The 72,089-nt window shown below is 32.6% G+C and overlaps 2 protein-coding genes across 2 annotated transcripts; both read left to right on the top strand.

Moving 5' to 3' along the window:
- Positions 1-50,152: 50,152 nt before the first annotated feature.
- LOC124358353 (D-galacturonate reductase-like) lies at positions 50,153-52,112 on the top strand. The gene is made up of 2 exons (XM_046810654.1): positions 50,153-50,240; positions 51,915-52,112. The coding sequence occupies exons 1-2, from the start codon at positions 50,160-50,162 to the stop codon at positions 52,110-52,112; spliced, it is 279 nt and encodes a 92-aa protein (XP_046666610.1). The 5' UTR covers positions 50,153-50,159.
- Positions 52,113-52,959: 847 nt separating this feature from the next.
- On the top strand, positions 52,960-61,720 carry LOC124358352 (aldose reductase-related protein 2-like). The gene is made up of 5 exons (XM_046810653.1): positions 52,960-52,964; positions 53,594-53,801; positions 57,155-57,393; positions 58,256-58,409; positions 61,583-61,720. Exons 1-5 carry the CDS (start codon positions 52,960-52,962, stop codon positions 61,718-61,720), a joined length of 744 nt encoding a protein of 247 aa, XP_046666609.1.
- The last annotated feature ends 10,369 nt before the right edge of the window (positions 61,721-72,089 follow it).

Here is a 72,089-nt window from a genome sequence, read left to right as displayed (position 1 = left end):
CAAAAAATACTACCTACTGTTACAACTATACGGCAACAACAAAAACAACAATACATTTTTAGTACAAAGTACTGTAAGTTACTCACAGAGAATGTAGGCCCTCAAATGAGTTTACACGTAGAGGGGTACATTATTAAGTAATACGTAAAATAAATAAATAATAACGAGATGAACAAAAAAAGTTTATAAAAATAACAAATAAATACAAAATAACATACAAAGATCAACAATAATAATATAATGCACTTGGAAACTCAATAGCAATATATTAAAAAATGCAGAAACAGAACTAAATCAATAAAATATATATACAACTCTTCAAATTCAAAACTACAATCAGTAACTGCATCATGGAGCATTTCATTATATTATCATTTGTCGAATATGCTGTTTCGAGTTCATCTTAAACTTTGGGTTTCTCTATAACAACGCATATGGTGCCTTTTATAGTGAAATTATGTAATATTGTAATTTCTTCATTAGCTAACGTGTTTTCTAGCATTTCTTTGTGCAAGTTTTCAGTTTTATTCGACAACTTAGAAGCCAAGTGTGTATTTCGGGAACACATTAAATTCATATATGTCTACATTTTGATCAATATGCAATAAGCAGTACAGTGCATATAGTTAATTAAAAGTAAGTATATTAAATTCCTCAAAAATATGTGTTACTCTGTCCAATTTTCTTAGATGTTAAACATTCCTAATTGTAAATCGATGAATCTTAATACACTTTTTATGATCGTACTTTATGTACCACCATAGCGAATAATACCATCCCTCAAACTATGTAATTTAAAGTTGTTTAAGATGCTCTGGGCTGAGAATATTCCCTCATATAATACAAGGCATACTTTATCTTGCTTAACTTTGTAGCTAATCCGATTCAACAACAATCTTATGTAAAATTTTCATCCCAAATGAACCTAAGATACTTAATTTTCTCAACTATTTATATCCTTGTAATTAAAAATCTTATATACATTGATAATTATGACAAAAGAGTTGAAATTCATTCAACAAGTTTTAAGTTCTGTCAAAAAATAAAACATTTTGACTTATTGGTATTTAATACTAGTCTTTGCTGTATTGACCAATTATATATATATAAAGTTATGTAACAAAGTCTTCATAATGTAAGTTGTTTAATGTAAATATTACTTTTGTGTCACACGTTTAAAATATCACAAAAATGTTCATATTAGTCTCCTTTTAAATATAAAGAGTGGCGTAAAACTGTATGTAGTAAGATCATTATCTTACACATCACGTTTTGTTTGTAAATCACAATCGGGGAGATAATTCACTGACAGGAGACCAGGTGGAAGTAACGTGTTTTAGTGATTTTTTACTCTTGTTCAGAACAGTGTGTCACATTTCATATATAAAACATGTAATATTGTTTTCTGTAAACAGTATAGATTGATCATAATTTGGTTTTAAACTTATGCTATGAACACATGTTAAGCGCAAGTTTACAACATAGACTAAGAAAGAAATAGTTAAGATATATAATGAATATACTAGTAAAATAATGTTAAATACGCTGTTTAGCCCTTAACTTACTTTAAGAACTTTGGTCATTTAACTGCCTTTGGGGGAGGTTAAGATTGACTCCAATTTATCATGTTTATAAATGTAAGAACACATGTCCTACACAAAATAAGAATTTTCCATTATAAACAAGGTTATTTTCTATGGAAAGCAAATGCTTTAACTACATTTTAAGTTTGTAATTTTTGTATTATATTTTTTTAACTTTTATATTTATATATATATATATATATATATATATATATATATATATTGTCATCAATTTTTTATTAAGTTAAATAACTAATATAACTTTAAGCACTCTAAGTTAGTAAGACCCCACATAAAAACCCTCCTCTACAACACGACACCGCGAGCGCGATCACAATTTAACTGAGAAAAGTGTTGTTTTTTAGTCAGTTGTTTACGTCATATAACAGCAGTACGATAAAAATCGATAAAAATATTATTATCGATTTTTACTGTTAGAATATGTCTTTCTTTATTATACCGTATGAGTGTATGTGGTTTTGAGTGTGTAGCCGAGTCTTGTGCCTGTGTCGTGTGTCGCTCCGCCTCGTCGTTGGTCTTGTCACGGCTGGCCGTGCGGAGTCCTGACGCACCTGCCCGTGCTCGACGCGCTGTCGGTGCCTTTGCCTCACCTCCTCTCCACCATGCTCTCCGCCAATCACTGTCATATTTCCGTTCTTTTCTTAAATTGGCTCACGTCAACGCTCAGTCCCTCTTCTGCCACATAGATGAATTCCGCACTATTTTTCGATTCCACTCAATTTGATATCATTTTAGTCTCTGAAACTTGGCTTAAATCCCATATAACTGACAAGAGCGTTGAGCTTCACGGGTACAATATTTATAGAAACGATCGCACCTTCGAAGGGAGGTGGTGGAGTAGCCGCTTTTGTAAAATCTCATCTTCCTGTATCTGTCCTTTACTTTTCGATAACTCCAGGTTAGGGTGTCCTGAGTACATGATTATCGATATTAGTTGTAATGGGATACACGTTCTAGTGGCTGTGTGCTACAGGGCACCTGGCCTGGATTTTCATGTGGAATTCGAACACTCACTTATCAATTTTATGGCTCCTTATCGACATTGTCATTGTAATGGGGGACTTTAACTGCAATTTACTGGGACCTGATAACTACGACAAGTTATACCAATAAGTTGAGTGTTGTTCCACTTAATCGTGCTCGGCATCAGTTCTTTTTTGCTAGTGTGACTGAGGCTGACGTTATGAGTGCGATCTTGAGAATTTCTAGTAACGCAGTTGGAGCCGATAAAATATCTATGAAATTGTTTAGATATATTCTTCCCGTAGTCGTTCCTATAATTACAAATATTTTTAATAAATCTCTTTCTTCTTCAATATTTCCGTCTGTTTGGAAACTCGCTATTGTTCGCCCACTCCAAAAATGTTCATGTCCTGGTGACCCCTCAGATTTCAGACCTATTAGCATTCTATCAGCTTTATCTAAATGCCTTGAGAGAGTGGTGCATCAACAAGTATGTTTCTTTCTCGAATCCAATAACATTTTTTTCCAACTTTCAATCAGGATTTCGTACTAATCACAGTACAACGAGTGCTATTTTAAAAAATCACTGAAGATATACGTTCGCCAATGGACAAAAGGCTTGTTACTATTTTAACGCTTTTTGATTTTTCTAAGGCTTTTGACTGCGTTTACCACCCATTGCTTCTTTTGAAATTGTCTAAAAATCGGATTCTCTGATAGCTGTGTGGAGTGGTTTGGGTCGTATCTGTCAGATCGTCAGCAGTGTGTTAGGTCCAACGACAAAGACTCCTACTGGAAACCTGTGAATCGAGGGGTGCCACAGGCTCTGTCCTTGGCCCTCTTTTTTTCAATTTACATCGACGATTTGACTGCTATGATCAGACACTAATTTTTTCATCTGTATGCCGACGATTTACAAATTTACAGCCACTTTTCCATTTCAAACTATCCAAACATTGTTGCTGACATGAACACTGACATTGACGCTATTGCAACGTGGGCCCTTCAAACACGGACTGAAACTTAACGAAAGCAAGACTCAAAACTATTCTTATTTGAACTTCCAGACTTTTGAGCGGTATCGACTTGAACAACTATCCTTCACTCATATTGAACGGTCATCCTCTTTTATACAGTGACAAGGTCAAAAATCTTGGACTGACTATTACAAAAACTCTTAGTTGGGCCGATAATGTTACTGAGACTTGTGGCAGGGTGTTTGCTGGTATTCATAGTCTTAAGCAATTTGCTATTTATTTACCTTTGAATTTGAAAGTAATGCTAGTGAAGACCCAGATTTTCTGCCATTTCAATTACTGTAGCGAAGTTATAAATGACATGACGGTTGAGCTTTCGGACAGATTACAACGTGCTCAAAATTATTGTATTCGCTTTATCTTCAACCTTAGACGATATGACCATATAACACCCTTCATAAAATCAGTTACATCTGTTTAAAGTTGAATCTACTCCGTTAGTTCCACATTCTAAGCATGTTACATTCTATTTTGTTATAACGATTATTTTCCTTCCTATCTCTCTGAACGCTTTTCTTTCATTTCTGAAACTAGCAATTGGAATACTCAACGTGGAGACTCTCTGTTATCTATTCCTGTTCATAGATCCTCTATTTTACAGTTAAATCATTCACAGTCTCTGCTTGTCGACTTTGGAATAATCTCCCGGATCATATCAGAGGTATTCGAGGTCGGGGAAACGGTTTCGGGGGGTGCTTAGGGGACCATCTGATTTTGGGCCTCGACGGGTTGACGATATCGTGGCATAGGGTATGGGTCGATGGCTTTATATGAATGGTGATGGATGAATGTCTGTTAATTTCCTTGTAAGTTTTATTCTATTTATTTATTTTTAGTTTCATAGAGAACCTTTATTTCATTTTATTACTTTATATAAATAGAGATTATAATTTTTGATTGTAAAATAGTAATGTAAACTGTATTGTGTGACTCTTGTTTTACAGTAATAGTAGAGTTTATTAATTTATGGTTAGGTGTAAGAGAAGGACTTAATAGTCCTAACCTCGCCAATTGAATATGTTTTACGTTATATTCAATAAAGACATTTTTCATTTCATTTAATTTCAGTACAAAATAGAAATAACATTTTTTAAATGTTAGTTTAGTTAAAGTATTGGCCTTTGGTATGAGGTACTGGAAATGAAATAGAAATCGTCTCGTTCCGATACTCCGACACTTTTCGCGTAGGAACTTATCGTCTCATAGCGAGATCCCGGGCACTAATAGTGAAAATTGAATAAATTTAAAAGATAATCAGTACAAGCAAATACAAACTTATTTTACTATGCGTGAAACCTCAAAGTTTAGCATATTCACATTTTCAGGCAACTCTTTTAATTGTGCGATTTCAGTTAGATTCAGTAGTGCATTCATATCAAGTGGGGCATATTTTTATACAATATTTTAAAATATCAATTTTGGTAAATTGACTAAAATATAGGGCATATAGGGCAAGACAGTGCACGCAATTGAATTATATTAGTATTAATAATATAAGTAATAAATCATAGGATCTCTTGAAAAGACATTCTATACTCGATTTCCTTAGCCATTACCCTTAAAAAGAAGGACTTTTAAAAACTTGTCTTAATATAGGATTTCTTTGTGTCAGTAACTTGTTTCTTTATAAAAACTGAACCTGAATGCATTTATACTTTTACAAAATATATTTCAATACTTGTAATGACGTATGTAGTAGGAAGTCTCTAACTGGTTATCTTGTGCAACTAAGAAGTTGCAAACATTGTCCCGTATATAGTGAAGTAGACGTAACCAACTTTGGCCCTTGCTTCAAAAATACTTTGATACTTTTGGTGACGTTTAAATATAGGGTTGGCACATGGAAAGGCTGCGTGACTGAGAATTTCTAAACATAGTTTTATAGAGATTAAACTGCCCGAAACCAACTTAGGTGCTCTTGACAAATACAGGTATACAATATTTGTGGTGAGATGTTTTTGAGAAGGGATTAACTGCACAGGATAGACCACGTTGCATGACTGAGAAGTTGCAAACATAGTTCTGTACATAGCAAACTGGCTGTAATTAACTTTGGTTGTTGCTCCAAAAAAATACTTTGATACTTGTTATGAGGTATTAAAGAGCAAACTTCGGTGCGTGTGGCAAATAAACTAAAATTATTATGGTCACATATATTACAGAAGGGGTAGTCAAATTGAATTGGGCTGCGTGACTGAACTTCTTATCATAGTTGTGTAGAGATTAAACTAGTTGGAACCAACTTTTGTGCTTGTGGCAAACATACTTCAATACTACGGAGGCGTGTTTATAGGAGGGGGGGCTATGCTGTTCGTTGCGTGACTGACAAGTTGCAAACATAGTTTGGTAGAGAGCGAACTGGTCGGAACCTAATTTTATACTGTAAGATTTGTGAGATACGTAATTTCATGCAACTGAGATATCGTTTGCTAACGATAACTCTACATTGTTTCTCCCAATAAATTTCTCAATGAATGTTTACTACACCTTACAAAAATGAATCATTTGAATACTATTTAAATTCTACTTTATTTCGCACAGAATAATTGTATTATTCATTTTTTAATGGATAGTATCAAATAAACGTATCGCCTATGTATCAAAACTGAAAGCATATATAATCAATTAGATCATTCTTGTAAGAGATAATGAATACTAAAATATTTCACCTTTTTAACAAGATCACGCCCAAGAGTTCTTATTCTTAATAACTTCCAAAAAGACATATTGATAAAATAGTATTTTGATAGTATGGCATTACCTTAATTTTTTTACATTAGTATTTCTTATTCAACAGCTCAGATAGTGTTTACTTGAACATGGTAATAATATTAGACTGATTAACTTTATGCAGCAGTAAATATGCTAGGAAAACCCAAAATGACCCCCTTCTCTATTCCCCTTTGAAAAAGGAGGGAAACTATTTCTACTCTCCAAAAAGCCCTTAAAAGTATTTTAATAGCTATGGTGAAGAGTTTACATCAATATCTCAATCCATTTGGAATATATTCAGGTTTATCAGTACTTAATACACATTCTGTATAATGTAACAGCAATTTTGCAGATGGACGATAAATAATTTATTTCACGTATGGAGCTGTGCATTGATGTCTGATGCTAGGAATAAAAAAATGTTGCGTATTTACTATTACAATAAAAAACTATTTACAGAGAATGCATTGCTGTTAAAACAGTGGATTAGTTATTACTATGTTTATATTATTGTTTTCCCATTATGTTGTACCAAAACCTAATGTTTACAGATACTTCGGCCGTAGAGATCTGCCCCAATAATACGAGTTATTAACAAGAAATTGCAATCCCGACGGACCAGCTCGGGGGTTTCTCATGGCCAATTTATTGCTAGTCATAAATTCAAAATCACTCATAAATAATTTTTTTATCCTAATCTTTTGTACAGAATAAATTTTAATATCGATCATAAAACTGGTTTATGAACAACCATAAAATTTTTCATGTTTTATAAAATCAAACAAGAAACGTAAATAATAATTTTGCATATATTATTGAATGCAGCGGTAATGTAATTAGAAATGACACAACAATGCATTACGGAAGTACTCTAGTTATGTTTTCACGTAATACGTAAATAAGTAGTTTACGTAAAATTAGCATATATATCACATAACGCTCCTGTAACTTTCAAATTATTGCTCCTATGAACTGTCGACAAAAAGCAAACTGTACAAAAATAATTGTTTAAATTACAACTTTCGTGCGACAACATGAATGAATTACCACTAAAGAGTTGGTAAGGTGATGATATCCAGTTAGTAAAATAAATAAATAATCCAACAGGAATTGTTCAGTACTTAATTTTGTATACTTACGTCCTGAATGGTGATTTTTCTTGTAACTTTGTGACTCTCTTTACAGTTTGCATGTCACATTCTCGAATACGTGTGCATGTAGTAATAAACCTCGGACAGGAACTATATCATGATGTGTAACAAGGATTTCACATTATGTCAGATGACATGTGAGAGGCACTAGCACGATAAATAGTTTGTAATGGAATTAACGTTATATGATACGTGTAAATCAGTAAATTTAGTATCTTAGAGCTGCTGTTCTTTAAGGCATAGGAGTGAATTGTAACTTTTCTTAACTGTAAAATAACATCAACTATACGAGTCCAGTATGTAGAACTATTCATGCCCTGAAAATATTCGTTAGCTAGTTTAATAAAAAAAAATGTTTTATATTTATTATTTATATATATATATATATATATATATATATATATATATATATATATAATTTCACAAAATAGCCAAAATCAATGTCTTAGAAACTTTAGTTATAATTAAACTTTTATATTTACATATTTGCAAGTGTTTACTTTTATCATTCATAAATAAAAAAATGAGAAATTTCGCAGATATTAGGTATCGTAAAGCAAATTTATTTTCATTTTCAAATCAATTCAACAAATAGTTTCTTCCTAATATTGTAGATATCATGCAAGGTACTATAAAATACAGCTAATACCATTAAAACCTGACATATTGTAATATTCCCTGAAAAAGTTCGTAAGCTACTTTCCACCTAACATATTGGTTTAGTGGCTGCAGTATTCCTTAGTACAATCAATAGTTTAGACCAAGAAATTACTGATTTAAACGAATTAAAACTTGTGTAAAGCTAGTAACCTATTGAATTTATACATTTACCTTCAAATTTCTGTTCAAATTAGAACAGAACTTTTAAAATACAAAATTTATAGAAACTGCTTTTGTGTTCATTAATGCATATAATGTGTAGAAGTGCCTACTTGGTATTAAGAATTATTATGAAATAACATATAAATAAATAATATTTTGCCAGGGCAGAGAGAAGGCAAGATATACAAATCAAGAAGTTAGCAAAGCTGCCCAGGGCCCAATATTAAACTTTGGTCGGAAGTTAGCATTGTGAACTAGTGTTAAAGCGATGCTTTCTGTGAATTATCCTTTATTACATTGAGTTCACTATGAAACACCTTGAATTGCATTCAGCATTTAAGGATAATTTCTTTTAAGACGATGACTTTAATGAATTCCCTAATGGAAAAATTTCAATCTTCTTATACAAGTGTATGTTTAAACTATAAATTAGAGAACTTAATTTTTATTTTTGGAAAAACCCCAATTGTAAAGTTTATGTAAATTTTTCATAACTTCTAAATAAGAAGTATATTTTCCATTGCATAACCAACAACCAACAACCATTGTTGTTTGTTCAGCCCAGTTCTTTTGAGCAGTGTAAGCAAGTTTTAAAACTACGTAGTTTTGCACTTGCAAAGTAGGCTACTAAGCACCACACCACCCACGCCACACCATGTGTCGTTTAAGTTGCGTTGCTTATGTTGCATTCAAAATGTCGTCTATAGCTCATCTCTCATGACATTCCCTGTGAAAATGTAGAAAGACAAATAATCGTACAGAAAAGAAGACAAAATTTAAAGATATCTAATACCTTTTTTATTTTTATCGTAAGAGAATAAAAAAAATCGTATATATTTTTGTAAATTGGGCTTTTTAGTCTGTGTAAAGGCCTGCAACCTGGTTTGAATACTTTTAAACCGATGTTTTAAAACAAGGTTCTCTAAATTTTTCGTAGTGTCGTAAAAGAAAAATGTCATTGTAAGATCTTAAAACTTACCTTAATAGTTTTGTATTTACTCACAGTTTGATAAGAAAATATTTCAAAATACGAATTATTTATATAATTCATAGGTCAAAAAACAAATCTTAATATATAGTTATTGTCACATAGTAACTATTTCTTGAGGACTTGATAAGATTAATGTGACGTTTCCATGAGAATTTTATCCTGAAGGGCTTAAGAATTCAAACAGGAGTATTCACACTTTTTACCTACAGCTTATATTATCAAAGGAAATCATATGAATAATATATTGTAATTTCTCTTAAATGTCTAAATTTGTTTTAAACATTGAAAATGATAATACTTACTACTCGATATAGTTTTCTATACATCAAGGTCCTTCTGTAAAATTAAATACCAATTGTATCTTTTTTCCACTAAAAATTGTTTATTGAGAAAATAATTTGGTCACCCTATGATTTATTCTTCTTAAAATGTGTCAAAAATTTTTAACTATCTTATATGAATCATAATTTTCGATTACTTTAACTGTGAAACGTGTACTCTGAGAATATTTCAATTCAGATACCTTTACTAGGAAGTTGTGGAAAATTATGTAATCCCTAGAAAGATATATTTAATTGAAGACATCAATGTTTAACTGAATATACCCTGAATATTTAGTAGATTAAAATGATATCTTATTTTTTCTGACGATAGTTTGAACTATTTATGTACACTGAGCATCTTTTAATACTTTTAAGCCCGTATGACTTCATAATTGTAATAGTTTTTACAGCATTTCTAACATTAACCTAAACAAAATATGAAACATTATACATTTATTCAAAGTGAAATAGTCAGATAATCTTTTTATTAGTAAGCTCATTTTTTTAGAAAGAAACAGTCATTATAATACGTATAACTTTTGTGAATTTAACATGTGTTCTTAAAAAATTAAAGGGATCACACACATTTGTAATAAATTCTTGAGTATTGTAAATTTAATAACGTGGCAACTATATAAAATAAAACAAACACCATCTACAATCTAAGGTTAACGTAATCTTCTTAGAACTCTTGTATAATATTGTGTTTATCTTCAACTAAATCAGTATAGGTAACAGTGGTAGAAGAGAGGAAATATTCTAAATAGACTAGTTAAAAACACAAACAAAAGTATACTGTGAAGTTAAAAGATTGAAATAACCCATACTATGTGTGGCCTCGCTGAGGTTGCATGCAAAGTAAAAATTTGAAATCTACAGCTTGTTTTACTCTCGAGATATCCTACGGGCATATATACAAATAACTGTAAGAAAAAATGTTTAGACATTTAAAAAATAAGGTTTATGCAAAATTTAAAGTCTACATATGACATTTCTCGGTATTTCCTGTCACATAATACGTTTATATTCTTGAGAATTAAATAGGTTTTCATATCAGTGTTTGAATATGAAAATTATGGAACCAAAAGTCGGTATGAAATGATGTTGTATGTGTTGTGATAGTTAGTATAAATGTGTTAATATATTACATGTTCAATTCTCTAATGGATGTATTAGTTTTATTTACCATCTTATTTATTGAGCTAGTTTCTCGTTGCCATCATGGTTACCCATAAGACAAATCTAAGAATATTTAATAACGCTCAGCCAAATTCCATGGAATCACGTGCACTATCATCGAGATCAACGAAAAGAAATAAAACTTCATGGACAATTTTTAAGTCTATATCAATATCAGCGGACAGACATACATTAGGACGTAAATGAAATTTTTTCATCCGTACGAGTGATAAGCTCCGCTGAAGCTCAGCGCTAAATACAATACGAAAAGAAAAAAATTATGACCAATTTGGTTGGTTGGATTTCTTGCTTTCTTATAAGGATGTAACTTGACATACAATGAAATCACTTTCCATCGAGTCCTTTGATACTCTATCGTATCGATTTATTGCTTTAAAGAAAGCAGTATTACAAACTAAAAGTTTTCATTTAGTTACATTGTGTGAAGATGCAGTAAATATGTTTTTTTTTTACCTTACAACATTGACCATACAAAGAGACACATATCAAGACGTGCTCTTGAAGTTGAAATGTTAACATAACAGTGTAACTGCGAACATCTAGTTGCAGTTACAAGCTGCCCGTCTGTACAGTATTCACTTTTTGATCTCAAACTGCCAACAGAATCTCAGTGTTACGGACGGCGCTTGTGTACAAAGCTTTGTGTTATAGTTTACTTGAATGCTTATTTAAGAACATACGTCACGAACATTGTTTAACGTTTGTTTTTGACGTGGTAGTTATACTCGTATTATGCAAGTAGAGGTAGAGAATCTCCTTTCAAAACGACACTAAAGGAAACATTTTGTTTCAATTTATAAGTAAACTTATAGTCGATGACGAATTTGGTTGACGAACTAATGATTATGTTTACTACTGATGCACGTAATGCTCTACGTAGTTATAATACTCGTATAACAGTCAACATTGGCTATGGCATAGGGTTCCTATATGAGTAAACCATTAAGTTTAATTTCTTGATAACTCGTGTAGCATAAATACCAAACTATGAAGGCTACTGGTATATCCAAAATGTTAAATAAAGTTAATGTTAATTATTTCTACAAATACTGTCCACAAACATTCTTAAGATAAATACGTATATGAAAACGTATTCCTATGCACTCGAGTGGCCTTTTTGTATGCAAAATTCAATTCTATAGTTTATTTCACTCTTATTATGTCCTGCGGACAGATAGAACGGTAATTTTACACCACAACACCGGTAGGCAAAAGGGAAAGAAACTGTGTCAGTTTACTCAGTTATATGCTTCAATCACACTCCGCTATATTCCATGGTTGGACATGGCGGCACTATCTATTCTTGGCAGTTGAAAATTACTTTAGTTTCGTGCCAAATGAAGTTAAAATTTGTCTCAATATATTTTGCCACAAAATACATTCACGTCTTTGTTCATAGCAGTTTTTGAATTATAATATTCCAGTGATCTAGGAAGGGTATTACAACACGAGGGTCTGCTGAAACCAAATCTTGTCATCAAGTTTTAATATTGACTTTTTAATTTTTTTTTTTTTCATTTTACCCTGCGTATAAAAACAGCACGTGTGATTTTAAATAGTTCTTTCAGAACTTTATTTATTACGTAGTTTTCTCGTGTCCTTTTTACCGATTTTTTTTGGTTACCAATAAAACCCATACTAAAACGTAAGGAATCTGTAATATAAATATATTTTTTTTATTATTTGAAAAGAATACACTTGTTTTGTATCTGGAATTATCAGGAAAATTTTTACTGATAAATGTTTTAGACATGTTTCAGATTAGAATAATAAGAATGTGTGTTTCTTACAGTTCAGTGTTATAGTTCCAAATCAACAATGGCTTATATAAAAATTAAATTACCGCATTTCATTTAAAATTAGTCAGATATGAAATGTAAACGAGGCTACTGTCAGTATGATATATCGTTAATAAAGTGTTGTTATGAAGGTTCAGTCATACGTCGCATGCATCATGTTGTGTTCGGTAATAACAGATTACATATGCAAACATGACCCGTAAACGAGTTCATTGTGTAATGTTATATATACAGTTCAGCAATATGGCAATTACCATGCATAATGTTTGTCATTAAAATACAGGCACCATTGAATATTTTAATGAACAACTGCGGTGTGCATATATAACTGTAAATTAAGTAAAATATGTAAATATACGTTTTTCACCCTGCTAAAACATATATTATTAATACACAATACCAATATTAATACTTGGGTAAGTTATCGTACTTGGGAAGTTACCTTTTACCCACCCAATCCTTTAAAATTTGTTTCACAGTTTCTTAATATTCATTATAACAAACAAGAAAGTATAATTAGACAGCAAACAGGTTTAATTCGGGTTCTTTATCAAATATTTTGTGCTTTATGATTTAAAATAAGTGGTTACGGTCATGAAAAACCATATGAATTAATATGATATGGATATATTTTTATTTAATATTGTTAAGGAAATGTTTCTCTAATGAAATTGTTTGAATATCTTTAATATTTACAACCAATGCATTAAAAATTGCAAAAACCAATTTGAGAAAAGTCCACTTCTAAACCCCATATGATATTGTACTTTAGTTTAGGTAAATGCAAATTAAAGCATAATAAGAATATTTCGGTCCGTCTACTCACTTAAATATTTAGTTTTGTATAGATAGATACACCTAAACACCAATCTATTTTCAACACTTTTTCATATGCCTTAAATAAAAAAAATAAATTATGCTTAAATTTATGCCTTAAGTTAATTCCAAGATGTTCATTTTGTTCATATTAACATTGTTGTTTTTGGAAGGAATAAAATCATTTATTAGTTTGTATTCATTAAAAAGCAATTAACTCTGATGAAATAATAACTTGACTTGTATAGGAAATTTTGTAATTACGATTTAATGCCCTTTACATACTGCACATTCTCGTTCTCAAAAAATTATAATTAAAATATATTTTCTTACTTTTAAAATGTAGTAAAACTGTCTAACACAATTGACGCCCAGAACATTCAGTTAATGAGAGCAAAGTCTATCATGTAAGGAGAGAAAGGTTTTGTATGTTTTATCTCTATAATTACTGTGTAACTTGCTACATAACATGGATTTAGCAAAGATGCAGTTAGAGTATTATCCAATAAAGCAAGTCAGTTGTAATGTAATCTCTTTGATCTGAGAATCTATTCCATCAGTAATCACTCTATTGAGTAGAGTAATCACTGGACAATGTCTGAATCCTGTCATGTCATTCATGGTCAATGGACGCCCTAATGAACGTATATATTGATCTTTTATTCGTTCATCAGACATCAGAAGACATATCTTTTACAGAAGACAGTAATTCTTACTATGTAATGGAATGTAGGTTAACCGGTATCGTGGACCGTCCCACTTGTTTTTTTCTTTTGATGGGTCATATGGGATTCACATAATAAGTTATTAATGTAGACTAGTAAGTTATTGGGATATGTTAGTTTATTTATAATGACACTTAAGTGTACAGGTGTATTTAATTCAATTTTTGTAATCATTTAGTGTTTACATGTAATCTGTGTTTCAATACCTTCTTGTCGGTGATTAAAACATATTTTGCATGTTATAGGTACTAAGGGCTTGGTGTTACAAAAGAAATGTTTGTCGATTAAATAGGTCATCAAATCATGTTCAACAATTGCACGTGTTTAGGGATATAAAGTCTGGGTCACAGTTTTGTACTATTATTTATTGTTTTTTGTTTATATAAAATTACAAAATATGCATGTTAGTTATTATACAGAAGTTTAAACTTAGGTAAAATTTGTTATTTATTTTTTGGCTATGAAAATGTTCTCAATTGCCAATCGGCAATCACTTTGGCCATAAAAACTAAAATGTAAAACATATGCAAACAGATATGACCTGAAATATGGCTTGCTTTCTTTCTATAATAAAGTTACTGTGTTTATGAAATCTGTAATGGGGGAAGAGAAGCAAGAAATACACCTTATGACACTGTTATTTAAAAATATCAAATTGAGAACAAATTAATATTTTTGAACGTCAGCTAGTACTACCTTATTGTTTTAGAGGCTCTTTATTACCTATGTATTACTTCCAAAACAGTGGAATATACACCATCATGAAACCAAAATAATTTTTAAGCACAGATGTAGTCTTTTACAAAAGTTTTAGAGATTTAGATCTAAATACAGGCTTCCAAATATTACGTGTTCATGGGCAGTGTGTTACAAACATAGCAGAAGACATCGGTAAGCCATGCTGATATTAGATATGACATAAGGATAGAACGGAAACACCTGGAGCTAAATTTCTCCCTGACCCAGTTTCACACCGGCCATTGTAACCTTTAAGCATAATTGTTTAAGATAGGCACGTTTAAAACTTCGGAGCACAACGCCAACCATACATTCTTCTTTTACAGATGACGGAGTTAAAAGAACAGGACTCAAGATTGTCCTTGCAAGATCGACTAACCTTTGCAATCACCATTGTTCGGATAAAACAGGCTTCGAACATAGTATCTGCGTATGTCGACTAACGCTATCAGCCAAGAAATCAATCAGAGGAAAGATGACACAGTCTCGGTAGTTTCCAGCTAATCGGCCGTTAGTGTAACTTTACTCCTCAACCCCCTAGAAATAGAGTGGAAAACTGTCGTGGGAGGGTGATGCCTGGGCCGGTGGGGCTTTTAGAAGCAGCGAGTACATATATACTTACCAGCAGATTATGCCCGAATACGTGTATTACAATTTTAACAAAATCCTTTTATTCTCAATACGCGTTTTACAGCTAAGAAATTCTTAGAAGTTGTACTTTTAATACAACTACTCTAAGTTTCTGTATGTACTGAGAGTCTCTGTTATCTATCAAGAATTTGTGAATGCGAATATTTGGAATACCTGACCAATTAAAGCCATTAATAAAATTAACGTATCAGAAAACACATTTATTTCATGTAAATTTATCTACAAAACTGTGTTTATTGAAATTTATATCTAAATATTGCTTTTATAGAGGATTCAAACATCATTAATTTGTCTGATAAACTGTTTTTCTACCTATTTACCTTTTTCACAATCAACTTATATAGTAAAACTTTACAATGTGTGATTAAATATAGCCTAATGTGTGTTAATGCGACGTCACCATTTATTTGCGGTGGTTTCCTCTTAATAAAACCCCATTAGCAAACTTTTGTCATATATTGATTTTAGAAAGTGGCTTAATAGATGTAACGATGTACCTTTACACTGTGGAAGTGGTTGGGTTAAAAGCATAGCTCTGTTTTAAGCGCAACATCATTACCGCCTGTTTCATTGTGTATTGCGGCCATTCAGTTGTACATGAATTATTCAATGCTAACGTGTATGTCAATGAATGCATTTTATACATTTATCTATTTCGTCACTTATATCGTACACATCCCAATATACAGAAAAGCCTTAATTTTACTGTCAAGGTTAAAGTTATTATTAAAATTCTTTAAATCATTTGTGTACCTTAGAAGCAGTAGGCTATGAGAATATTTCCATTTAATTGAAATAATGTGCTACTTACTTTTACATTATCTATTTATATATTTTCTAAACTTATAGAATTACAAAGAGAATAACATTGAAATGTGTGTTTTTATCAAATGAGTTTTTTTAACAACATAAATAGTATTTATAATTAACATGATTATTATTTTAAGGATTGCTGTATACCGGTAGTGGTGTGGATTGATAAAATCCCATTGTTAGGTTAAATGTAGGTAATCCAACGCGGAGCAAAAGGTACCACGACTATTTGAATATTTGACACATCTAATATGTATACGTTGTGTCACATAATTTTCTGTGAGAGTTTAAGCAAAACACATTTTTTAGTTTATGAATTTGTTTACACAAATCTGTTATAAGGGTTTCTATTTCAAATTAAAATACATATATAACTGAAGACCTTTTCCTGAGTATATATTTAACATTTTGGACACAAATACAACTTGTAAAACCCGATTAAGGGAAATAGGGGAATGGGAATATATTTTAAAACTTAATTTGTTTTAATATTTCACTTTAAACTGAGTTATTTCACTTCGAAAGTTGAGCTTTGCTCGTTGTAGGTACATTACTATCAATTTGAAACATGTTTTATGTAGCGCCTATTCTGTACAAAATTGGAGAAGTTTAGTAAATATGAATGATTAAGGATAACGTGCCAAAGAGAAATTTTCAGATCCAATTCTGGGTAAATGTTACGCAGCAAAGGGCATGACTGGTAAGATGTGTAAATTAATCAGAACGAAGAAGTATTGGATAAATTTTACATTAGTATAAACGGGTTGATGTGTGAATAATTTTTTGTTGTTAAATTTGGTCAGTTTATTTCTAGTGTATCCAATGTCCTTGTATTTTTAATTAAGTGTTATGTTTATAAATAAACACGAAAATACAGTGTATCACGACATAAAGGCAAAACCATATTTATTTTTAGATTATCAGAAGCGTCTAAGGCCATAAAGTTGGCGGAAAGCACAATTAAACTTTAGTCTAGAGTTAGAGCTACAAACTGTGTGAGTTAGCAGAGGCCTGCTGGAAGTTAGTTTGGACTGTGTTCTAATTTATACATATTAACAAATGATGCTTCTGTTCATTTGATTATCATTCAGTCAAATGATTTTATATACGTTGAATAACTGCTGGGTAGATCTTGAAAGAAATACTACCTCCATTAGTTAGATGATTGGTGTTTTTGTATAAGACAACATGGAAACTGAAATTTAAATCGCCCAATAGTCTTCAGCAATGAATTCTGGCTTACCATAAACCTTTAAATATTATCGTAATATAAAACCTGATGGATTTAAAAAAGAGACTTAACATATTGAAATGTTATTGTTATCTTTAGCGATTTTATAGAATGTCTATTGTCGGTTCAGTCACTGTTCATCATATTCGCTGGTTGTTTACCTTCACAACTAAAATCATTTAATTTTCTAGGACTTCATTAATATCTTAGGCACAAAGATCTACTTTGTAAATTTCGTAAGAAAACTTGCATGTTTAGAATGTCCATGTTACCATATTGCCTCCTTCTGTCTAAGTATGGCATAAGATTCTTGAACAATTGAATGAAGATCGAGTATTTATTGATTGGGTTATGAATTAAAGGCGCAACAACTGGCTTAATACCGTACTGTTAGCTATGTTACTAAAATATCTAAGACTAATAGTTCCACATGATTTTTTATTTATAGATAGCACCTTTTATAGTTAAAATGATAGGAATGTTAAAAAAATCTGAAAATAAATCATAATTAAAAATTACTAAACAGTTATAAAAACGATGCGATTTTATTTTAAATTTAAATACTGGAAACAAACTTCGTTTTTAGAAATGTATATTTGTGTAATAAGCATCCAGTAAAATGTATGTTACTATTCGTTTTTAAGTTATATTCATATTAAAAGAGCAAATTTCTTAGAGAGCGAGTTTTAAATAAGTTTATAGCAGTAAACAATTAATTAGTATTTGAATAAAATTTAGTTTTTAATTAATGTAAAGAGTTAGAGCCTAGTGAGGCTTGATATTGAGAAGGTATCATTGGAAATACTAAGTGAGGATTTTAGATTTTTTTATGTTAAAAAGACTTATTTCTCAATGCCATGAACACAGGAACTCGCCTGGCCTAAATGAAAATGTACGTCTTTCTCAGGACTGTTTTTCCTTCCATCTATTGACTGTGTCAACCAGGAATAGAAACGGTGATTCGATGTGTGCTGAAAGATTAAATACATCCACATAATTATATCTCTACAACTTAATTTATCTACAACAGGTTTGCATTCTATCAGATTCCGTTTGTTCAGCATTACTAGATGTTTCTAGTATGGTTCTTAGCAGAAAAATATTCTTTAAAAATTATACAAAAAAAATCTCTAAATCTATTCCTCTATAAGGCTAACTCATCATGGCTATGATTAATAAATTAAATCTGATCTTAAAATTGGTTTTAATTAAGTTGAAAATGTTAATGATTCGCTAAACTGTTGGAATGAGCTTCAAATACGTTGATTACAAATCATTTAAACTTATCTGTAAATAGTAAATGAAGTAGAAAGTTGATTACTTTCCGTTCTGTTATTGGCAATTAAAAAAAATAAAACATTCTATCTTGTACTTATTCCTTTAGTTCCGAACATTTTCTAGGTTGTAAAATTTACCTTTGAATGATTTTATCCCACTATACCAAGTTGTGTGCACGAAAGCTTTAAGTTTTTAAGAGAACATGTATTAATAGATACAACATGAGAGAACTTATTTCACACAAGTGTGTCAAATCCGCTATTGTACAAGTTGTTGATACTCAGATTCCACAAGAGTATTGAAAAAGCATTTATTCCGTAATTTATTATATATTTAACGTATAAGGTATGAAAATATATGTCTCTTTACAAGCAATAATTTATGAGATATTTTTATGAGCTGTACAATTTTATTTCTTGTCGCTTATAATGAAATTTGGGTTTAAAATTTTTAAAAGGTTATAGTTTTAAATTATTAATCATTCTTTTTTCCGCAAATAGTTCCACCCTTATAAGATATACACACATGCAAAATTATAACGCTTTGACTTAAATAATTTCAGAGTTATGGTTATTTAAATAAAAGATAGACGCTTAGTTAAGAATGATAAATATGTCTTAATAGTCAAAGGAGCATTTTTTAATGATATTCACTGAATGAATTATATACCAAAATATTTTCCTCTATTTATAATACCTTTTATAGGTAAATTTGATATTTTATCCCTTGAATTATTACACCTTACTTAAAAAAGTGGAATTGACGTGACAAACCTGGAATGAAATAGACAGTTGGAGATGGCATTAAAATGGTACAGTTGTGATATGGATTTCTGAATCCACGTCCCTGGAGACATGCCAAGCAAGACTGAGCAAGAAACAGTCTACATTGTATCTCACAAAATACAAACTATTTTTATTGAAATGTTACATTGCGAAGGTAATACTGTGGTAGCAGGTAAGCGATACTTCACACCTGCCTTGTTCTCATAGAACTCATCTGCATCAAACAAGAAAGTGACCAGATACAACAGTTTTAACTAACTATGCAATCATGATACGCTATGATAATAATGGTTTCACAAAATTAATTTGTCATATCACGCGTTACCTGGAATCATCTCTAACTGTTTTATTATGACTAAAACAATATTGTTTTCGTTAGTAATTTATAAAATTTAATAGACTATAAGTTATTAATTGTAATTTAGAATACCATATAGATCAGTCCCAAAACCAGTACATTTTATAGTTTTTTATTTAGTTTGTTTCAAAAACATACTTTATTAAATCTAAATGTTTCTGGAATAACTTACATGAATATATTCAAAGGAACATGCCAAAAGTTATACGAGTACATAATTATTAACTCGTATTAATAATTTTACACATAATTAAAACATTGATATAAATGCCGAAAATATTAAACTACCCTTAAATTTACATTAAAATGCTGTCCTACAATACTGTAACATCCATCTGTCTGTAGTATATTCCTATCACGATGACTTAAGAGACCTAACACAACATATTGAGCTATCCTATTAAGCACCAGTAAGATGTGTTTTAAAAGTGTACATCATTATTTTAGTCCACAGCCCAGGAGCTGTTTCATGTTGTTACTTAGCATCTTCACAGTAAATGTTACTGCCATAGCCATCTTTGATGAAATATCATTTGGAAAATATTTTTGAACTACGGTTACACAATTACACTTATTTCAGTAAAAATCGAATCTGTGACCAATAAACGAGACCAATTGCTGTCATATTCAAGAAACTCGTAAGCCAAAAACTTATCAATGTTCTCATGTTCTAAATATGTCCTTGGCATGTGCTATCATTCTAAGAGGAATTCATTGATTATTTCAATACAGTTATGCGTGGTTTCATGAAAGTGTAATTTCTTTTACATATTTGGCTATATCCGTTTCATCATACTTAATCCTGCTCGGTTTTACACTTTGATTTTACATAAACATGTTACATTTTTATTAGTAATTTATATATTTGTTTAACTAGCATGCGCTTTACTATTCATGTACAATAAATTTTAAATCTTAGTTCTAATTAGTATGTTATTTTAATAAATTTACATCATTATTCTATAATGTGTTTAATAAAACATACATTAAGAAAATTATTATCATGCGCAAGTTTTACACTACTTGTAATTTAAGATTAATAAATTATATTATGATAACGAAAAACTGTTGGCAGTAACCCATTCGCTTTTTTTATAGATGTTTGTATTAAAACGTACACTGCCTTTTACGTGCCAAGTATATACACGTATCAAACTAATGCTCGATACTAAAAGTTAAGTGTACTTAGGTGCAGGAGGCAAGAAAGACTTTCAGAAATGCTTTGAATATTTTAGTTCATGAGTCGAAAAGAAAGTATCGCATCTCTCACATTATTGTCACAATTTTATTTCCACCTAAGTGATAAACCTATATAAATAATAAGATTTTTTCTTCACTTTCTGAATTGTAATTGGAGCTTTTCCAAATTATCTGTCATAAAACAATGTGATAATTAATTAAGACATATTTTTCTAAAAGCTATTAATTATGTAATGTAGCTCTCTGAGTTCATTTTTCAATCATTTTTAAGCTATATTTTTAAGGATATTGTTGAAATCATATATTTTATTGTGGTTAAAAATTATATACCTCTTTATTCTAAATGAAACGGGACTTGTCACTTTACTGCTCGCCTCGCCGGACGGAAAACAGCAATATATAAACATTGCTTTAACTTTCTCTCATCAGCAGTGGCTGAGGAGTAAATTTTATGTTAATAAGGGCAACTTATGTGAGTAAAAACAAGGGTGAGACAACGCAACCATGCAATCTCGTGCTTTTTTAGTATTAATCTCAATTTAAACAGATACAAATTATTACATGACAATACATAATATCAGAGTGTAGAAGATTGTTGCGATCGTTTTCACTTTTATATGCCGTTTTCAGGACACATAGAATATATGTGCAATAAATCCAGCAAGAGCTTGGGTCTATCACGAGATTTTATAGAAATTTTAATAGCCCGATAGCATTACGATCTCTGTATTGTTTTATTGTAAGGCAGCTTGTTGAATTTGATAGCTCTGTATGGTATCTTTACACCCTTGGGTCAAGAATAGATTAGAAGCGTAGAAGTGCCACTTTATTCGGCTGGTTGGAGTTCCTGTTTGATACAAATATCTGGAAGCTGATGTACAAGAATTATCTCAAACCCAATCTTTCATCCTTTTTCCTCTATCAGTAGTCACAGGCAGTGTCCTAAATGAGTGGCTTAGATTAACTTTAGAATTTCAACAGCTAATCGATCCCGTGAGGTCCTGAACTGTAGACACCACGCTACAAATTTCAATTTCAACAGCCCACTGCCAAGATTGGTCCGTCATGGAGTTGCTTTCAAGTGCGATTTCTTCAAACAGACCCTCTCTAGCTAGTCTGTGGATATAATCTCATGACGACCTTTAAATTTTGTGCTTTTGTAATATAACACTTGATATATATAAATTTGACTTGCTTGTTATATTTGTATGTGAATAACATTTTGTGTTGCATTGAATATTTAATAAAAACATACGTATCTATGCGCCACCTAAATCAAGATTACAAAACGGATGGAATTACCCGTTTGTCCGATGCGATGCTGAATTATCCAGTTAACAGCATTGATACGCGCTGAACCAGGCAATGCAGTATGGACAGTTCGTTGATTCCCTGTCTGTTTGAGCTCGAGACTCGTACATCTTCTTCTTTATCTTCTTGCGAGCAAGTCTCTTCTATTTTCTTTATCTTATTCTTCTGTTACATCCAGCAGGCCAAGAACCATTTCGACGAAAGACACTAGAAAGAAGATTTTCTTCTGCCAAAAGAGTACTTGGCCATCTGTTAAATTATAGAAAGCTCTTAAGGAGAGGATAATTAGTATGGTTACCTACATTCACCTCAGGGCACCGCCTGCGGCCTCCCCTTCCAACCCAGGATTCTCGTCACCACTCTCCTTCACCCTCTCATCGACTTTTTGTCCGAGAGATCGACGTGGTGCTCATACACATCGGAATTCTCTTCCACCAAGAGCTGTCGACCGTTATGAAGCCTAGAAGTCCACACGCCTTCAGATATTTTATCGTAGTAATCCACGACAGGCTTTACGATAAGTTATGAAGGTGGCCTTACAGTTCTGTAAAATCCCTGTTGAGAAAACTGAAACCCGCTTCAGGGACTGCTAGTCTCCCAGGGAGGGTTGCGCTGGTGATTTAACTCCCAACTGTGCCTAGCCTGTAACCTCCACTGGCACTTTTGGTGTTTAGGTTACCGAGGGAGATCTTCTCTCTTCTGCCAATAATATCGTTAAAGCTTCGTGGCAGTCGTGACGGGAAATGGTCGTCCCCTTTCTTGGGGTGGCATTGGCCTCTTGGACATTGTATCTTCCCGAACTTCGTGCAGGAGGTGACGCTCTCCATATGCTGACTTTCCCGCACCGTAAGGTCACGTACCTGGCATTGAAGAACCCCGGTTTGAAGAGCATTAGCAGAGCAGATACCACCTTTTTCGTAGCTTTATCATTGCCTTAACCCTTTCCTTAGCTCGGGTTGCCCTGGCCGTTGTTGGAGGTAGTGCGAGGACATGGCAACATTCCAGCTCACCTTCCCTAGCAAGAGATTCACTTCCTTTGTGGATATAGGCCTCTGGTCAAAGACGTCAACCTGCATGCGGTCTAAAGCCGAAAAAAGGCTTAGTGATTCGAGGTATCTCTGTGTGTCTTGTATTTAAACACTTTCTCAATAAAGGACACTTAATTTTCTTTATTTCGCTGACTGATTTTCTTTACTTCACAGGGCCGCGCCTCAACGTTCTCTCATTCAACGGCTGCAGATGATGTGATGTTGAAGCCCACCGTTACTACTGATGTGGCCGTCATGAAGAGACCACTGTGATGTGTCACTGGGCGCTTCGTCCGTCTCCTAGGGTGGAGGTGCGTCAGAACCAGAGAGTGTTCTTGGACGTGAAGTCCGGGACTATATGGTTCACCTTCGACCGGATCTAGTGGTTATCGTAATCGATAATTAATTAAGCCGATCGATGGTAACGTTTCCTTTGAGGATGGGCGGCGTTCCATTGTTAAGTTTCGGGAGAGGAAATATGCCAAATACGACCTCCTCGACCAGACTACATGCAATTATAAAAGAAATATAAAATATAAATTCGCCTAAAATATTATACACAAACAATAACTATGTTTTAATACCACATTATGTTTCTATAACAGTCACAAATGATTACGAAGTAATGATCTTTTAAAGAAAATATAAATCACAGCAGGGGAGGAAGCGCTACGCTAAGAAACACCCGCTTATCTGCTGACACAGTAATGCGGCGATTTCCACAATGTGACTCTATTCATTTCCACCAGCTGATCGTTCCCGCCACACTTCTCTCTTGGAACCGGAGGACCATTAGTCCCATCTTACCCTGGACATGTTTGAATTCCAATAAATATTGAACTTTATAGCCTACTGCTTAACTTTTATTGAGTTCTATTGACGTTTTAGAGGCGTATTACCTTAAGTATCTAGTATGTACAATAGAGAACGTAAATAAATGTTTTAAATTATTATATTTATTTTAATATTTATATAGTAGTAGTTTAGAATTTATTATTCACACTATTAATATTATTGATAATATACTTGTATTGGCCTCTTAGTATAATAGTGACCCGATGATATGTGCTAAACTAATAGAAATACCTAAATATAGAGAGGTTCCATAAAACAGTTTAAGACCGAAGAATTTCGTTTGTAATGAATGTTTTAAAACATTATTAGCGTTACTAGTAAAAACCTGTACAAAAAACCAACTAACAGAAGTTTTCCTCACTCATATAAGCTACTGTAGCATCTAGAGTCGGGAGCTTATGGGGAATAATCTGTATCTTACAAAAGGTAGTCCAGGTTACAATTACGAAAAAAAATGTAACTCTAAATATATTGTGGATTCCCATTTCTTATTGAATGTAATATTTGATTTAAAATTAATAAAAATATCTAATTATTATGTTTTTATTTTATTATGTCTTATAACTTTCAAAATTTAAAATTTTCCACCTTGTATTTTTAATTACATGTGTTTTTAAATAAACTTGTTTATATACTTAATTGTAACCACATTTAATTCAGTTATTTGGGTCATATACGGTTTTCTTTGAAAGGGAAGGACTCAATGAGAAATCTTGTAATTATTGGACAGTTTAATTTTTAAATTAGTGAAATATATAAAAGTAAAATTATGTATACGTAATATAATGGGGGGGGGGGGGGGTGGGGGGGGGGGGGGGTGGGGGGGGGGGGGGGTGGGGGGGGGGGGGGGTGGGGGGGGGGGGGGGTGGGGGGGGGGGGGGGTGGGAAAGAGAATTTTTTTCTCTGTTCTAATTTCATGATAAATTAATTGATGCAGGCATAAGGACTATGAACTGTTAAGATGGTAATGGGTTATTGAATAGGATCGAAGAAGCAAAAAAAAAAAAACAAAAGATAAACATTTATTCACGTGTATAAAATGTCCCTTTAACTAAACTCAATTACAAATTATTTTGATTCTTGATAAACATTATCAGTATTGTTTTGATGGTAATTTAAAATAAGTGTTTCCTTGTTCTACAAACATTTTAATTACGTTTTATTTTACAATACTCTTTTGATTTTTTTAAATGCTGTTTATTTGTTTTAATAAATAAACGCACGACAAAATTTGTAGATTAATAAACCTAATATTTACCAATAGTAATGGCGTTTAAAAATACGTTATGAGAAAACAAGCAATTTAATTTTTATATTAAAAATCCAGGAATCATCATAAGCCAAATATGATTAGTTAAGCCTGTCGGAGGGTAGAAGTTTTTTAGCAGAGGCCCACTGAAGTTGAGGTTACGGCCTGGTGTTCTTAGTTTATAAATTTATTAACAAGACATTTATTGATTAATCATTTAGTCTTATAAGTTTTCATGGATAAAATATATACCCTTTTTTAAAACAGCAGAATAAAGATAATACAATTCTAACATCTAATCGCATAGATTTCCGAAAGGAAATACTAACCATTCCAAATTATAGCTGCAGCATGTTAGTAATATTAGTACCTCATGTAAACTTAAAATATTCACTAACTATTTTATAAATTCATAGGAAGGTTTTAATAAAGGGAATGGTAATAAGATTTCTGGCGTACAAAAAACGCGCATTAAAATATTATCAAGAGATTAAAACTTTATATGGTGGTTAAAATTATTTAAAAAATGTCATTTTTTCCTTGCTAGTGAAATTACTAGAGAACAGTTCATTTTTTTAACTATTTTATTTTATGTTTACAACTAATGAGCCCCATTACTTTTCTAGAATTCTAACCAGTACCGCAAGACACCGAAGCTCATTGAAATCACAATACTTGCCATATTTTGAATGTACATATTTTCATTATCATCCTTGTGCCCCCCAAAATTAAATTTCATACGAATCCCTGCACAATTTGAAATTGCAGACAAAATTAATTAATTCATTTAATAAGTAGATTTAAAGGCACAGAAACTTCTATAAGCCAGTTTACTAGGAATTTAGTAGTTTTAAGAAAAATCCCTTTAAGGATGATATTTACAGTTTTTTAACTGCACTTAATAATATATCCATTTTAAAAACTAATTTCATTATATATAATATTTAAATTGAGCCTTGATTATAAAGGAGAAAAAACTTTTATCAGATAGAATTTTACAAAATTTGTTTGTTAATTAGCAGTTCAGTATTTTAAACTTAAACTAAAATTGGAGTTTTTAAAAGAGCAATCCTTTGTTATAGGTAATTTACATTTCACTCCAAAGTTACTTAGAACCGTGGACACTTGGCTAGGAAATGTAGTACTTGAAAAAAAGGGATCCTTGTTTTTAAATTAAAGTACCATTACAATTAAAGTCAACTTCTTGATTCAAAATTAAAATCGAAATCTAAAATTTTACTTTTGCCTTATCGTAAACTTTTAAGAAAATAAAAAAATACCTAATCTTATTCAAAATAAAATTAAACTTTTCTTCATTGGTAAGGGAAAACAAAATAAAAACCCTTAATTAAAACCCTGACTGAAAAGAATTTTTATTATATCCTTCGTGTGTCACTCAATACCTGTTATTGTTAACACAGATCCAAAGTCAAAAAACTGTTAATTGAAGTAAAAATTCCAACTTTCATCCTATTTTTACTCTAAATAAGAATCCTTACTTTGACTTGATATCTTGATGTTATTAAATTTTATTCCTAACTTTTTCATGCTAAAATTTCTATTGCAATTAACCCTTATCTAATATTAAAATTTTAAAACTTTTACTTGGAACAATACTGCAAAACATGTTAAACACAAGTCCACTAAAAAAACCTAACCTTCTAACAGGCAATTAAAATATATAAAAAAATAAAAACAAAAAAGTAGATAAATTATAAAAAATAAAAAATAAAAAAAAAAAAACAAATAAAAAATAAATAAAAAATAAATTAAAAGGTAAAAAAAAAAATAAAAAATTAAACTCCCCTCTTTGCCCTGTCTGTGCGGGTGTTGCTTCCCTTGTCGATTAGCCCCTCGATTGCTCTTTCAATTACACAGTTAGTGTATAAATCTGCTTCTCCACTATGTTGCTCTTTCGTTAACTATTTACTGAAATATCAATCTTCTTAATTTTTTATTTCGTTTAAATAATAGACAAAATAATCCCTGTAAAACAGAGCTGAACATTAGTTAACATGCCGAATTTTCTCAATATTCAGAAACGTAACATTCGACTATAAAATGAATACTTTACGCAAAATACTTGACCGCAAGATTTTGTAATAAAAAAGATAGGACCAGAAAACAGCACCACAGGTTAAACTCCAAAAAAAAAAAAACACACAAAAAGAGGCGCCCTAGATGAAGTGTGTCCGGAGGTATTTTTTATACTGACCTCTCCCTCCTAACCAAATTACCGTCATCACCGACACACGCCCTGGATTGGCGTGTCAGGACTATCCAATATCCACAATGCTAGAGAAATTAAATTGATTAAAAAAAACTGAGCAACTCCCTACAGTAAACGATTATCAAAAGTCGACTTCCAGAAAAAACGCTGTCTTATTGCAATTCATTCATACATTCGGCGGACCCCTTTCTTTGAGATATTAACATTAATTAACTTTGAACTTATGTTATTTGAACAAAACTTCTTAAATAATAAAATATATCTGTATATATTTTCGTCTTTGAAGTAAAATTTAGTAATTAAAATTTTTTATTTTGCTTATGTGAGGCAAATACCTTTAGCGAAGGATTTCTGCTAATTTATTTCCTTCAAACCATTCCAATCGTAATATGGAGAATAGTTTTCAAAAAAATTAAGTAACTAGTCCATCAAAAGAAATCTAATTCATAACAAAAAATCTATAATCCTATAAAAATGTTAACATCATTCTGGTGAATTAAATTACCAAAGGAACGTTTTTTTCCTTAATTAATTATTGGAATTATAAAAATTAAAATCACTCTATATCTTATACATTACAATTAATATTAAATGCAATAATTACTTAAGTTTTTATATATGGGGATTTAAAATTCAGGAATGATTAAATCAGGTTATTTAACTGCTTGTCCTGAGTAATAACGAAGTAAAACGATTCCTAGAAAATTTAAAGTATTTTTTCCTTGGTTTGTAAATGTGAGTAATTAAACGTAATGGGTTTTCTGTTTAATTATACTGGTAAATAATTTTAATAACAGAAGTACTTTTTTTATTATTTAGGAGGAGAACTAAATAAAGTGATATCGTTATAATACAATTGGATCCCCATCTTTATTGGTAGAAAAAGTTTTGATCCAAAACATAAAGGTTTTACAACTAAACACACAATCCCTGAACTAAATCATAATCCTCATTATAACCAAGCAAAGACAATCATGGTGCTCTGCAGAATCCTAAAACGCCGCTGGCTGTGGAACACAGCTCTAGACTGGGCTTAAAGAATGCTATGTCTTTCTTAGGACTGTTTCTCTCCTTTTATCTAGTGGTTTTAGTAAATCAAACCGTTTTACAGGACTATTATCAACCCATGAATATAAAAGACGAATCAATATCTTTTATAACGGTCAAGATTAAAATATTATTCACACAATTAAATCCGTTAGTTTAATTACAGACAACTGGAGTTTTAAATACGGTTCTTAGCAGCCCCATTTTTAAAGACACGTTATAAGAGTATATTATAATTAAAAAAACGATTTGGTTTTAAATACCCGGGGGGGGGGGGGGGGGGGTGGCCTACTTCCTGCACGGAGTTCCCCTATTAAACTGTATTGACTATATAACAGCATAAAAAATAACAATGATGAATGAAAATTTGATATGATCCTCTTAGATTTTTTTTTATTAACATTCACAAATATTAATGTTTCCTTCTCCAAACTTGTTGGAATTGAAATTGGGAGAAATATTTTTAAAAACTTATCTTTAAGTTAAAAACGAATGGAAAATTTTATTTACTTTTCAGTTCTTATCTATACTGGTAATTTAATATTTAATATAAACGGTTTCTTTACTTAATAAAATGTTTCTACCTGAACATCCTTAAACGGTTTTTTAGATTTCTATGGTAGTAAAGGTAAAAACCGTTTAAATTATTTCCTCCCTCAATTAATACATATTTTGGTGGTTGTGAAAGCTCTTTATACTTTAGGCTTTAAAAGAAAAACGGTGGAAACAGTGACAGTAAATGAGAGAGGTTTATTTTACACACGTTTGTGAGTAAAATGCGATATTGGTACAAGTTTTCTTTCTAGCGTAAAGTAAAATGATCATATACTTTGACTAAAGGAGCCTTTATATGTTCGTTAATTAAACGAGCTACAAGCATATAAGGAACTCGTAATGGGCCTTAAAAGCCTTGCATACAAATTAGGTTTTAATCAAAAACTATACTTACAAAATTTAACAAACCTGATGAACAAAAAATAGCGTATGAAACTTTTTGGCCATTTTAAAAAAAGAGGAATTATTATATTACATTTCGCCTTTTTTAGAATGCAGACAGTCATTTTGAAACTGTATATTCTTGACGTACATTTAACTGAATTCTCTGGTTCCCCCTTGACCATCCATCCTTCCTACCCTAGAGAGTTTAGTTTACCATTTTGAAATTTCAACGTATACCCTAACCCTACACGTTATCAAAAAGTTGTGAATAGTCTCTCTTTTGTAACGTTTATAATTTAGCAATTTATTAATACCTCACTAATGGCCCTACGTTTAAAATTACTCTAGTAACTTTTAATTATAGTTATAAATAACATACAGTTTTAAAAAAGAACTGATGGTCCCATCGTATTACGATAGTGGTTATTAGACCAGAACCGTTTTAAACACACGTAAATTTAAATGTCATGTCCTGCCACACTGGACATAGCCGTCAACGCATTTTTTAAATCACCCGGGTTGAGCTTATTTTTTTCTGTGAGACAGCTACAACTGTTTTTACATGCCTGATGAGATTTACTGAAACACTATTTCAGGGATAGCTAGCTGATCTTTAAGACTGCCGGACGGGCCCAACGCTGGAGAGATGATTATGGTAGAAGCTGCGTTGTGAAAACAATCGCTCTCACCACGGGATTCACCCAATTGAAATTATCCTCGTGGGATACTCGCGACGACCATTGCCGCGGTCATAACTACAAGGACTTTTGACGAATGCACAAAGGCCTGCTTCAAGTTCTGACCTAAAGTGTGTGGCGTATGACCCTGACTTTCTGCAGCGAAACGATACCGAGATTCCCAGCCCGGAAGGATCAAACACGCGCCTTCCAAGATCCGGTAGATTGAAAAAAAGAGTGCTGTAAAAGTATCTCTGTGTGGGAATGATTTTGTATTACCAAGTCACCCACTGGGAACCAAGACCTTTGCCGCGGCAAACAAGGCGAAGAGTCCTTTGAAGCCGGCTTGGTAAAAGTACGGCGAATCTGCCTGCAAAGGTAACGGCAGCTGATTTATGTTGGTCACGCCACGTCCTCTGCTCAGATACGGTTGCGAGACATTCTATTGTCATGGAGTGCTAAGGCCCACAATACGTGCGGCAGTACTTTTCCTAAAATGGGCACTGCGGGTTTGCGAGTGCTTTACCGAACTTGTCTCTGAATAGTCCGTTTTCGTGGTGGCGAGGACTGTTGCAATCGACCTGCTCGGGTTTCAAAATGAAACTGATATACGATTGGGACCCGGCGTGATTAAAACACATACGAAAGCCCGAATTAATATGGGAAATTTTTTTAACTGCCAGGATATCTGAGAGAATTGATGGAGGTAACATATTGATCTAACATCCTCATTTTCAATGGCCACCCTTTAGAGGGTACCTGTTAAATTTAGAACCTCGGAGTGTAATGATGTTAGCAATGGTTTTATGCTCTGACATGAAACACACGCAACCCACATTTTTCTTCCTTTTGCACGTAGTAAGAAGGGTAAATTGATTTTATTCACTGGCCAAATAATTCTGAAGTCACCATTGTTCAAAACATGGTCTATGGCAGACAGGCTTAAAGAAATATATATGTAGAGAGGTTTCTGAAAAAGAAAAACATTAATATAAAATACTAGTTAATATATAACACGGTGTAGCCCAACTCATAAAACCTGACAAGGATATTCCCCTTGGTGTAGGTCCTTTAGTAACTACCCTCTAACAACTAAGTATTTGCTTGTTGAAATAAACATATTGTGAGGAAAATATTGTGTGGATTGGTTAGATGAATACTGTTATAAACACAATGGGATTGAAGCAAAAAGAATATTATAAGTAGTTAACCGAGAGAATGTGGACTGTATCGGAAAATTTTGAAGCGTTAGAAAATACTGGATCAATTATGTTTCTAATTAAAACTCAAAAGAAAAGAATGTAATTATTAATTGCAACAGTATAATGTGGGTGTGTGATTGTAATAAGAAAATATATGATGCGTGATATTCTACAGTAAGTAACAAAGGAATTATATTTATAGGGTATATGTGTTTGTTATTAAGTTGAAATTTTCAAGTAAAACTATGATGTAAAAAATAGTATTAGGTATTAATGCACGTGTTTTTCAATTATAAAATCTTAAGCTTAAAGCGGTTTATATAGTGAGAGTTTTTCAGCAAAACGTGTGGTAACAACTTGATAAAAGAAAAGCCTCATGAGCGTGGGTTGATTACAATGTTTGGTTTGATGGTTACTAAAACGAACTTTTAGAGTGTTTGTAGTACTATTAAATACTCACTGCAGAGTTAGCTTCAGTATTGAAACATGAAGTAATTGTATTTTGGCCTTAAATATGGTGCAGTTTTATATGACTCTATAGTAACGGAAATTACTCACTAACACACTCATGAATATTTTGATGTAATGATGTAACCAATGATAATTTGGTCTATCTAACTTTATCAACAACACATATGGATGCAGAATTTTTTACGAGAGTTTATTTAACAAAGAATTTTGTGCTTTTAATTATTTATACGTTCATAACCATGTAATGTATCAAAATCTTTGGTCTCTTTACAAACATTTGATATGTGAGCAATGACAATTTTCTTTTTCTTGTCAGATTTTGAATCAAATTTTAACGTTTAACATTTTCATGAAGAACTATTGTTTTTGTAATTATTAATCCACGTATTTTTATCTTTCTGTAGATAGTTTGCCACCCCTAATAAGACATAACTACATGCAACAAAAAAGTATAACGCGCATAACTTAAATAAATGATTCTGAGCTTTGATATTTTAAATAAAGATAGACCGCTAAATGTTGCGAAAATATAACTTAATATTAGAAATAATATTTTTTGAGAATATTCGTATTATTAAACCATATACCAAAATATTTACCTACATATTTTTTAAGCACCCTCTATAGGTTATTTTCCACATTTTATTTGTAGACCTTTTGAATGCCTTACATTAAAAAAAATAAAATTGACGTAATAATATAAAATCTGGTGGAGTGGCCACAAAGCACGGACATATGGAGAAGCCTTTACAATGTTACAGGTGTGAAATGGATTTACCTGAAACCACATCCCTGGGGATCTTTCAAGCAAGACTGAGCACAAAACAGTCCAAGATTTTCATCTCCACAAAAATGGAAACAATTCTTTTTCTTGAAAAGCTATATTGCGAAGGTAATACTGTGTTGTAGCAGGTAAGCGATACTTCAGACTTGCCTTGTTTGTCGTAGAAACTCGTGGCATCAAACAAGCAACAGGAATCAGATACAACAACAGTAATATAACACTGTTAAAACTATGTAATCCTGATAAGGTATCATGAAAATAAATATTTACTTCACAAAATTAATTTATAACCGGTTTTTAACCTATAATCAACTCGAATTGTTTTGATTATATCTAAAACATATGTTATCATTATTAAGTTATAATAAATTTTAATAATAATTTTTAAATGTGGTTTTTATATACGGCGTTAATTACTAAAGGTGCGTGGATTTACTTATAATAGAGTACCAATTTCCAGCAAGCATGTCAAAATTAAATTTGATACAACATGTTATAGCGTGTCCGATAATTTTGGCATGTGCCACATACAAAAAACATCGATTATAAATGCCAGAAAATAATAAAATTACCTTACAAGTTACATTAAACTTTTTGTCCTACAATATTGTTAACACATATCCTGCCAGTAAAAAAGCCATATTACTATCGTGATAACCTAAAGTCAGCTATCACAACATACTGATTTATCCTATTAGGCCTACTAGTGCATAATGTGGGTTAAAAATCAACATCTGCGTTCGGTTTTTTAAACTTTCCATCATTATTTGCTAGTCCACGGCCCCAGAGCATATGTTTAAACATTAAATTTTACTGCTTTTTTGGCAATCTTTGATTAAACATCATTTGGGCTATATTTCCTGAATTATGGTATTACACACAAATTATTATGCATATATTTATACATTTCCTTAACGAGGTTTGTAATAATTCCAAGCGGTATGCGCTCATAATTTATTAAAGTTTGGTCTTATAAAATTTGAATTTCTTTGTTATTTGACTATATCCGATTCAACATACTCCATCCTGCTCGGTTTAAAATTTGATTTTACATAAGAATGTTAATTTTTGTTAGGACCTAATTTTATATTGTTGTTTGACTAGCACGCGATATACAAATTCAAACATAATAAATTTTTAAATTCATAATTTTAATAAAATTGTTATTTTGATAAATAGTTTTAGTATATCATTATTTTATAAATGAGTATAATCAAACAAAAACTCATACAATTATAAATAACTTGAAATTTAAAGATTAATAAATTACATTACAATAATGAAAAACTGTTGGCTATAACCCATTTGCTGTTTTTGATAGATATTATGTATTAAAAAGTGCACCTCGCTCCTTTCCGTAACCAAGTATATACGGCGTAACCACTTTAATGCGCGATACTAAAAGTTAAGTGTAGTATAGGTGCAAGGATGTAAGAAAGAATTTCAGAAATGCTTTGAATAGTCTTTAGTTCATGAGTCAAGAGAAAGTATCGCGACTCTCACAGTAATGTCACTGACTGAACTTTTAATTCCCTTCCTAAGTGAGAGAGGAAGCTAAATATTCCTTAGTTTACACTTTCTCTTGCCTAATCATGCCCGTCTGTATGATTTATGTAGTGTACAAAGTGCATAAAATTAATAAAAAATATCTACAAATAAGTAAGATAATACGATTATATTGTTGGATATTTAAAACAAAAGTCAATATTGTATTAAATCATAGATTTGTACTTATAATGTTTACAGGGAGTTTACATTTTACAATATAAAGTCGCCAGCCTATAAGTTTACTTTACTACCCTATGCTTAAGGTTGTCATGACACATTTCAGGCTACATGTGGCATATTATGTCACACGTTTAAATTGCCATATCACTGTAGTCACCTTGTTTAAAATGTGTATTAATTATTTCTGCGATTTTCATCGTTTCCACCAGTATAATTAATCAAACTAAATGTAAAATTTGTCTGCAAACAACGATTATAAAACACGCACAATGTTTGCGAGCTTACAAGAGCGTATTATGCTATATGGCTACCTAATTAAAAATATATAACTTATCAACATCTCACCTTTAGTTAACAAGGTGTTAAAATGTATCCCTCAGACCTCCGAACAGTATTATATCCTGTCCCACAAACGACATGCCTTACTTCACTAAACAATCTTAAGAGTGTTTATTAAGTAACAAACTGCAAGAATTGTACCTAATAATATAAAGTATAAAAACTTTTCAAAGCCTAAGGTAAAATTTCAGTTGAGCTTTGCGTCCGTTATATGAACATAAAATATCTCAGACTTAATAATAAGAGCACCATTATCTCAAGAAAGATTACAGATATAATAATAAACTTTCTTATTCCCAAAAGAATATTCCTTACAATTTTTGCACAGTAAAATAATGTTTTAAACATACTTTATTAAACATTTTGTATAATGATGTATACTTACACTTGCACTAAGTAAATAAAAACAAAATACTAAAATTTAAGTAACTAAATAAAAATAAAAATTTCCTAATATTTCTAAACGACACCTCAATAACGCAATATGTCTAAGGCCATTTTGATTTCCTGTATTAAAAAACAGATTTTGCAATACATAAGAATTACTAGACATATTATGGAGTTTGAGCTAACAAGATATAATGAATGTTGTAGGCACTAAAGCAAAAGTTATCTCAGCGGTAACCTGAGAAACTTTATAAACCACAGCAAAGGGCCAGATTCTTGTGTTTTTCTCAAAAATGGGGCTAATTGTAAAACATTCAATTCAATGAATTTTTTTTAACCAAACAATCAAATTGTTACTGACAGACTTGACCTTAAAATTGTTATGTAAGTATTAAAGAGAATCTTTTAAGACATATCCCTCTATATATGTATGAACCATATTCACGTAGTGTGTAAATTAATATATTTTGCCATTGTAATTCACGTAAACAGTAGTGTCAAACACACCTGGACGTATGACGTCAATAAAAGCTGTCATGACAACCTTACGATCTGCTTTACCGTCACTGAGTTGTTTGTGTTTTTTAAGTTATATACACCTCAGTGTAGGTTTCTAAACCGTGTACGTTATAAGATAGGAATAACTGATATTTAAACAGTTATATGTAAGCCTTTACTGAGGTCTTTAATATAATTGAAGACTCTTGGAGCAACTGGAAAAAAAATTAAAGAATGTACTAAATGTTAATGAAACACTTTTCAATAGCGGTTTTTTTTGGGACGAGGTCTATCGAAACCAAAGGTTTCATCATCAGCGACTCCAGGTTTTTTGGAGTTTCGAAAGGCCTCGTCTAAAAAATAAAATCGTATTGAATAATAATTGTTTTAATTGTTCTTCGATATAGTATTAAAAATATAAGGCCTAAAAATATTTTGATAAATATTTTCTTGCATAAACAAATGGTGTTTATCTCAATGTTCACTAAAATTGAACACAAACAAAACAATAAATAACTGGCCAATATAAATTATAAAAAGTTAAATTAAAGCTTTAATTGTTTTGAAAATAAATCTGTGTTGTAAGTTGATTTGATATTTTAATTAAAATAATGTAATACAATTTTTAACATTTTAGTAAAGTTTTGCGTGTTAAGAATCTAAAGAGTGAAGTGTAATAACGATACTAATAATTTAGAAAATGTTAAGTCCATATGGGGTTGTTTTGATTGTAATATAAAAGCTGATTTGTCTATTGATTTCCAAAACCGTTTCATGAGCTATTAATCACAAAAAACTTAACAAATGGAATCTTTCCAAAACATAAAGAAATTAACGTTTTTTAATCAAAATCGCCCATAGAAAAGACCAATAATTATCGAAGGACATGGATGGAACCAATAATCACCACAGGATGGAATATCAGAGAGATTACCCAAAAAAATTCTTCGTTGGGCTTTCAACGCATATGATAATAAATTATTATATATGTTTTAAATAATATTTCAAATAAGACATTCATCAGTCAGAGTATTGTCCTTTAATAGCAATAGCATTCGTTGAAAAACGAAAAGCTTTAAAATTTAACAAGTAATAAAATGATCACCACTAACGTAAAACTTATAAAAAGCTCAATTATAAATCGAATAACAATATAAACAAATGTCTCATTATATCATATGATAAGAGTTAAATCAATTGTTTAAGTTGGTTTGATTTAAAAATAGAAATTTATATATTGGAAAAACACGAAATTTTAAGCCTTGAAATGGCTTAATTAACAGTCTTTAACAGCCCCTTACTGCAGAGTAAATATTCAATTACTGTGATTTGCCTAGGCAGAGTATAAAGTTCAACCTAATTCTAAATAATGATGACTGACTGAATATTTTGTTCATAAAATTAATGGAGGAAGGCAGGATATTGTGTTATCCGCTTTTTAGTGTAATGTAATGATTGTTTGTAATATAAAGATGTTGGTTAATATTGCTACAATAAAGTGACATACTATGATATTAAATAAATAATGATATCACTAATTACGAGACATGGTATTTACATGGTATCTTACGTTTAAAAATTATTTAATGAATATCAAACTAACTATGTAAAATGTTCACAGGTGGATTTTCCAGTTTTATAGAGAATTAACGAGTACTATATTTCAATACTGGCATATTAATATTAATAAATTGACAAAAATACACTATATATGTGTATATCCAATAGTGGTTTTAAATTTTTAGTGTTGCCCTTTAAACTAATACTCTTAACATCTCCGATAAAGAGAATTTAACAATACTCTTTAACCGTTCCAGTTAGTGAATACGTTCCTCATAAATTGTAGAATATTTTCACAGATAAAGGTTCCAACAATATTAATTATTAATTTCTTTTAGTCTATTAAACGTTTTTCAAAACATATTTTTAATGATGTTCCGTGACTAACAACATGGTGTCTATGTAGCGTTGCTTTACTAAGTTTATCTTGCTCAATTAAATTTTAAACCTTTTTAGCAATCAATATATTGAATATTTTGAAAATACAACAAATTCATTCTATCAACTTGGCTACGTTACCTTCAACACCAAACATTATACAAGCACAAATTATATATTTTCAGTTAACGTGTAAATTTTATCAACGGCCTAAGTGATAAAACCCGAGCAAGGGACATCCATATACTGCATTGTATCGCTCCACGTCACCACCGTGCAGTCAGCTATTGTTTAGGTCTTGAGATAAATGCGAAGAAGATAAATTTATCCGTAAAAGCTCTTGTTTACCTCTCAATTATAAAGATTAATACCAGGGATTACAACAATGTTTGGGAACTGACACTACGACGAAACCATTACAACTAAAATTTCTTACTAAAACATGCATTTCAGTTCATTTAACTGTTACATAAACAGATTCCATAGGTTTTATATATTTTAAGTAATCATAAAAAGAAAAATTAACAAGTATATATCCTGTCTAAATGCAAACTCATTGAATACCAAAATAAAACGAATTATACATAAAATTTTTCAACAAGCTCACAAGGTAAAAATTATTTGATAACATTGATAACAAGGTAAAAATTATTTGATAACATTGAGGTTTTTGTTTTTGTTTTAACTCAATTAGGTTGTGTAAACAAGATAATACATAGAGGTTTATAGGTAATCAATACATCTATATATAGGTATATAAGGTAATTTTCTAAAGGATTTTTCAGAAATCATATAATTTTATTGTAGCTAAAGTGTCCCGATACCTCTTATTTTGAATGAGACAGGACATGTCACTTTACTGCCCGGCTCCCCGGATGGAAAGCAGCAATATATAAAGTAGTTTATATATATACACACTACTTTAACTTTGTATCATCAGCAGCGGCTGAGAAGTAAATTATATGATAACAAGAGCAACGTAAGTAATTGAAAACTAGGGTGAGAAAAACTACGAAACAATGGGTTATATCAGGGTGTTAAAGATTTTAGCGTTTTGTGCCATCCAGCCAACAGTATGCTTGGATCTATCTCAAGATGTCATACAGGTCTTAATGACCAAGGGAATTAACGAACTCCTATATTGTTGTCTTGTAAGGCAGCTTGTTGATTTCGCCTGCCTTGTATGGTTTCCTTACACCCTTGGGGTCAAGAATGGATTTGAAGTTTTTCAGCGTCACTTATTCGTTTGGTTTGAGCCCGTATTTGATAAGAGTATCTGGATGTTTAAATGCAAGAATTATATCATGAACTCAATCTTCCATCCCTCGCCTTACGGGTGCAGCAACGTAGATCGTTCTACTTCTATTCAAGGTACTCACTTAATCACATGCAGAGTCCTGAATTCCCTGGCTGACATCTACACTAGAAATCCTTACAGTTACTCGGAACCCGTATAGTTCTGAGCCGTAAACATTCGCTACTAACTTCGATTTCAACAACATATTGGCAAGATTGGTCCATCGTGGAAACATAGTTGCGTTCGAGTGCGATATCTTCAATGGCTCTCTCTAGCTAGTCTGAGGATGTGCTCTCATTAGCGTTCCAACCTGACGACCATTGCGCTTATTGTGCACCTGTCATTCCTTTCTTTCTTGTCCTGCTTTTAGTTAGATTATCCTTTTCATTAGAGTTTTTTTTAAATTATTTGGCCTTATTGCATTTAATACATTCATACTTGCTTCTTATACAGAGTGGGCCAGATAAAACCGGTCCCGAGAGGCGTAGGCGCGCCGATGTACAGCATGACGGGACATTGACCTTTCCCCTTCCACTACTGTCTGCCGTCCGTTCCTGTCCTGTCTATCTGTCCACGTCAGTGTAGCTTGAGTGTTTGACCGAGCAGTGTGGATCATGGCCGTATTCAATAGAACAGCGTGTTTTCATAGTGGAGGAATATGTTCGTACAACTTCAATAATGTCGGTCCGTGAAAAGTTTCTTGAGAAGTATCCTGAAGGTCGAGTTCCTGCTAAATCAACCTTTCAGGATTTAATTAAAAAGTGGCGTACAAACAGGCAATGTGTCCAATATGAAGAGAGACAAACAACCAACTGTACGAACACCAGAAGCTGTGGCCAATGTACAGAACCATTATTGGAAGGAGTCCTTCAAAGTCAACACGACGATTATCGCAACAAGTCGGAATTTCTCGAACATCTTTGTCGGCGTATACTGCATGGATTAAAAATGCATGCCTATCGTGTGAGTGTTGTTCAGGAATTGAAAGAGGTTGATTTGGCTAGACGTGTACGTTACTGTCAATGGGTTCTTCAAGAAATTGCAGAAGGTAACGTGGATCCATTTTTATTCATTTCTACAGACGAAGAATGGTTCCACTTATCAGGGTATGTAAATTCTCAAAATAACGCGGTATTGGGCAACACACCAATCCTCATGTAACCCATGAGAAACCATTGCATGACTTTAAAATTTGTGTTTGGTGCGCAGTGTCTGGTCGCCGGATCATTGGACCAATATTCTTCGAGAAGACAGTTAAATACAGACGTTTATCTACGGAATCTATGAAGAATTTGTTACACAACTGAATCCAGAAGAAGTGTCATATGCGTACTTCCAACAAGATGGGGCAACCTGTCACATTTCTGGTCGATCTCTCGCTCGAATCCACAGTGATTTTACTAAAGAGAGAACCATCAGTAAAGACTTGTGGCCAGCCAGATCGCCCGACCTATCGCCTTGCGATTTTTATCTCTGGGGCCCGTCTCAAAGGTAATGTCCTATCACAACAACCCACGGACTTTAGAAGAATTGAAGCAAAACATACGACAAGAAATTGCCAACATTCCAGTAGAAGAATTGCAGACTGTTTTCCTGAACATGATTCGCCGTGCTGAAATTTGCATACAAGTTGGTGGCTCCCATTTTGAACAGAGACTGTAAATCCTATTTGCAAATTTGCAAAATTTGCATTTCATATTACTATACATATACATTGTTTCCCCATGGTTGTTATTATTTCTCTTATTACTGCTAAAATTCGAAAACACTTATTAGTATATTTAAATTAAACTAAAAAGTAGTTACGGATGAGGCTTTATGCTTGAGAACTCTGTTCAATCACTTCATCGGATTTAAGTGATACGATCTCGAGAAAGAACATCAAACTACACATTTGGGATACGTAAATTCTATTTCTACACACACAAGACAAAGATGAATACAATTTCTTCCGTGTTATTTATCTGAGACTATTATTCAGGGGAATATCCCGTTAAAAACCTTTAGGTTATACTTCAAATTTAGACTACAACTCGGTGCCAGGTTGATAACATTGTGTTTTACTATTAATTAGCATAATGGGTACTATTCTTTGGCTCTCTCTCCGCGGTGCCTTATTTGGGATACGTCACCACCTGCTTGACTGGATGGTATTACCGGCACGTGGCTCTTTTATTTTCACGATTCATCGATCATTTTGCCTGTTTTTTTGTTTCAGTGGGAAGATTTTCTTTGCTATCGATAGCATTTTTTTAATCTTACGCAGTTTTAAGTTTTTGGTAAATGTTTGGTTGAATAATCAGTGACAGCTCGGTGAAAAATTGTATAGTATATTTCACTCACTGAAATTCCATAGTGGATGTACTTTACCTAACTCTAGCTAATTCTACATTTTAACTTATCGTACATCCTCTGTCACACAATTAACCTACTTAACAGCAGAGGTACTCGGAGTTAGCAGATAACTTGTGATCATGTACCGATAATCACATTTACCAACATAGAGCAGATCAAAGTCACTAGTTGAAACCTTTGTACTAGGAAAGTTATCGGGTTTCTATTACCTAACCTATGATAAGGATAGTGTTGGTAATAATTGAATTAGTCGTTGGTTAACACACAAGTATCGTGTCAGTGTGACTTTAAATATTAGTTATAGAGAGTTTATAACGTGGCAATTCATTCAAAACATCCTGAAATTACGGAAAGATTAAATGTAATACAGTATAACATGTAAAACATATAAGCGAAATTGTACTTTGTCTTGTTTTACAACCCTTCATTTTTTCAGACTGCTATAGAATAGTAATGCCTTCTAAATAATATAACCAAAAAAACATATATCTCACTGCTTGTACCACACCATAACTGAATAAAAATTAACTGTAACCAAATCTTTCAATAGCATAAACACAAATTCGGTGTATGTGAATTGAACAACCTTAGACTAAAAAGCATTCAGTGAATGTAAAAACAGTACAGTTCTATGCAAAAACATTAATTTTATATGTAAAACTTATTTTACTGTAATTTCATGTTTGATATCTTTGAAATAAAACATTTTTAGAAGGAGGCTTTGTATCGTACAGCTGTCAAGATATGTAGACATAATCTCTTGAGGAATTCGTACGGGAAGTAAAATACATTATTGTCCCACTTTGTTCCCAATTTAACTTTTACAATTCGAGACATAATGTAGGACAACTTATTACATAATTATAGAGAGGATGCTCGATATTGTATAAACTGGAGTAACTATATTTTATATCATTCCATAAATAAAATACGTAATGTTGACGGAATTCAGTATTTATACATAAGTTGGGATATCACCCGGCCATGAATCGCGTAATAGACTTCACTAAATTTACAAGCCAACTTTTACGTGCACTATCACCGAATTAAATATTGCCCCATATTGAAATTAAACACAATTATTAATGGTTATAAGTCAATTCATTCTCGAACTACCATGCGAATGTACTTACAGATGTACAAGTTTACCTAACTTCTTAATGATTGCATGATAGGGTCATTGGACTTGTAACATTAAAAATAACGTAATAAAACTTCGTACACTCGGAAAGCAAAATGGAAAACAAAAAATGTGCATTAACTAAACTGTAAAACAGTGTCCATATACATGTGAGAATGGATTACTGAAACCAATACAGATCGTAACTAACCGCACAGAAATCGATAAGCACCGCACACGTGGTGCACCTGTCTACCTCACACGTACAATTAATGTTCGACATAAAAAATGGCACATTTAGGGTGAGCAATAAATATGCTGCTCTATATAAATAACCTAGCAAAGTTGTTTGGTTTAGAGACTACTTTACAAATCATGCTTCACTTGATGTGTGCTTATTTACTTATTGATGTGGGCTATTAAAATAGCTTTATTAATATACAGGTGAATTTTAATTGCATTTGGGTTCATTTTAAGTCGCTCATGTCATGAAATGAAACTATTAATAAATAATGTATATTTGTAATGGTATTAATAAGATACTTTTAACATTATCCAAAGAAATAATTAGCAAAACAAACAGTCCATTGAATTATTATCACTTTGATTTTATGTTTTATGGTTTTGTTTTATGTTAACCTTACTACTAATCCACAATAAAGGACATAACCAAATCCATCCAAAACGTAAACTACTACTGTAATCCAATCTATTGCGATTTTCCCCAATACAAATATCTAACAGTAAATAATCGATTCCATTTGTTGATCTTCTTGAATTCGATGTTATTATCGCGTCCGACACAAATAAGATAGCAAACATTCTTTGTCTTATACTTTTTTAATAACTGCTTTATTATCTAGTTTACAATATTTATTTTAATTCTTTCATTCTTTTATTACAATTATGTGGAATAATCATTATGAATATTCTCCATAGATTATTAAATCATGTCATCATCTTCCTTTAAGTCATATGCTAGTATATAACTACATATGACATATTTTTAAGCATATTTTTAGGAATGACAACCAACTTGAAATTAAATATTTACAAACTGGAAGTTCGGAATTATAGTTTAGGACTATAAATATTATACTAATGTGAACATATTTTCCCTTCCCTAACAATTATAGTATAAATCTTTTGGTTTTGTATTTGAATTTGAATTTTATTTTGGAATTCATTTAAAAGTTCTTGTCACTGAAGCAACATAAATACTTCTCTTAATTTTTAAGCACCAGGTAAGATGTCAGTCTAATTGCATGTAAAAAACGATAATGTGAAATTTTAACCTGTACCGTATTTTTAATTATTTTGAATATAACCTTAAACAAAGTTTAATTATTTCTACAATTTGATCTTGACCACGTTTAGCGATTGACAGAAATTTTCGTTTCATTTTTTATCAGACAACAGATGATGACTCCGATTATACTTTAAAGAATAAGAAGGTCACGTTATAATACTTGTTTGAACTTGGTGAGATTGGTACGACAGAGAGGTCGTAACTTTTGTTTGGAACTTTTTGGGAAAATCTCTTACCATTGTTAAAATTTTTTTGCTAAGGATTTCTTAGATCGTTGGACGACTAGAATGAAACCTGTACAATAGAAGAAAAACCTTTTTTTATAGAGAAATAAACCTAGGTAACATAAGTCTCTTAATAATTTTCAGAAGCTAAATAAGACATGAGAAGTAGCGATACGAAATACACTGATTCTTCTGATTCTTTGTTTTATATTGAATGTTAATCAAAATATTAAACCAATTTACATGCACATAGTATACAACACACAGGGCGATCTTGGCAAAGCTGCTGATCCTTTACTTTATTACTTCGCTTCTGAAGATTGCAATCAAACCCAAAGTGGGCAGTTCGTAATTCAATATGAAAAGGGTGGTTGTTAAATCGGTGTAAAGGGCCTCTAGTGTACGTGATACCCTACATCACGTCCCAAGTACGTGACGTCCTCTTACTCGCTGAGTGTGGCTACTGTCGGTTTTCCAGACCAGTTGTTTGGTAACTATTTCATTTGGAAATGTATTACAATGTTTCAATTATTCAGAAAACAAAACTAGAGTAGATAATACTTCTATACCAGAAATATTACATGAATAAATTATCATGGTATGTACATACTCATTACTCATGTATTATATCTCAGTTAAAAAAGTATAAGTGTAAATTATTAGGAATTAATTTTTGTGGTTTGTAATCATGATAGATTGACCACTAAATATAATAAACATTTTAAAAAAGAATTCTAGTAATGGAATTTTGTATTACAAATATTTACAATTTACATTTCTTAATATTAACATCTTACTGACTTATTTATATAATAATACGACCATATCAATTAAAATACATTGATTGTTGTATGACAACTAATAGTTATAAGATGATGTCAATATTAAACAATATTGGAATAGCAGATTTTAGAGTTAAAAATAACAAAGTGGCTTAAACTCATTTAAGGATAAAATAAATTAGCCTAAATTGAGCACTTCTATCAAGACATTTAGTTTAAATCATAAATGTAATAAATCTATTCTAGAATCCCACCCGGTGAGTAAGAACACCCCATTACAAAATGCAGCCTTAATTTAAGCTTGAATTCTGATTTGTTTTAAATGCATTTTGGATAATCTTTAAGCATCCAAAACACCTTGGGGCCAACAATAAGAGGCACACATGCATCCAAAACCGACTGATGTGTTGTTTCACATGTAATCGGGTGTTGTGCACTTGTACCGCGGAAATATTAATAACTGATGCAGTATTAAATATTGATTAATTTAGAAACAAACACTCCAATAATTAAGACATTTTTATTTTATTTTACTATTAAATATTGTAAACAATAAAGCTGAAAGTATTTGTGGTGGTAGAGTCAACAAAGTCAATTCTTTATTATTATATAATTTAGAAAGACAAGGATTTCGGACACTTGCAATCATTATATATTGCAAAAACAGAACGCTACATAAATACAGCAGAAAGTTCTGTAACTTTTATTGTTTTTAAATTATAAAGTACCCCTGTGGTTTCCTCTCTTAAAAGTTGTTTTAAGTATTTACCTCATTGGCCCTTTAGTTTAAGAGAGTACATAGAATCTATTCATTCAGATACAATGGAAATTGTTGCAATTATTGTTGCAATATATCATTAAAGTAACTAAAGTGAATACAAATTAAAAGTTGATTCCGACGTGAGCAATGCACACCCTCGAGTTGATGTTCGTACTCAGTATATATATAAGGTAGTCGTATCTCAAAATCGATATATATATATATATATATATACAGGGTGTATATTATGTCTGGAAACACCCAAATATATCCTTTAATAATTTAAATATAAATTTGAAACCTCTTACAATCGTGATAGAGGTTGGGCATCTACTTTTTGGAACAATGTTTTGTTATGTCACACCAACGGGGGACGTCCTGCCGAGGGTATCGTGAATATTCTTAATGGAAGCCTATACCTTGTGATACATAATTTTAAAGGTAATAGCTTACTGAATTGAATGCCACAAACCGCATCTCAAGGGAATTATTCTATCAGAAAATAGAGCATTTTTAGTATTGAAAATTTACTGATGTTCAACAATGTAATTTTAACATGGTTCTTGCCACAAAATGTGTTACACTAATTTTTTAGCATTTTTTTTAATGTTCAATTAAATAAAACAAAAATTTCATTTTAAGCTGGTTCTATTAGCACAAATTTGCCAGTTTTTTATTACAGTACAATTATGGAAATACTTATGTTATTGATTTCTTATTACAAATAAAAAATAATGTATGCTGTTAGAAAAGTCTTACAACAAACGTTTTACCTGCATTTGGTGTCAAAGCAATTGTTCGAACTGTGGTCCTTCTACGGTTTGACAATGAGCCAATCTTGTGTAAAATGATTCGACAGAGTTGCCTAACATTTCTTCAGTTATCAAAGCAATCTCCTCTATAATCCTGTTTCTTAGGTCTTCCAAATTATGAGGCTTTCTTCTATAAACATTGGATTATAAATGACCCCATAGGAAATAATCGATTGGTGACAAATCCGGAGATCTTGGAGGCCATTCGATTTCTCCTCTTCGGCCAATCCATTTATGAGGAAACCTTAAATCCAAATACTCTCTTACCTGTCTCCCATAATGGGGTAGAGCACCATCCTGCTGAAAACCATACATTATAAAAGTATTCTCCTGATGCAATTTGAATAGCTGGGATTATTTCATTTTGGAGCATATTGTAGTAAAGTTCGGCATTTAAATTTCCATTGATGAAAAAGGGTCCAACCATAAAATTCCACACCATACGTTCAGTTTTTGTGGTTGCTGTGAATGGGACTCAGTAATCCAATGTGGGTTTTCACTAGCCCAGTAACGGCAATTGTGCCTGTTAACATTGCCATTTAGGAAAAAAGTTGCCTCATCAGAAAATAGTATGTTGGTCAGAAAATCTCTATTGTCATCACATTTGCGCATCACAAGTTCACAAAACTCAACTCTTTCTGTCGTAATCATCCTCACTTAACTGTTGGACTAAATGAACTTTAAATGGTTTGTATTTATTAATTTTCAAAATCTTACTCACAGACATAGGGTGCATATCATGTTGCTGTGCAGCTTTTCTGAGCGATGTATGTGGGTCTTCAATAAATGTTTGCAAAACATCTAGTGCATGTTCTTCATCTGTTGCAGATTGTATCCTACCCGACTTTGGCCGATTACGTACACTCCCTGTCATTTCAAAACGCTCAATAGTTTTTGATATTGTTGAAAACACTTATGGGATTCCTTTCTGGGAAAGTGTCCATTAAACAAATTACAAACTTCCCGATAAGATCTTTGACGATCGCCATATCCTCGCATCATCAACAGAGTAATTCGTTCTCTTTCAGACAATTCCATTAAAATGCCAAATAAAAACTGAACTACTGTAATTAGATAACTTGTTGACAGCAATGCTTCAGAGACACTGATTAACTCGACAGGAATGATATGACCTTTGTCCATTTGTAATTCCCAAGCTTAGACCTGTCTAGTGAAAGCTCCATGCTCAACAAACTGAAACCTGTAGACCAGATGATTAATAACACAATAATGTTTCTCATAGGCTAGTGACCTTTGTCTCTTTAAACCTTCCTGCTGACTGGAAAACACCAAGTACAGATTCATAAGTAATCAGAGAAAGTGACTCATAAGTTTTTATTCATTGTAATAAAAACTGGTAAATTTGTACTAATGAAACCAGCTTAAAAATAAATTGTTTATTTTATTTTAATTGAACATTTAAAAAATGCTAAAAAAATTAGTGTAACACATTTTGTGGCAAGAACCATGTTAAAATTACATTGTTGAACATCAGTAAATTTTCAATACTAAAAATGCTCTATTTTCTGATAGAATAATTCCTTTGAGATGCGGTTTGTGGCATTCAATTCAGTAAGCTATTACCTTTAAAATGATGTATCACAAGGTATAGGCTTCCATTAAGAATATTCACGATACCCTCGGCAGGACGTCCCCCGTTGGTGTGACATAACAAAACATTGTTCCAAAAAGTAGATGCCCAATCTCTATCACGATTGTAAGAGGTTTCAAATTTATATTTAAATTATTAAAGGATATATTTGGGTGTTTCCAGACATAATATACACCCTGTATATATATATATATATATATATTATATATATATATAATATATATATATATATATATCTATATAATATATATATATCTATTTTGAGATACGACTACCTTTCTACTGATTTTAATGTGCTCTATTCAATTAACATTCAGTCGTATCTGTATCTCTTTTCGTTGTGGAGATATAGTAAGTTCGATAACAGTCGTAACTAACAAATTCCACTCTATTGCAAGAAGATACTGTCGTATCCATATGATACACGGATTTATTAATCCATTATTTTAGGGATTAATGGTTTTTATTGTGCTTAGAGTTTGTTTAAATTGCCTTTAAACTTCATTATTATTAATTGCATGCTTGGAAATAAAGTGAGATAAGTCTAATTATAATTAATTGTTTGGGGTGCCAACATTAGCAGGCTTGGTTAATTCGATGCAAGTTTGATGTTAGCTAAACTGTAACCTGAAGGTAACCTCAATTATTTGATGTATCAGCCGCTGTTTTGATTGTTTCAAGTTGGTGTTGTGAAACAAAGTATTTTCGTTTTGATACTTGATTATTGAGTAGTAAAGTTTATGCATTCAGCTAATTTAAATAATGCTGATACGATAAGCAAAATGGATATTGACTATGGTGAGTTAGACTCGGATTATTTTCCAACTTGTTACATTGAGTGCTGTGATAAAGACGTATACTCTTCCTGTGATATTTGCTTGTGTTTGTTATGCAAAGAACACGCAAATTCTCCTTGTACTGATGGTAACTATAATTGAATTAAAGATATAATTAGCATAGCATTCGTACAAAGAGTTTAATAAAATATTTCTGGTTGATGAGAGGGTTGTTGTCATTTGGAACTATGGCACCACCTTTCAGTATTTATGAATATATAATTCTGTGTACAGTTTAATATTTAAATATAATAAATCAATTAAATTTAAATTCTTCTCTATCAATTCAAAATATAGACAAAAAATATAGGGTCGGAAACGTCTTTGCCCTTATTCCTTGCTCTTCCTATTTTTAATTTGGAAAAAACCTCCAAGTGTCTCCTAACACAGAACTACTCTGTTCAGAGTAAAGAAGGAAGCCGTTAATAAAGTTCCTTTTATAAGGCACTACATTACATAATGAGCTTTTCAGAATATCAAAGAGGATCTGCTGATAGTTAAATCTATCATATAAGATGAAATAGTATTTCAAAATATTAGCAGTTTGAGTATTTTAAAACTGTACACTTATGTACGTGACATACGTAATATATTTATTCTCCTCGTTACCTTATTATTTACTCAATATTTCGTGACATATTTACGTACCTATAATAATCTTAGTTTTAAATTATTGTAATTTAAGTTCCTAGTTCATTAGAGATACGAGCTATTGTCAAAAAAATTTAGGGAGAAATACTCAAAATGAAAGACACTTTTTTAACGTTCTTTTGGACGTATAAAAACAGTAAACAGGGTTTAGTAAAGATCTCTTTCAAATTATTTAAAATGGTATATCTACAGGTTATATAAGCAAGAATGGTACGAGAGAAAAAAAAGTATACAATAAATTCATGTACACAATGAGGTAAAAGCTGTTCTAAAAACACTTTTAAACCTAGGCAAAACGTGAATTGATATTCTCTACTGATAAACACTAGTATCAGTCGGTTATTAAACAGTGCTTAAACAATATTGATAATTTGATAAGTTTATTTCAATAGGAACTGAGTAATTATTAGATTACGGTTACAGAACTAGAGATTACAACAAAAAATGAGGTCTTATCTTTCAGGAAGTGCTGATACCACTTACAATCGGTATGGAGTAACATCAGTCAGTGAAACACGATTATGGCGAAGTTAACTGCTACCTCCGTCCTCAAGTCTGCCTCTGGCCTGGAAATGCCAATTTTCGGTTTGGGAACATGGCAGGTAAGACATTAAAACTCTATCCAATTACAGATTTACAATTCTATACAAATTTTGTTTTCATTAAGTATAATTTCTTAGCCAACACTGTTTCAAACAGAAACCAAATTAAACTGGTGTGCTTTTTAACCAGTAACTTTCCAATAGAGTATAGCAAAACCCTTTGTATTGATCAAGTAGCTTTTTATAAATTAAGATAGATGAGGTTATTTTATTTTAATTCTCGAGTTTTTCCACTCCATAACTATTTGTAAAACGAATAAATAGTCAGAGTCATAATAGAATGAATACAATAATCGTAATAAATCTTCATATCACTAAATGGACTAATTCTTTTCATATATAGAAATAAAACAAAAAAGTAAGAAAGTAGACTCGCAGTTTTGGACAAAAATCTTTTAAAATGTAACGATTATAATTTATTGTAAGGAATTTTTATTAAGAGATAAGGAAATATTTTGGTAAATATGTTCAAGTGAACTATTATTTTGGAGAACATTTTTTATAGAGTAAGAATTTATTGGCTTTAAAAACTCGTACAGTATATCAACTGTTTTAAAGCTCCAAGTTTAAAATTAATTTTAATTTTAAGTTATTCTTTATTCGCCATAGCTAAAAGAAGTTTCTAAATTATTTTGAGAAGAGGCTTACAACAACGCATTGTGGTCATTAAGTTGGAAAAACCTTACTATTTGAATTCGAGATCTCAAATTTCATACACCAGTAGTTAAAACCTTATGAAACTACTTTAACTGCATTTCCTGCAAGAGGTTTAGGGGGACTAGCATTTCTATACTTCATTACAGATCTAATTGTTCTTTTTTAATACGATTATGATGCCTTATTTTGTCCTTTATAACCTAGGTTACAAAATGTGCTAAAATAATTATGATGCCATTACAAGTATTTAACTCAGTAAATTTAAATGCTACTTCTATTTCCAAACTTTTTTTGTCTTTCTCCTCCTAAATCCCTTCTCTTCTTCACTTTACACTATTATCTGCATCCTGTACATGCATGTAGTAGTATCATAATAACACTAAGAGATTACCAAATTATCCCCAAGTACTTATCTCATTTTGATGCAGTGCAGCTGGATAGGTTTTGACTCTTAATAAGCACCTGAATAGTGTCTTTGATGATAACGTTTTATAAAAAAATTTAAACTTGGTACATATATTTGTCTTGGTCAAAGTAAAATTTCTATTGGTTTTAGAGCCAGATGGGCAAAGTAAGAAGTAAAAATCAAATTCCAAAATTCTAAATTAGTTTTAGTGCTGGCCACTATAAAGAAAAAAATCGTAAACTTACAACATTTGTAAACACATCCAACAAAAACAAATGACATTTTCCAACTTCACAACAGTAACCTTGATAAAGTTTGTTGCACTGGTTGACTTGCATTACGTTCTTTCGGGTCCTTCATTTTTTCCATAATTTGTGTGTAATCTAAACAAAATTGTTTCCACTTTGTGATATATTTATATTGAAAAAAAATTATAATGTATATTCACATCCATTCTAATCTAGTATAGTAATTAAAGTAACGTTTAGTATGTCACCACCACTTTTTTATGCTCTGGAATGGAATTTTATTCTAAAAAATAATGAAGAATTAAAATTTATTAGAATGTAGTTTTAGATAAAAACTTTGTAATAAATGTTATAATTTTATAGAGTGTGGACGCGGAACTGGAGAGAGCTCTACACACAGCACTTGAGGTCGGATATCGCCTCATTGACACAGCTTTTGTCTACAACAACGAGGAGGCTATCGGCCGAGTGCTGAGTGAGTGGCTGCGATCAGGCAAGATTAGTCGCCAGGACATTTTTATCACTACCAAGGTAACACGACTCAGTTGTGACTGTGGCTAAGCTAACCATGGCCACCAATTATGTATGTAGCATTACCTTAAAATTCACTTTTCCATCAAATTGGAAAAATATTTTTGTATTAAATTGTATACAATTCTATGATTTATTATTAGAAGCACCCCTGATTACAAACTACCCCTATTTTCTGAGCCTCCAGGCTTCTCAATCTTCCAAATTGTCAAATCCATTACATAGTAGTTGTTAGGACTTAAAACAATTTGGAAATTACATCAAGGTGTAAAAGTGTTATTGATATCATTTTGTAAGATAGTGGTAGGATTTCACTATATAAATATTGATTTAGTGACTCATCAAGTAAGATTCTTGGAACGTTTGTGCAGTGTAAGATTGTGGACATATTTTAAGATTAACATTTAGATAATTAGTTAAACATTTAAACATTTTATTTGAAATAATCTTTCATAGAAAATATGATATATATAAAAACATAGTTTTTTCAGTAACAAATTATTAATTTAATCTCTATACAATGAAAATTTGATTATTTGCTTTTAGGTATAGGTAGCTTTGAAAATCTAATATAACTGTGTTATGACATAATTGTATTTTCCTATATTTTTCAAAAAAAAATGTCTTGACACACACACACACACGCACACACACATTCACATATATATGAGTATACATTCTCAATATACATATATATATATATATATATATATATATATATATATATATATATATATATATATATATGTATATATATATATATATATATATATTTATATATATATATAATATTTATATTAAGAATATATATTTATGTATTGAATACTAGTAAAATGTATTCATTGTTTAATTATTGTCTCCTCCCGTTTTGCTTGTGATGGGGTAAAAATGTATTATATTGTGTTATCAAAGCAGTTGCATGTGTAAATTTATGAATATTATTACATTTACATATCTCTTTTATATTGCATTATCATATATTACAAAACGTTACGTGAGTGTACCGCCATAGCCATATCTCTGTTTCCATGCCTTTAGTTGTGTATACAACAAATAATATTTAGTTACATATAATAATTTTTAGGCGAAAATCCCATATGCGGAAGTCACGAATAATTTCAATTCGAGTATATTATTTTAAAAATGTAAAAACCGTTTAAAATTTTATAATCTGAAAATAATACATTTAGTTAAGTGAAGTTAATACATAAAATGTTTGCAGAATATTCCGAAACGAAAAAAAATTGGTACTTCATACACCAAATTAACAAAAACCTTTATAAAACTTCTATCGGTCGGGCAATTTGATTACCAATATTTAAGGATTTGTTGTAACCCGTAACGATGGCAAATATTTTGTAATGATGTTATATTTTCAAATAATCAAACAAATTTAAATTAAATCTATCTTAAAATAGTCAATCTCTTTACCTCACCTAGTACTTAAAATTATGGATAATGCGAGAAGTGCATACCAGTTGTATAGTACTATTATATCATTAATTTTTCAGCTACCTTATGCAAGGGAACAGTCCTAAACTTGTTCGGGAGTATTTACAGAAGCAATTGAAAGCGCTCCAGCTGAAGTATGTGGACCTATACTTGATACACCATCCCGCTGGGATCAATGCTGATGAAGTGATAAAACACGAAGGCAACACAGTGGACAATACAGGGTTGAAACTGGACATGACGACTGATCACGTGGCTTTATGGAAGGTAATGTGTGTTCATAAGTGAAGTAAGAATGCAGTTTTACTTCCTATCACTCAAGTTATTACCCAAAGGTCAAAAAAGTATTACATCTGGTCTATCTATTTATGTCTATCCTCATTAATTTGTTTAGCCTCTACTGACAAAACATAAAAGAATGTATGCTACTTGTTATATAGATAATACAGTTGCCTATTATATCTCGAAAACGAAGTTTTGAACTCAAAGTTTTTTACATGGATCTTCATATATATATATATATATATATATATATATATATATATATATATATATATATATATATATATATATTCAGATTATATAATTGTAAGTGGGAACCCAGTGGTGAGAGACTCTGACTTTAGATTGAACACGGACTTCACAATACACACTGTGACTGAACAAGACGTTGCAACGGCAAATCACTGGACTGAGAGGAGGAGCCGCACCTGGATGGGATGGGGTTTCGGCGGACCTGATAAAGTCTAATATGCATATTATATTGCAGCCTTTAACACACATAATTAATTGAAGCATATCAACTGGCGTATTTCCCCATAAATTCAAATTGGAAAAAATTTATAACCCCTTTATAAATCAAATTGTTTTACCGACAAAAGCAACTACCGCCCTATTTCATTGTTAAGCGTATTTTCCAAAGTTTTAGAACGTATAGTGAAAAAATCAGCTCGTCTCATATTTACAAAACAACAATATATTGAGTGTGTTCCAATATGGATTTAGATCAGACAAGAATATTAATGATGTATTGTTTGACGTAAATAAGGAATTGAACGACAATATCTCAAAAAATAATAGGTGTTTATTCATATTATTTTTTAGACTTTAAAAAAGCGTTTGACTCAGTTGATTACACAATCTTGCTACGAAAAATCGAAATGATAGGAATCCGCGGTACTGCTCCAGCGTGGTTCAATAGCTACTTGAATGACAGGAATCAGGTTGTGTCTATATGCGGAGAAAATAGCGATCCAAAAAAATGTAGACTACGGGGGTAATACAAGGCAGCACATTAGGCCCAATTTTTTTTCTAATATATATCATCAATATTGCAAAAATTCAGTTACAAGGCAAACTTTTTCTGTTCGCAGATGACAGTTTAATATTTATTTCAGGAAGTAGTTGGCTAGAAGCACAGGCCAAGGCATTGAGCGATTTGATGAACATAAAACTGTGGTTGGAACACAATATTCTGTCATTAAACATTTTAAAAACAAAATTTATGCCAATCTCTTTAAGCATTAACTCAGAATGCCCATTCAATGAATTGAAAATTCAGAATTGTGGATCGTACACAAAATTTAATATGTTATTGTAAGAGTATAGAGAGTGTAGTGTCCTATAAGTATTTAGGTGTGGTTTTCGATCATCGTTTAAAGTGGACGGAACATGTAGCTTATTTGCAAAACAAAGTCAGAAAATACATTTATGCATTTAGAAGATTAAGTGACATTTTAAGTGACAAAGAAATTAAAACTGCGTATTTTGCTTACGTACAGTCTCTATTATCATTTGGAAACATTGCATGGGGAGGAGCTCGAAAATCGATCCTTGAACCTCTTTTTGTTATTCAGAAAAGTATTTTTAAAAGCAGGGTTTAGAAAAAGTAAGAGATATCCAACTTACAATCTTTTTCATGAAACATCAATTCTTTCCTTGCGCCAGTTGTATATAAAAAGTATATTAACAAACATATATAAACATTTTTCTACAATTTTCTCTTTAACGTCACATTCTTATAATACCAGGCACTCTAATAGAGTGGGGATCTCTGTCATACCATTAATTAAGTTATATTCAAATACTAACTCATTTTATATATCTCAGACCTTATTTAGAAATATACGTTACAAATTTAGAAATTTTTATTTATTCGAAACCTTGTCTATTGAAATATTCAAACATAAAGTTAAAAGTTTTCTACTGCATATTGGACTTGAGGAGGCCGAGACCTTGTTACTGTCCGAGTGTGGGCGGTCATGACCATTTCTTGTACCAACTGTTGCTCATGATTATGGATTACCTACGACTAACTGTTACAGTAAACATTACTGAATACTACATTATCTCCCCCTTCATTCTCATCTTCGGCTGTAAACTTGAAAAATACCCTGTTGACAGGTACTGGAATACACTGATGGCGATGAACATTGTATTTAATAGAGACGGCAGGAGCTTTGGGTAGAGATATATCAGTGCTACATTCCTGGGATATAAGTTTTTATATACATACTAGTAATAATACTATTAATAATACGACTCTAGCCTACGCACAGGCTGCTTGCCCATGTAGGCTAATTTCCAAACGCTATGTATAAATACTTTTAGTGACCTATTGTACACATATAATTATTATCAATTTATATATTAATACTAATTGTAATAGTATTGTAATTATAACGGAAATAAACTTTCTTTCATTTCATTTCATTTCATATAGACTGATAGACATTGAGATTGTTAAATGTGTATGTCCTTCCATTGGATTTGGTTTAGTATTATCAAAGTCTGTAATTTAGGATAACGTATAATTTGAGATTATTTCTTGAGGTTTTGTATATTTTGCTTAGCTATCTAAAAGGGTTCTGGAAAAATCCTTCTTCTATCTGTATATCTGTTTATAGTAGCTACGTAAAGTAATTTCTACTTAGACAGCATTGTCTTTATTATAGGTTCGTTTCCTATGGAATTTAACTGAGCCTTTTCGTAGTCGTACTATCCGCCGTGTGTCACAACAACTTCATCTGTAGACTTGATATTTTATATTTATTTCAATATACAAAAAAAAGAGTTCGGTGAAGGTGCATGTCTAGCACTAGGATTGCTGTATGTTATTGAATAGGCTGGCATATTTTCTCTTCTGCTTGATAGATGTAAGTTTCTTTGATGTCACATTGTCTGTCCTCAAGATATATCAAGAATAAAGTTAGCTATATACTGTACATTTTGCTTTCAACTTTAGAAAAACCTTATTATACGACGCGAGATGTGTGTATGTATGTCTGATACAGGATTTAATATCAATATTTTGAGCATATTTTTATCATAAAAAAATTATTGATACATGCTCAAATGTACTGTTCCTTTCATTTTAATTTTTAATTAATTTTAGGTCAAAAAACTCCAGCAAATAAATTATTAACTTAAAATTAAAAATTATGAAATAATACATGCTATAAACATTTTGTTTATTGAGAAATTCTGTTACTGTACGCATAAATACATAACCAGAGCAATAATTTCCTTTCTTCTTAAATAAAAAGTTTTTAAAACTTTAAAATTTAAAACTAAGCTGCAACTTTGTTCAAGATTTTATAGTAAAAACGTGGTGTTTTTAGGAAATGGAAAAACAAGTGGACGATGGACTAACTAAAGCGATTGGTCTATCAAACTTTAACGTCAAACAGATAGAGCGTATTCTTAAAGTGGCTCGCATACCTCCAGCAAACTTGCAGATAGAGCAGTACCTCTACAATCAGGGGAAGGCAGAGCAAGAGTTGTGTAGGAAGAAAGGTATCACAATGACGTCATACTCCACACTTGGCTCACGTAGCGTACCTAATGGGCTGCTTTCTGGGTATGCGATATTTTCATATAATTACTTTCAGTATAAAATATATTTATTATAATAAAATACTTATGTAATTATAATAACAATTTCTTTTTTAATTCATAACCTATGTGTGGCAGTAACTGGCGTATGTAGACTACTTATTGTATCTGTCATAATATAGTCCTTCTTTAAGCATAATATCGTAATCTGAATAGTAACTTTACTGCCTTTTTAATATGAGAAACTCTCATTGCGTCCTTCAATTAAACTACAATATTGTTAATTTATAATCTAATAAAACAATGCATGAAGACAATTAATGAGTAAGACAAAAAAAACAGAATATACTGGCAGTTAGCCGCGGTATATAATATAATACTGAATAACAGAGACGAAATATGCATTTTTAAAGACTCACAAAACATCCCTTAAAAGTGGTAACTGGAAGATATTCACATCTCCTACTCAATTTAAGAATAACTGCAAACTATTGATAGCGGACACCCTACATCACTATAGTATGCTAATTTGTGTGCAACAAAATATTGCGTCATCTAGAAGCATTACAAAGGACTCATATGAATTTTATGTCTGACATGAGTGTAATGCCTTACATGATTTAGTAGTTCTCTAATCATATTCAGTAAAGAAATAATACTCTTTAGTACTAATACTAATAGTATATTTGCGATGTGTTGTTAATTAAAACATTAAAATATACAGCTGATACATTTTTATAATACTAATTTGATGATAAGTTGATGATGTAGAGTACAGATGGAAGCACTGCAAAAAAGGAAAGATTCAGGCTAAAGGTCTACATGTCTACTGCTGCTATAGTGAGAAAAAATGATTAAAGTTTAACAACTTATTTATTTAATTTCAGAGCGAACTTAAATCCTCTGCAGGATCCGGTAGTCTGCCGCATAGCCAAGTCCCACAATAAGTCGACAGGTCAAGTTCTACTGAGACATGTCCCTAACAGTTGGGCATCGCTATCATCCCTATCCAACCCAATCAGAATTCGTGAGAATTTTCAGGTACTACTTTAAAATGTTTCAAATTATTATTCTGTCGTCTTCTGTTTGCTATACTTATTAGATATTCAATGATACTCACCAATTTATTTAAAAACTGGTTCACTTACATAAAATAAATTGGAGCTTTACAAAATTACAACAGCATAGCCAACACCACATAAGTACACAATAAATTCGTTCATATTTATTTGTGATACGTTTTGAAAGTCTACTAAATTATTTATTATAAGACTACTATATAGAACTTTTTCATATACTAACATCATATTAGAAAACATTACCCACATATAATATTCCTCTGATTGATTTCTTGGCTGATAGCATTAGTCGACATACGCAGATACTATGTTCGAAGCCTGTTTTATCTGAACAATGGTGTTTGCAAAGGTTAGTCGATCTTGCAAGGACAATCTTGAGTCCTGTTCGTTTAACTCCGTCATCTGTAAAAGAAGAATGTATGGTTGGCGTTGTGCTCCGAAGTTTTAAACGTGCCTATCTTAAACAATTATGCTTAAAGGTTACAATGGCCGGTGTGAAACTGGGTCAGGGAGAAATTTAGCTCCAGGTGTTTCCGTTCTATCCTTATGTCATATCTAATATCAGCATGGCTTACCGATGTCTTCTGCTGTGTTTGTAACACACTCTGCCCATGAACACGTAATATGTGCCTGTATTTAGATCTAAATCTCTAAAAACTTTTGTAAAAGACTACATCTGTGCTTAAAAATTATTTTGGTTTCATGATGGTGTATATTCCACTGTTTTGGAAGTAATACATAGCTAATAAAGAGCCTCTAAAACAATAAGGTAGTACTAGCTGACGTTCAAAAAGATTAATTTGTTCTCAATTTGATATTTTTAAATAACAGTGTCATAAGGTGTAATACAAACTAATAAATGATTTTTATTCCTTCCTAAAACAACAATGTTAATATGAACAAAATGAACATCTTGGAATTAACTTAAGGCATAAATTTAAGCATAATTTATTTTTTTTATTTAAGGCATATGAAAAAGTGTTGAAAATAGATTGGTGTTTAGGTGTATCTATCTATAATAAACTAAATATTTAAGTGAGTAGACGGACCGAAATATTCTTATTATGCTTTAATTTGCATTTACCTAAACTAAAGTACAATATCATATGGGGTTTAGAAGTGTACTTTTCTCAAATTGGTTGTTTAATGTATTGATTGTAAATATTAAAGATATTCAAACAATTTCATTAGAGAAACATTTCATTAACAATATTAAATAAAAATATATCCATATCATATTAATTCATATGGTTTTTCATGACCGTAACCACTTATTTTAAATCATAAAGCACAAAATATTTGATAAAGAACCCGAATTAAACCTGTTTGCTGTCTAATTATACTTTCTTGTTTGTTATAATGAATATTAAGAAACTATGAAACAAATTTTAAAGGATTGGGTGGGTAAAAGGTAACTTCCCAAGTACGATAACTTACCCAAGTATTAATATTGGTATTGTGTATTAATAATATATGTTTTAGGCAGGGTGAAAAAACGTATATTTAACATATTTTATTTCAATGTCTTTCAGTTCAATTTGCATAAATATTACATTAAATTTATACGTCCTGGGTAATACGCCCTACCTAAAACCAAAAATAATTTTAATAGGGGCTCCCTTTTAACGGTGGGCCCCCCCACTGAAATCCTGGGCGAAACTTCTTTCACCCTGTATAGCTCGCTAACTAAAGCGTTTTCTGCTGGCCTTATGTGGTATTTGAACTTTTTTCTTTATTTTCACACGTTAAGAAACAGAGTCCTGACGAGTTATCTCCGTTTCTTTCATGGGGACACCCCTTGTATATATTGTGCCGCTGATACGTAAGAGAGTACGGCGAAGACAGTGATGTAGAGTTTTTTTTCGGATAATTTTGCCCTGAAGGTAAGGTATATCCAAATTTGATACTATGTTTTGATTTATGGTTTTGAGTTTTCGTTTTAGTCACATTGTACTAATGACATGATTTTGAATTTTATCACATTGACAATTTATATTGATAATTTCCAAAAACAATTAAAAAAAATTGACTTTTTTTAAGGTAGAGAAATTGAAAACTTCAACTAATAAAATGTTTTTAACTGAAATTGATGACGAAAGGATTTTTAAGGAAATACGGTTGCTACAGTACACTTATTAATTTATTCAAGTGATGACCAGAGGCCCAAACTCATCTGTAAGTAAATTACGTAAGGGTTCCTAAAAACTAGACCTGTGACGTAACTTAAGTGTTTACGTAACTTTTCATATTTTAGGACAAACATAACTGTGCATCTAAAAAGTTAAAAAAATATAATACAAAAAATTAACAAACTTAAAATGTAGTTAAAGCATTTAGCTTTCCCATAGAAAAATAAGCACTTTGTTTTAATGGAAAATTCCTATTTTGTGTAGGACATGTGTTTTTTCTTTTACATTTATAAACATGATAAATTGGAGTCAATCTTAACCCTCCCCCCCAAGGCAGTAAAAAATGGGAAAAACCCCCAAAAGTTCTTAGAGTAAGTTAAGGGCCTATTTAACAGTCGTATTTATACATGTTAATTTTACTAGTAATATTCTCAATTCATTATATCATACTTAAACTATTTCTTTGTTTAGTCTAATGTTTGTAAACCTGCGCTTTGAACATGTGTTCATGAGCAATTAAGTTTAAAACCAAATTATGATCAGATTCTGAGCCGGCGCGACTTCAGTTTTGGACCAAATTTATTTTTGTCTATTATTTTTCCCACCCTCGGCCACTACAACTCTTGTCAGTCGGTGGGGGAGTCACTAACGCCGTCAGAGTATTGATTTTCTGCCTGGTTGGAGCTGATTGGTTGAGGTCAGCTGGTTTGACCTCTTGACTAGTTTTACCTGACCAGCTGTTTTCACTCGGCACCGGTCTACTGTTCGGAAGCGGTCAGACACGGTTCGGAGAAGGCTTAACTGCTGTTGCTTGTCATTTTTTATTCGCCATTGCTCGGAACAATAATGGGTAAGCAGTAGCGTGGTTACGTGTTTTTTTAACCCTACCTGCGGGCACCGGGGTTTTTGTTTTGCCCACTTGGTGGCGGAGAAGGCCTTTGGGTTGGACTATGTCCTGGTTCGAGTTCTCCAGAGGGGTGGTACCTCTGGATGATTATTTTCATAGGGAGGCATTTGGATTTCTTTGATTTTCCTGGTCCCGTTTGAGCGGAAACGTCTCCGTGTGGAGAAATTCTTTAGGCCTCAGGGCAAACGTGAGAGAAGTTTGGCCAAGAGTTTGTGGCCAGAGGTGAGGGACACCTGAATTAGTGGTTTTTTAAGGCTCGATATCCCCGAAGGAGTACTGTGGATCACCACCATACCCCTCTTGAGGGTTCTCAATCCTGAAGAGGAGTTCCCGTCTGGTTTTTTGCCTGAGTCGCCCTTCCCACCTTTTCTGAACTGACACCGTCTAGTGCATTTGCCTTCGCGCAGCGTGCTGTTTGCTGACCGGCAGAGGGCGGAGAGGAACAATCATCGTTCTATCCAGCCCTCCAGGGCTGTCACGGCCGTACAGAATCCCGTAGATGGGCCACACCACTCAGGTGGGCTTCGTCTACCCATCTGCTATGCCTGTGGTGAACGAGGTCATACTCGTCGGGAGTGTCCTAGGAGATATCGCACTGGTCCAAAAAACTAGATCAAAGGGGGGTTTATCTGAAGTTCCCCCGAGGTCTAAGAAAAAATTTCAAAAAAATAGTACCTGTGCGAAAAATTTGATTAATAGTTTGGACACTACGAGCCTAGCAGAAAAGGGAAACCTACGGCTTAGGACAGCATCTTCGGTGTGCCCTTATATCAATATCTTAGTGGGAGACTTAGTGCATAAGGCCCTAGTTGATTCCGGGTCAGCCTGTTAGCCTCATCTCTTCCCGTCTTTTTGAAGCCATTTCAAGGTTAGGTTTGGTGAAGCACACCGAGGAATCTTCTTTAACTTGCTGGACTGCTTCTAATTCCCCTCTTCCAATTTCGAGGAAGGCTTCAATCAAGTTTAAGGTTGAATGTTTTTCATGGGTGTGGAGCTTCCTTGTGGCCCAGGACCTGAGCATGGACTGTAATTTTAGGAGCGGATTTTATTCAAAAGACTGGTTTGGTGCTGGATCTTCAGGCGGGCCAGTCTTATTTTCAAATTCAATCGGCGAGTGTCAGTCCCCTTTTCTGATAAATTCAAATCGACACCGCAGGTTGGTGAGGTGGAGTGTGAGGAAGGTTCTGCCCCTGGGGGACCCGTTCGGTCACCTTGGATGAGGAGCAAGCTGGGGTTCTCCGTGAGCTTTGCTCAAGATTTCCGGAGGTCCTCACACCCAAGCTCGGTTCTACCCATCTTATTGAATTTGAAATTCGTCTGACTGACACTCAGCCAGTACGCTCCCACCCATACAAGTTGGCTCCTCCAAAGATGGAGGTTATGCGTGGTATCATCAAGGATCTCTTGGATCAAGGAGTTATTGAGCCCTCAAACTCATCGTATGCCAGTCCAGCGTTCTTGGTTCCAAAGCCTAATGGAAAAAATCGTATGGTGGTCGACCTAAGAAAACTTAATGCCAAAATTGAAATTGACTCAGTGCCTCTCCCCGATCTCCATTCTGCTTTTTATTGGTTCGGTTAGGAGGCCAAATTTTTCACTATATTTGATTTGAACCAAGCCTATCATCAGATTCCGTTGAAGAAGGAATCACGTCCTCTCACGGGCTTCTGTGTTCCGTGGAATTTGTATCAGTACCTGATCTGTGCCTATGGGGCTAGCTGTGGGGGCCCAAACGTTAACTAGGTTGCTTGACTCCATCTTCCACGATGTGAAGTTCAAGTATGTCTTTAATTATCTTGATGACCTTCTGGTCTACAGTGAGTCTTTCACGGAACACGTTAAACATCTTGAGGAGGTCTTGGTTAGGTTGGGTAGGGCTGGCCTTACAGTCAATCCGGAGAAGGTGTCTTACGCCAAGTCTGAAATCTCTCGTTTCTCGGTCACCTCGTGTCGTCTATGGGTGTATCTATAGACCCCTGCCAGGACCCAAGGCATTCGGGATTTCCCTCCTCCGAAGGATGCCAAGGGTGTTGCCAGATTCATCGGCATGGTTAATTTCTACCGTAGGTTTATTCCTGAATTTGCCGAGGTGGCCGCCCCTCTGAATCGCCTTAAGAAGGAAAGACGCAAAGTTCGTTTGGGGTGAAGATCAAGAACGTGCTTTTCAAACTTGCTTAGGGAGGCCATTATCCAACCTCCTGTGCTGCGAATACCGGACTTTAGTAGGCCCTTTCATCTTGCAGGACTGACTCCTCATCCTGTGCTGTAGGAGCTGTGCTTTCTCAAGAATTCGACGGCGCTCGGCAACCTATAGCTTTTGCATCTAGGACTTTGACCCTTCAGGAAAAGAAATCTTCTATTTATGAGCTGGAGTGTCTGGCCGGTCGTTTTCGGCATGGATAAGTTTCGGAGGTTCCTAGAGCATTCCGAATTTCTGCTGGGAAACTGACAATCAGGCTCTTTCCTGGCTATTGGCCCATCCTCGACAACTCGGGAAGATTGGTCGCTGGGTTGTCAAAATTGAGGCCTTTAAATTCAGGATGCAGCACATTCGCGGCACCCAAAACGTCGCGTCACCGATGCTCTTTCTAGAATGTATCATCTACCCAGCGATCCTGTTGATTCTCAAACACCGTTGTGTGGGAACTGTGATGTTGGATTTCCCTGCTGCCTTTGAGAGTTTTGGCTCTCACCAACTTCAAGACCCCGAGTTGTCCCAACATCATTGGTGAGCTCCAGGAGGGAGAAGCCCACTCTCCTTACTTCTTGTCCAAGGGTTGTCCTCTGCTGTCGTGCCCGAAGCGGAGGTGGTCCCAAGATTGTTCTGCCGAGTGCCCTCATACCGATGGTCTTTTCCTATTTTCATGTTTCTCCCGTGGGCGGTCATTTAGGGGATTCACAAGACCATCGCTAAAATCAGAGATAAGTTTATCTGGAAGAGTATGGACAGAGACATTGCTGGTAGAGTACGAGCTTGTCATCTTTGCTCGGTCAGTAAACCAGCACAAAATACCAAATTAGGACTTCTTTCCTCCGAGGTGGCGGAGCGGCCTCTTGAAAAGGTGTTCATTGAACTATGTGGGACCCTTTCCCCGTAGCAAGTCAGGGAACACCTCCCCGCTTGTCGCTGTGGATGCTTTCTCTAAGTTTTGCTGGTTGATTCCTCTTAGGAGTGCCACGGGCGTCGCTCACCGTCAAGGCACTCAAGTCCCGCCTTCTACAGAATTTTTGGAGTGCCCGCCACCTTCGTCTCAGACAACGGCACACAATTCGTGTCGAGGGAGTTTCATCGCTTCTGTTTTGGGCATGGAATCAAACATGTTACGACATCTCCTTACTACCCCCAGCCTTCTCATGCTGAGCGGTTCAACCGCAATCTAAGAGCCGCCCTCATCGCTTATCACGCTGGAGAAACAAACTACCTGGGATGAAAACCTGAGCTGGCTTCAGTTAGCCTTCAATTCTGCTCTTCACGAAAGTCATGATTCCACGCCTTTCCAGGTCATGTTTAGTCGTCCTCCTTCTGATCCCTTGTCTAATCTCTGGAGTCTGGATAGTCTTCTACCAGTACCTGGTACTCCCAATGTGAGTGACACTTGGGAAGAAGTTCAGGGTTAAGCTCCTACAGTCTAGGGAAAGGGTGAGGAGAAAATTCAATAAGGGACGTATTGCTAACCCCTTCCAGGTGGGGGATCTTGTCTTTTTGTAAGGCCCATCCGGTTCAGTTCGGCCGTGGATAAACGGGCAGCCAAAACTTTGCTATCGGTGGACAGGTCCCTCACCGGATTCTTCGTTTTCTCTTCCCCAGTTACTGCTGAGTTGGTTGATCCCGTATCGGGGAGGCTGTGGCGGAAGGCCCACGTTTCTCATCTGAAGGCCTTCCGTGGTGATACCTCTGTTTCATGCTCTGGATACTGGTGCGGCTGCGGGGGTGTCCGGGGACTGATCACCCCTGTTTTTCCCTGTGGTGTCGTTTTAACTCTCTTTCTGTTTTCTTCTTTCTCCAAGAGAGGCGCCTCTCAATATTTCAGGAGGACCGTGTTTTGTCTGCCTCCTGCTCAAGGACTTCGTTTTCCTGTTAGGGTTCTCGACTTCCCGTATCCTGTGCCAGAGCTTGTTGGTTCTTCTTTCAGTGGGGGAGAGAGGTTTTGTTTGGGGTTTGCACCCTTTTTAGTGGGGGAGGTTGAGCCGGGGCTCAGTTTGGACAATTTATTTTTTGTCTATTATTTTTCCCACCTCGGCCACTCTTGTCAGTCAGTGGGGGAGTCACTCCGTCAGAGTATTGATTTTCTGCCTGGTTGGACTGATTGGTTGAGGTCAGCTGGTTGACCTTGACTAGTTTACCGACCAGCTGTTCACCGGCACCGGCACCGGCACCGGCACCGGCTACTGTTCGGAGCGGTCAGACACGTTCGGAGAAGCTACTGCGTTGCTGTCTTTTTTCGCCTGCTCGGAACAAATCTATACTGTTTACAGGAAAACAATATTACATGTTTTATATATGAAATGTGACACACTGTTCTGAACAAGAGTAAAAAAATCACTAAAACACGTTACTTTCACCTGGTCTCCTGTCAGTGAGTTATCTCCCCGATTGTGATTTACAAACAAAACGTGATGTGTAAGATAATGGATCTTACTACATACAGTTTTACGCCACTCTTTATATTAAAAGGAGACTAATATGAACATTTTTGTGATATTTTAAACGTGTGACACAAAAGTAATATTTTACATTAAACAACTTACATTGTGAAGACTTTTTTACATAACTTTTTTATATATATATATATATATATATATATATATATATAATTGGTCAATACAGCAAAGACTAGTATTAAGGGGATTCTGCATCTAGATGGGTGTTTTTTTATATTTACTAACATTTTATTATTTTGATGTATTTTTTCAATTCCCTACATGTAAAAACTAATATGTAAATACCTTTGGTGTCATGTTTTAATTTTACTTGGATACAATAAAATAAATACTCGTTTTTATTTTGTAAAAACGTTAATTTTTAAAAATTGATATTCCATAGCTGAATGACAATCAATTGTTATCCTGTTTATTTTTATTTTGATGTGCTATTTGACAGCTACTACATTCCTATGTTATTTTCATTGTCATACCCCAATAGATTAAAATTCCATGGGCTTTTAAAAATTAAAAAAAATATTTTCTCATTTTATTTTATTTGTATAATTAAAAAAAATAGGTTAGGTAAGCTGTAGAGTTATGAAAATACATAGGAATTTTAGACATGATATGAATAATACCTGGAAAAAATTTCAGCTCTCTATGTATTATGGTTCTCAAGCAATATCAATTTTTATTCAAAGAAACCTAACTTTCGGAAAATCGCGATAAACTAAAATAGTTTCATTTCTTCAATGTAATCTACAAGTTTATATTAATACAACAATTTTATATAACATAATATTACATTAATTTGTTATTTTACATAGGCGCTATTAGAAAAGTATCCATAAATATTTTTTGTTGGTCCAAAATCTAAGTTTTGAAGTCTTAAAAAAAAAAAAAAAAATTAGACCTACCGTATCAAGTAGTGGTTCCAGCATTCAGATCTTTACAGCCAATGTAGCCTACTAGGTTTTAGACCTAGAATTCTCCTGCACCATACACCAGCCCTTCTGTTGCTCTTAGTCTTTCTTCTTCTGCTATCTGTGCCACTTTTCAGTCTCCTCCTATATTCTCCAATCTGTAACTCTTTGCGCCTTTTTGATAGTCGTAGCCTGCTTTTATCAAAGCGCTTAGCTATCCTATAACTGTGCCTCCCAGGACTAATTACCTGCAGCCTCTTGATAGCTTGAACAAGTTTTCATATAGCCTGTGTTGTAAATGCTGATGGCTTCAAAAATACCCAGTTCAAGTTTTGTTTTAGATGTGTAAACAGTTTTGGGGCACTTTGACCAAATAACATTGTGGAGCGCCTCATTGGCATTTTGAGTCCGACCGGCTAAACACCTAGTCAACAAAGTTTCGGTGGAGAGCCTCTCATATAAAGGAAGCATTTCTTTCACTACATTAGGAGAGAGAGGTGTTTTGATTTTCAATGCATGTGGTTCAGGAGATCTTCCATCAGCAATGGCTCTTTGGTAAAAACACCAAGATTCCTTCCCTAGCGGACATAACTTATGATGTGGTGACTCATCAGTGGATTTACAGTGAAAGAGAGTGGCATATATTGCCTCTTTCATTTTGGTTACATTACCAAGGTTTTTATGTATACCATTGTGGTAATACCTTGTTAGTTTTTGTTATAACTGGTTCACTTAGGTGGACCTCGAGATCGACCTCCAACTGGGTTTTTTGATTTTGAACGATCCTTTACTAGTTTTCTCAATCCAGTGCCTAACCTCTTTGCAACATGATTGAGGCACTCCACTTTTTCAATCTGTTTGTCACCATAAATATTGCAATCATTTAGATGTGCAATTGTTTTTGCATCGCCATCCGACAACATGGTTGTATATCTAAATCCAATGCTTTCCGAAACGCCGCCACAATCTTTCTGCTGCCTCCACCTCCATTCCTGGTGATGAACCTACATAGTTTTGGTTACATACACCTTTGTGATTGTTGTACCAAGTCTGAAAATGCTCAGGGTTGCTAATTTTTCGTTTTGCTACCTCAACATATGTTACAAAATTTGGATATCACTTTCAAAATCTATAACAAGACCTGTCAAAATTTCAATACAACAACCAATCCCATATTTGGATGTGAAACCACGTTTCTGCCATGATCCGTCATAACTCACAGTTATGTCAAACACCTCATTGTCAGCATCTAAAGTGCCATAACACTTTTTTACTTCGAATCGGGCTAATTCCAAAACATGTTCCATTTTCTGTTTTTGAAGAAGCGTGTAGGCTACTTATATGTTTTTGAAACGTTTCTATAATTCATTGGACTCATGTTCAAGGACATACAAAACATATCTAAAGCCCTATGCCCTTTGCCAATAGAAGCAATTGCTTTGACTACTCTGCGGTTTACGTCATAAGAACCTCTCGGAGGTGTTCGTTTGTATTCGTCGACTGGGACGTACAAAAGCTAGTCTCATAATCACAGTCATCACATTTTACATTCAGGGTAACAGCAAAACCTTTTATGCATTTGGTTATTACTTTTTGACCTCTCAGAAAAACACATTTTACAAGGAAAAGAGCCTATAAAACTTTCAAGCTTCTTGGTTTCGACTAAAATGTATTCTGATGATTCGTTTTTTTCTGGAATTATCTCATTATAACTAGAATATAATGCAAATCCAGTAAGGCCTACTTACATTTTCCACAGTCTCTTCACTTACTTGTTGTTGGACAAATGGTGCATTTGTAACATGTTGCATACTAACACTAGGTTGTGGATCACAAGTTTGTAGGTTAGGCCTAGGCTCAACTGGAGCTCTATTTCCATTGTCACTTGTATCTTTCCATCTTAGCGAAATCGCTTGTCTATTTCTATCACTTAGTCTCTTTTTGGAGTTCTTTTTTCGACCCATATTTGACTAAACTATTCACTTATTGTAGACACTAAAACACAAGAAACTGCACAATTCTATTACAATTGTAAACAAACAGAATATTTTTGTGAATGTTTGTTTGTGATATGCTACCATATGACTCAAATACATTTGATCAGCTGTTTGAGCAAATCAGTTGTTAGCTAACTAACATACAAGCTAGCCAGAAAGACAAACAAACAAAGATAAATAACTATAGAAACAAAGAGTAAACAATAATGCTTATTACATGTAAAGTTTCTTTGAAACCAGAAAATGTCGAGTTCACACTCAGGGACATGGCCGAATAAAATAAATATTATGAGATAAAATATTATTTTTTTAGTCATAAAGTTATGTTTTTCTGGTTCAGAATTAAACAGAGAACAAGAATATGTATAAATATTTTTTTTCAAATTTTTGTCATTTTTTGCCATTTCTAGATGCAGAATCCCCTTAAATACCAATAAGTCAAAATGTTTTATTTTTTGACAGAACTTAAAACTTGTTGAATGAATTTCAACTCTTTTGTCATAATTATCAATGTATATAAGATTTTTAATTACAAGGATATAAATAGTTGAGAAAATTAAGTATCTTAGGTTCATTTGGGATGAAAATTTTACATAAGATTGTTGTTGAATCGGATTAGCTACAAAGTTAAGCAAGATAAAGTATGCCTTGTATTATATGAGGGAATATTCTCAGCCCAGAGCATCTTAAACAACTTTAAATTACATAGTTTGAGGGATGGTATTATTCACTATGGTGGTACATACAGTACGGTCATAAAAAGTGTATTATAATTCATCGATTTTACAATTAGGAATGTTTAACATCTAAGAAAATTGGACAGGGTAACACATATTTTGAGGAATTTAATATATATACTTTTAATGAACTATATGCACTGTACTGCTTATTGCATATTGATCAAAATGTAGACATATATGAATTTAATATGTTCCCGAAATACACACTTGGCTTCTAAGTTGTCGAATAAAACTGAAAACTTGCACAAGGAAATGCTAGAAAACACGTTAGCTAATGAAGGAATTACAATATTACATAATTTCACTATAAAAGGCACCATATGCGTTGTTATAGAGAAACCCAAAGTTTAAGATGAACTCGAAACAGCATTTTCGACAAATGATAATATAATGAAATGCTCCATGATGCAGTTACTGATTGTAGTTTTGAATTTGAAGAGTTGTATATATTTTATTGATTTAGTTCTGTTTCTGCATTTTTTTAATATATTGTTATTGAGTTTCCAAGTGCATTATATTATTATTGTTGATCTTTGTATGTTATTATGTATTTATATGTTATTTTTATAAACTTTTTTGTTCATCTCGTTATTATTTATTTATTTTACGTATTACTCAATAATGTACCCCTCTACGTGTAAACTCATTTGAGGGCCTACATTCTCTGTGAGTAACTTACAGTACTTTGTACTAAAAATGTATTGTTGTTTTTGTTGTTGCCGTATAGTTGTAACAGTAAGTAGTATGTTTTGTTGGAACATATTTATCCTTTAAAATGATTTTTACAGGATTTAAATCGTTGTTGTTGTTATTATTAGTTCTAAAACATAATGTAATTGTAGAGTATACTCATACCTGGCATAAAAGAGGATGGCTATTACACTTTTTAGTAGCCGTAAAAAAAAAATTTTTAGTGTAATTATAATGCATGTACTTGTTCTGAATCTCACACGATCCGTGTAATAATAGATAAAATGACTAATTGTTTATAATAAACCTATTTGAGATGTGAACTGTAAACTTATCTCTCGAACAAAAATAAGAACATTGTATTTTACAATGAAAAAAGGTCTGTGAATATAGTGATTGCGCATTATTTTGTTCTTAAAACAATAGCAGCTAACGACTAATCATAAATCTTACACATGGGTTAACCATTATAACACTGATAGTGGAGTGTATTTAGTCCACTGCGGTAAGGGTCAATGTAACTGATAATGGGAGATTAACGTGTTGTAGTTTACTGATTGTATTATGTCGGTTTTCATTATCTACGAGTGTGTTTTCAACAAAAGCAGTTTTAGTCACTTTAAAAACTGTTGGTGATGATTGGAAGCTACCTGTAAGCCGAGACTCAAGTTTACTTTCCGTCCAAAGTCCGATACTCAAATAAGCCTACACTGTAAAAGTTTTTACAATTAAAATTTATTATAAAATATCCATGTAAAAATCTTGGTAAAATTTGTATACAGTTCAAATTGACATAAATAGATAATTTGAGGGGAAGTTTATTTTAAAACTTTTTATATAGAATGTTGAAAGAACAACATTATATAATTACAATTTAGTCGAAGGTCCTTTTGTCTAATCTTTACTAATGCTTGTAGGAGCAACCTATACTTAATCTTAAAGAACAAATTAGTTGCAATTATTTGTAAAGACAAAAACATTTGGTGATCGCTTCAATACAATAACACAATTTTTAGGGTCTCAATATAAAATAATACAATACATTTCAATATTAGACAAAATATAATAAACACTCGATTGTTTGATAGCCAAATACTTTAGATTTTTATTAGTTCTTCGTAAATACCATTAAATTACACAAAAATTAACTTTTAATGTAATGTAACATACCATATATTTGTAAATATTACATTAATATTGGTATATTAAAACCTCAAAGGCTAAATAAATTTATTATTACTAAGTTTAAAATATTTTATATAAAAAAAATTAAATGCATATTTTAATAAAATACATTTAATTTTAATTTTTCTAAAAACTATTACTTTAAATTTGAATGCCTTGCTCACCGTTATTGTAACAAATACATAAAAGATTGCAATTCATAAGTTTTACATAGGGCTTACATAATATTTCAGAGGTTGAAATTTTTGCGAATATTTCGAAAATCAATTTGCAGCCCGTCATACCACGCTTAGTTTAGACACGGTTTAATATAACTATCGGTATAGGTATTACTGTTGCACTGCTTATTTACAATATACATAGCTGCTAGATTAGATGAATGCATTATATCCAATAATTGTATGTTATACAATATGTAATATTTACA

Source organism: Homalodisca vitripennis, chromosome 3, assembly GCF_021130785.1.
Source record: "Homalodisca vitripennis isolate AUS2020 chromosome 3, UT_GWSS_2.1, whole genome shotgun sequence".
Lineage (NCBI taxonomy): Eukaryota > Metazoa > Arthropoda > Insecta > Hemiptera > Cicadellidae > Homalodisca > Homalodisca vitripennis.
Note: the sequence above shows the minus strand (reverse complement) of the source record. Positions and strands in the feature narration are given on the sequence as shown.

Coding starts and splice junctions, on each gene's coding strand:
- LOC124358353 (XM_046810654.1), top strand. CDS start 50,160: ATGGCGAAGTTAACTGCTACCTCCGTCCTCAAGTCTGCCTCTGGCCTG. Junction 50,241..51,914: donor TCGGTTTGGGAACATGGCAG/GTAAGACATTAA, acceptor ATAATTTTATAG/AGTGTGGACGCGGAACTGGA.
- LOC124358352 (XM_046810653.1), top strand. Junction 57,394..58,255: donor CCTAATGGGCTGCTTTCTGG/GTATGCGATATT, acceptor ATTTAATTTCAG/AGCGAACTTAAATCCTCTGC. Junction 58,410..61,582: donor GAATTCGTGAGAATTTTCAG/GTACTACTTTAA, acceptor TTATTTTCATAG/GGAGGCATTTGGATTTCTTT.